Raw genomic sequence first — 72,089 nt, forward strand, 5'->3', positions numbered from 1 at the left:
AATTTCGTAACCATCAAGAGGAGGCGAGACCTTCTAGCCGATTCTATGGTTTTGCCAGACAGTAACAGAAGATAAATAGTGAGGGAACACCCAATGACAATATAGCATTCACAACTGAACAAAATGAATGTTAAATCGTGAATAAGGATCACAGTAATGTGACTTAGAGCTGCACAATATATCATTTATGATCAGTATTTTGTGATACTGAATCTTTCTGATGAATGGGGTCATTCATGTTTTCCAATGAAGTTGACCATTTTGGTCAAAATAAAGCAGGCCAATCTATGATCATGCCACATCGACTGCTATTGCAATGTGTAGCAATATAATCACAATATGGTATTTTGTCCATATCATGCAGCCCTAATGAAAGGTACTAGCTAAGTCCCATTAGCTAAAGTTGACAACAAATATATGTGAAGACACATTTATATTTCATGCCTGTGGAATTTTCCCATAATCATCTCTTTTATGCTTAATCTTCCTTTCACATAATAGCAAAGACAGTAGTGAGAACAGTAAGACTACATGATGACTATAATAAATAGAGTGTAAATGTAAAAAAAAGTAAATGTAACAAATACGCTGTTCAGACAAAAAACCCCAGTACATCACGGTTGCCAAGCAACAGTTCTGTTGTCGAATTGACCGACCAGCCCGAAGCATCCTGACAGGGTTGATAGCGACCTGTTTGTCTCAGAGGTGGAAACAGTCATGGAACCCTTACAAACCGATGAGGTTATCGAATTATGCCAGGATTTTCTTCTGATTAGTGAATGAGAGGTAATAATTGGAGTATGACGATAAAAGCAGGACCTGAATGAAAAGCAAGTCCTTTTTCAGTCGTGACAACGGAAATGAGACCTTTGAAGAGTCGGCTGGCTGCGCAATCCTGCTGATGTTTTCGGTTTTTCTGATGAAGTGCGTTTTCCTCTCGCTCGCCCTTCGCCTCGGAGGTCCTCAGGATCGACTGCGGTCTTCGTGAGTTCCCACCAAAATCCTGCTGTACAGTTTCTGTTGCTCTTCTTTGAAGGTTTCTTTCACTTTGCTCCGTTTTAAACCACCGTCCCTGAAAAAACAGAAGAAACACAAACCAAATACATTTCCTCTTTATAAATATTATAATTTGGCAAAAATCAGCCAAGATATATTTTGTAGTTTTGGAGCTATGAGGCTAATGTAGCTAACAAGTAATGGAGGCCAATCAGCATTACGCAAACAAGTTCACGCTGAGCAGAGACAATCTTTTCACATTTTTCTGTTCCAACCACACTCTCAGAAAAAAAAGGTAGTAAACTGTCACTGGGGGAGTACCCCTCTTGTCACTGGGGTGGTTCCCTCAACGGTACATCTCAGTACCTTAGGGACCATAACTGTACCATAATCCACTGAAATGATATTTCCTAAGCTGTACTGACTCCACACACCCCGTCTCTTCTCCAGGCTTTTATTTTACTGTTCTGTTTGGAAACATTCGGTTAAGAAAAGGTACAAATACAAACTTTTCACCTGGAAAAACATATTTAAGGTTCACAACTGGACCTTAAAACCTCTGTTGTACCTCTGAGGGTACATTACCATTGTTTGTACCTTGATCAATGAAAGATGTACCTGCACAGAACCTTTATTTCTAACAGTGTAGGGATGTACATGCTTAAGCGGTTAACTGTTAACAGGCAAACAGAACAACTGATAGAACAATTGTTTGACCAGTGCTGGTTAAAAAAAAAGGTTAATTTACTTGTATTTTATTTCTGATAAACAACAGTTACTATTTGATATGCTGGTCTATTTTTTAAGCTTTGCTTTTTCAAGTATTTTTCAAGAATTCTACACATGAGGGAGCAACATGCAACTTGTTCTTCTAAATAGGCCCACTAAGCACAGCTAAAAAGAGCGCTAAGCACTTTTTGAGAGAACGACAGGACCAGTACATCAATATACCACATCAAAAGCAAACATCTGCAAGCGACAAGACAGATGACTAGTCTGTCCTCGTTCTCTGAGAGAAACTGTCTTGTACAAAAATCCCACATGGGCGTGTACAGTTATAGACAAAGGTGTGGTGGACCCCAACACCAAGCCTAAGCTAGCCCCAGTCATGGCAGTTAATTTGGCCTAGTAATCTGTGGCCCATCATTACATATTCCAGTCAGATATGACCAAATACTTTTTAGTTTTTGGTCACACCATGATCATAGATGTCAGCCCCTCAGTGCAAACTAAATCAGGTTCTACTGTAGGTTATGTTTAATACAGTTTTGGGCTGTTTACTTCATATATACGCTGATTTCTGGCTCCACCTATCAGCACTACGTTCCACTGAACACTTTTTAATATCTCAGTGAATTAAAACAGAATCGTGTGTGTATGGAAAGTATTTTACAATGTCTCGTCTCGTTCAGATTCCAGAACCGGAACTAAACAATCTTTATCTGATATTTTGATGAGTCACGGTCTTGATTTTAGTCTTGCTGGTTAACGATTAACTGCTGACTAATGGCGGTTGGTTACTGTCGGTTTCCAGCCGAAAGAATTTGCCAAAATTTGCATCCCTATTTTCAACCCCAACACAGGTTAGGACAAAATGAGATCAAGTTAAATTCCATATTTTTCACATAGGCTGTATGTGGACCTAATATAATAAAATAGTTGGTCTGAAATAAAATCATATGAGATGTGATGGTGTTCCAAAAACATTTGGGGAGATCAGAGAAAAGACAAATAATAGAAGTAATAAAAGTAATGTTATTAACTAGTAATAAAGATTTAGAATTACAGTTCTGATCTGGAAAAGTGAGTCTTTGTTCAAAGCAAAATACAGTTTATTTATGGTTTCAACTGATTTTTTTTTATTTGACTTGATATTGATTTTTTCTGACACATTTTCATTTCATTTCATTTTTATTTTAATTAATTTTTTCACATAAATTTTTAAGATGACCACAATTTTAACCTAACCATAATTTTCCCCCCACAGTCGTTCACTATCACATATCACATTTACGTTGAAACAGAACGTTTTCATCTGTTTGGTTTGAGGCAAATTTATGTAAACAAAATAAAGCATATAACACACTTGTTGAGGCGTTTGTTGTTTTTTGCTATTTTTTAGGTTTTTATTTAAGTTCAAGCTGTTTCTGTTTGTCAGTTGGGAGCTAATGAGTATCGACAGCTAGGAAGCACAATAACTAATCAGCCAATTTGGCCACTTTAGACTTTAAAAAGCTAAAAGCTATATATAATGAACAAAAAGGACAATTAAACTGTTTATCAGTATAATTTATATTGTTTATACATTTCACATAATCATCTGATAACATTTCAGAAATGGCCTAGTCATGTGTGATCTTGCACTGTATTACATACAGTTACACAAATATTATACAATTACACTATTATTATTTCATACAGTTATCTATAAAAATGGACACAAGTACAAACAAAATTGAGGCATCCAGATGACTGGCTTACAACACTCTTTAGTTACGCTTTAGCTGCTCAGTTTTATTTACAAATATAACGTGATGTTACTTAAGTAGTTGAGAAGGTTTTATGTGTTATGGTTTAGGCCAGAAACACACTAGACGCAAGAACGCCAATGAGTTTGTCCTCCTGTACAAACTAAACGTGTTCTTACGTTACTGTGGCAGTTAAAACACTCAGCACTCGAGGGAGCGCTAACGGACTAATCTGTGTGCCTGTAAACAAGACCTGCTGTTATTCAAACAGCCACAACAGTGCTGCTTATTTGTTCTACTGGAACGAAGATGCAGTGATTTATCATATGTTTATATAAGAGAACCAGTTCTGTGAGAGACTCAACAAACTGCTGGTCTGTCCTGACAGCTGATCGGACAAAAGCACGCTGGCAGTATGAAATTTGCAATTTACTACAGTCTTTTGCAGTCTTATAAAGTCTGAACACCCCGCAGTCAAATGACATATTTTCTGAAAAGTGAAAACAAGTTAACACGTCCTCTATATGGAACAACGCAAATTGTACAATTTCTGTTTATTTTATTTATTTACTGAGTTTAACACATTGGAAGAAATAAAAATAGGTGCCATAACTTTTGCACAGACCATATTTTATGTTTTGTTTTTTTCCCCCAATGTGTTAAATTCAGCGAATAAACAGTAAATGTGCATTAAAATGTGCAGAAGCGTGCAGAGGATGTGTTTTTTCATTTTCATTTGGAGAATAAATAACACGTAGTTTGACCAGGGGTGGCCAAACTTTTGCACACGACTGTATACTTGGTCTAAGGGGAAAACTGCAGAAATTTGTTTCCATGTTCTATGGAGAGGTTTGTCATAACATCATAAATATCTTTGTGGACGCTTCAGGACTTCAGTGAAGTCTCTGCGGCTGCCTGCTCTGTTCTGAGCGTCTCAAAGCCACAGACCTCAGGAGCGGATAAGCGTTTACTCACCACAGCAGGTCCACCAGGCCGCCCTGTCTGGCGATGGCCGCCTTCACCCTGTTAGCAAACTGCACAGCGTCCTCCCCTTCCTGTTACGACAGAAGCAGACGATGAGTTTCAAACATTTAAGACATTTACTGTGTAGGGTTTCGAGTGTTTAGGCTTGAGCGTGTTATTGTTAGAGCAGAGAAAGGGAGAGAACTTCCATCTGCTTTTTCGCAGTAATGTGAGGTGCTGGATGGAGAGCATCTGTCATCATCAAGTCTCTTCCTGTTATTCCCGCCGTAGTCAGGGTGACGGGAGTTCATACTCACTCACACACGGCTGTAACACCGTCTTTATTTTCCACTGAGCTAATATCACTACAGCAAAACATTGATGTTCCTACATTTAAACATAACCCCAACATTAACCTCACTAAGCAAAGGCTGCACTGGATATAAGAAATGATAAATATCTTCATTTTTGCAAAGACGCCACAGAAATGTGTCCTGCAACTTTCAAATATTCTATTAAACATCATCTAGAACATAACAGAGTTCTAGAGTTTGCTACGGCTCTGAACAGGTCACTAATTCTCACGTTTTCTTTTATTCTTGGTAAGGACACTAACTAGATAGCAACCCAGAGAACGAGTCCATTTATTTGGACTTCACTGGGCAATTAAAGCCCATACTGTCACTTCAAGTTAGAGCTTTAAAACAGTTAGGATTCAAGGCTCTGTCTTTATCTTTCGCCAAAGTATTGTGGGTTTTTTCACTTCAATGTGAAAGGTCAATTATTTCACAGTAGCAGCTGCGTGCTACTGGTGACTATCTAGAACTAAGCTTGATAAACAAAAGCTTGTTTCCCATCAGACTGAAAAAAACAGCGCACAGAACTGAGTGGTTTCATGAAAGTGGTAAAAGTATTTGTTATTCGAATGGCATTATGGTTTTCGAATGTTTTAATTATCAGATTAATCTCATTTTATCCAACAGTCATTGCAGTCCTAGTGCACAGCGCCACAACTGTCACGTTTTCCTATCTTTTTGGGGACATTACGAGGACATTTGAACTTTATGAATAAAGTAAAAGCATGTAGATCCTAGGCCTGGACTACAAAATCATAACAAAAATAAAACCAAACAACATTTTGTGATGTTAATTTGAGGGTTTTTTTTTATTGCCAATAAAATAATTATGCTGTTCAGCTCTGCAATTCAATATTAGCAGCAAAGGCTTTAACGTTAAATAAGTGCCATTTCAGTACACCACTTCAGGTGGTGATGTGACGCAACCCCTTCACTCAGTTAGCTAGCTACTGTCATGTGTATTTATTAGTGGTTTCAAAGTAAATGTGATAATAATGCGTTTTAATGTTAGAAATTATTGAGTTTATTATTAGTTTGACCCATCTAGTTGCAGCCTGAAGTTCAGCTGTTTGCAAGCCGTCGCTATGACTTCGTTGCTGTAACCCTCGCATTCAAAGCAGCTTTGATTGACCGCTCTCTTGATAAAAAGTTCTTTCCAGCAACTGTAATGCTGTGAATCTGTTCATCCAAGAATGTTAAATCTGAAGTATAATTTACAAGCCAAACATACTGCTGATGCCGGCAATATCAGTAATCTCAGTAACTACTAAGACTACTCTGGACCGAGCTCACGGGAGAACTATGGAGAACACAACAAGCTGTAAACTAACAAAAGCAACAGCAAAGTGGAAAACTACAGTTCCCTCGAAACAAGACGTACCAGTTTGAGAGTGAGAGATTACAGACGCGGAGGACTGCAACATGCAGCCACTGCTGCTCTCACTGGACCAAAAATCTCTCTTTATGGTCAAATTAGAGTGAATATGAAAAATGTGATTAATCGTGATTAGCTACACAACCTAATGCCATTATAATTGTTAATGATTATTTTAAAAGTTTAACAGCCCTAACATTTATGCATTTCATATGAGTATATCACACCACCATAAACACAAGCATTTTTTGTTCAGGATTTAAAATACTATTCAGACTTTAATTTAGCATTAGCATGATTATTGATAATTATTGCTCTTGAATAATATGGAAAACATATTACACTAAGATTTATGACCATATCTCCCAGCCCTAAGAGACAAACACAAAGCAAAACTAGTGACCCTTGGTTGATTATTCCAACACTGGCAACACAAACACATTTATGTGAGTCGCTCAACAAAGAACTCATTTGTGCACTTCAATCATTTACACATCGTAGTTAAGACTGAAGGCCGGAGGTGTGTTTTCCATTAGATCTTTGTGGCATTCAAAACATGAAACCCTACCACGACACAGTGATTTGTCTGTCCAGCCACTTTGTTTGTTTTCCTTGAGCGCTGGACGCTGATCTGAAGATGCATGGCTAATAGGAGACACATTTGCATGTGTGCATGCAAAGCTGGACCTCCGTTTCCAATCTGTTCTAGCAGAGGAAGGGAGACCAACGCCAAGGCCCACTCGGACGAGATTTGTAAATGATTTGAGTGGCAAAAGCACTGATGGAAAGAATGGGTTGGTCATGCAAGTCATTTGAGAATGCGAGCCCTATACAGTCCCTTAAGGCTTAAGGACTTCAAAGGGAATTTCACCCATTTTTCTAAAGGTGTGCATGATTCAAATGTAAACAAGATGAAAGTTAACAAAAGTCATTCAGGGTGGAATTCCCCTGCTACTGTACTGTTAAAGTTAACGGACTTTTATTCTGAACACAGTTATTAAACATTACAGTTAAATAAAGACGCTTCTTTGGGAAGTGAGTACATTAAAAAGAAAAGAGAGGAAACCAAAGTCGAAACCGAATCATCACATTAAAATCGAAAGGCAAGTCAAATCGTATTCCTAGTGTGCGGTGCTCACCTGTCGGTTCATTGGGGGCAGGTACCACACACTGCACACGATGGCCCAACTGCTCATCATGTGGAGGAGGTAATTCACCATGCCGAACTTACTGCTGTTCCAGAAAGCATCTCCAAAGCGAGGGTCATACTACACACACAGACAGACACACAGCACATATCAACAACAGAATCTATGTAACACGATTCTAGTCTTACGCAAGCCGCAAGTTGCCCAACATTAACACATCATTGCACAAAACTGACACTGACAGAAAATGGCAGCGTGTTGTAGTTACTGTCCTATATACGCAGTTTAGAGCCAGTAATTTGTGATAGACTGCAAATATAATGAAAGGCAGTAATGTCAAACTCAAACTGGGGCAGTTTAGTGGGGGGTGGGGGGTAGTGGCACTAGCAAAGCAGTCTTGAAAAAATGCAGAAAAATATATGTTATGCATTTGAAGTGCATAACATATTCATGCAGTTAAGTACATCTTAACTGTACCTTTAGCATGTAAAAGCACTTAATCAATCCTTCTTTCACCACATTATTAGTAGTAGCAACAGCAGCAGTAGTGATAGTATAAATACACAGTGTTTAATAAATGTTTTAGTGTTACTGTGTTGTTTAGTGTTAGTTAAACTCAAGGAAGCGTACATTTGAACAGTAGAATAATAAGAGACTCTTACTGTAATAGCACTCACATCCTTCCGAATGTGAGTAAAATTGTGAGTAAAGTGTTGAATAAAGTGATAAATTCTGCCTTTTCAGTAATTAGTCTGATAATTGCATTCATTTCTGTACTGTGACATGCTGTATCTATGGCTACCGAATGAATTAAGTTAGTTACAGCTAATTTACACTCGGTGTGTCGTGTTCATGCTGCGTCAGGTTTCTGCTTGAATGGTTCCCTCATGCATACGGTGCTCTGTTTCTGCTTTTAACATCATTAGATCAGTCTAAACTGATTTTATATAGCTTTTTATGGGTAACCTGCCACAGTGGCTGGTGTCTGGCGTGTGAAGCAAATGTACCCATCGGATGTAAACATTTAACTTTACAGGAGAAGGAAAAACAGACCTTACTTTTAATGTAAGTCAGTGGAACCAGACATTTTTCCAAGTATTTTTGGGCTGTTTGTTTCAGTCCATTCATCTTGAAATTTACACAGAATATGAAGGACAGTAGGTATTTTCAAATTATGTCAGAAACAGAAAAATGACAAAAATGGAGATACAAGGTTTTGGTCCGACAGCAATGATTTATTTATATATATATATATATATATATATATATATATATATATATATATATATATATATATATATATAAAAACATGGTTCTTCAAGGGTTCTTTCATAAAGAAAATGAAGCCTTTGTATCATTAAAGTGTTCTTAAGATTGATGAAAAATGTGCTGACGTTTCTACTTAGAACCTTTTTTTAAAAAGGTGTCCAGCGGCTTATTTTTCAAAAAAGGAAAAAAAAATGAAAAGTATTTAGAAAGTAAAGCATTTTTAAAACAGCATTGTCTTCACTGACAACATGTAAGTGCTAATTTGAGTGACGACAGCTTTATATTCGTGATATCTGTGTAGAATGACTTGTTTTCTTTAATGAAATGAAATACTTAGGAACATTTTACCAAAAGCAGCGTTCATGAAGTTACAAAAGCCTTTCACAACAACTGACATAAACCTATACAGACATTTATGAATGCTTATTCCGACAAGCAACAGTTGTCATAACACAGGTAAAATTCTGAAATAACATTACAGCCTTTATTACAACTTGCTTTTAAATGTTTATGTAGCTTTGTGTCAAGTTGTCATTAAAGGCTTATGTAGGTGTTGTGTAGCCTCACAAATGCTGCCCATCAATGAAGCATTACCCAATATTTTTCACATAACTGACATCACAAAGAAAAAAAAGGACCTGTTTAAAATGACCAGAGGGGTCAACCCTTCGTCTCGTCAAAAGGCTGTTCCTAAATTGGTCAGAAACCCAGCCCTGTTTGGTCCAAGAGTTACTTATAAAGCTAAAATCCCAAACCCTAACCTGTCCTGGACCAGAGTAGGTGTGTGCAATATGTTGCAGTGGTGAAAAGTTGCCATGGTAGCCTGGCAAAAAAATGTATCCATCATCGAGAGACCGCAAATCCAGTGATAGACTGAAACTGAGCTCAAAGTTAGCTGGAAATCCTGCTTCAGAACAAATCCCAAGCATAACCTGCCCACATCTACAGGGACACTTTCATCTTTAAATGTTAAAGAATAGAACAGCAATTCAGAATTCACAGCGAAATCACTCTGCTAAACAGACACAAACCTTGATGGCCACAGGGTAGATGGTGGAGGCAATTTCAAAGCTTCCCTTCTTAAACATCATGACAGATGTGTTGTTGATGCAGGTACCTAGAAATAAATCCAACAAACAAACAAACATAAATGCCCTAATCTAATCTTAAAATGCATCTAAAACACTCAGGAATTTTGCAGTGACTCACTGTTTTGTAGTAACCAAGCCAGGTAACAGTACTAAAAATGGCAAAAGACCAAGAGCTCACCCTCAGGAAAGATGAGGATCGGCAGTTTGCTTTTGTCCTCTACATGATCGCTCAGTCTGAAACGATATTGTATTGATTATAAAAAGCATTAGTCATCTATAATCTGAAACTCGTAGAGGTCATGATTATTGCAGCTGTACAAAAGTACTGTAGTTTTATATTAACTGTTTCTCACTCACAGCTCACCGAATGCAGACAAATGCCTGGATTCTAAATTGACAACATCTACTGCATTTGCGTTTGTAAGTCAATAAGGAGATATTTTATTATGATTTTAATCTGACAAAAATGAATTCCTAGAGCTGGGCGATATGGCAAAAATAAAACATCACAATACTTGCAGACAAATACACAATATATATCAAATATTTAGTTTTTCTGAGGTTTGATAAGTTGAAAAGCACAAAAAAGGAAAAAACAGAAGTGCAACATTTTAAAAAATAGTCAAAAACTATGACCACATTGATTTTTATTCAAAGTTACATACTACACTAAAACCAGTAACACAGGTCTAATTATGCTCTCTTTGTAAAGCAATTGGTCAGTGTTTTTTAAGTAGTGACGAAATCCACAATTTGCTCAGAAAAGCACATTACATAAATTATCACAGTAATAATAAATATCATTACACTGCACAACTCTAGTGCAGAATTGTTGTGGAAAGAAAAACAACAATTAACAGTTTTGCCAATTTTTTGTCGTTATTTAACATGAACAAAAACAAGGAGTTCAAAACAGAATAGTTCAAAACAGAATTTGAATCTAACGCAATTAATTATATAACTAATAAAGCAATTAATGATTTTATTATTTCTCTGGTATAAAAAAATTATAAAAATTTAAAAGTTATATGGTGGCAGTTGTACTGCAGTGTTACCTTTTGGCCACCAGATGGCGATCTTTGACTTCAGAGCGTTCGAACCAGATATGTGGACATGCTTTTACCATTGACCTCTGGATAACCCCCATCAGACCTCCATGGATCTGTCCGACCTAACACACACACACACACCCACACTAGTATTGTATTACTACACATGTTGGTTTGCATTGACTCAAATGATGCCGTACCAAAACAAAACAGCCACTGCCCGAGCCTAAACTACTAAGGACAACTGTTTTTTATTTTTATTTTTTTTATTTATTTATTTTATTTATTTTAAAGAAAAACAGGAACATGCATAGTACTGGACGCACTTATACACATACACACCCACTTGATAGCTCAATCCTCACAACTGTTTAAACCACACACACACACACACGCATGCACACACACATACTCTTACCATTGCATAGCAGCCGTCACTGGCTAGTATGATGACATCGATGGGAGACGTGTGGTTGGCAACACAGATTCCTCCATTCTTAGGCTTGTTTTCACTGTGACACAAAACACAAGAAACAAATAAAGATTCTCTTTATTTGACACTTTTCAAAGCACCTTCCTTTAAAGCAAAAATCAGAAACCACGTTTTTATCTATTCCATTTCCAGTCAAAATGACAATTACATACAGCAGAGTCAGGAAAAAAGCAGAAAACATACATTTAACAGAAAATTACACAGACGTCTCAACTAAATATAATATTAATTTCGCAGCATTTTGTGTGTTCACACAGCTTCCATTCTTTTCAGGAAACTCACTTTCAGTTTTTAATGAAATCTGCAGGGTAATTTTTCCACACCTCCAAAGTTCAGTCTTAGAAGTTTGTTGCATTTTCTGCTTCTCACAATCCAAGAAATCCCAATTACAAAGTTAGACTCTAAGTGCCATTCCTGGGTGCTAGTGCACATTTTCTTCCTTTTGTATCTATTTCTTTTTCTCATTAGGGCTCTGTAACATCTACACATCCTTTCAGACTCTTGGTTTGTCTTCTCACAGTGGAAGGATGGACAGAAACACCTGGGGATGGTTTCAGATCTGAAGCAGGAGTGGAGCTTGACTTTCCTCTCTATCAAACATGAAAGCTTTAAGTGCTGTTTATCTGATGGGGACAGTTTTGGTGGTCTACCAGTCTTGCATGGTTGTTAGCAGTCTTTTAATATTAAAAAACTCCTTTCCCCCCCACTTGCTTTCCACCAATTGTCTACCTCCTTAAGCAAGTGCATTATCTTATATTTAATCTTCTCAGAAATATCTCCTTTAGCCATTTTACATGGGAAAACATCTAAAATGAGAAACAGATTTGTAAGGTTACTACTTAACAACTCAATGTGGCTTGAGGCGAGGGTGTGATTACTTCGGCATGTATTCTGCATGATGCTAATTGGTGGCATGTAAGCTTCCGTTACTTATTAACTACATTAGCCTCAAAGCACCAGAGCAAAACTAAAACAGCAAACGTCAGACACCAAACATGTGCTTTAAGATACGGAAAACTGTGTAAATTAGACTTTTCTGCTGAACTGCGGCTTTAAAATGAAAACAATTATGCGTGTCTAGACGTGGTCAGCGTTTCTCTGACGGTCTGTACTTCTGGGAAAACGGCGCCTACGAATCTGATGACGTTAAGTCCAAAAGGGTCCACAACGCACCAGACAGAGTTCAGCAGATAGAGAAAAGAGAAACAGAGAGGAGGAACAATAGAGAAAGAGAGTGAAACAGCAAAGCCAATGCCAGAACTGACAACAACGATAAGAAGGTGGTGCAAAAGAAGGGAAAATGATGTAGATGAAACATCAGAGAAGATAAAGAGAAAGAGAGAGAGACTGTCATAGTAGTGCTTAACCTTCAGGAAGGGAAACGGATACAGGGGCCTGAACACCAGAAGCATGAAGCATGTTATTCATCACAGCACAGCTAGTTCCTAGCAAGACCAGGCCTGCACCGAGCACAATGAGCACATACACAAACACTGTCCTGGAGGTAAAAATCCCTTGAGGCCCCTCCGCCTCCCATCTGACTTCATAAACACCCTATTCAAGCTCTGCCTCGTGGCCTAAAGCATCACGACTTAGCAGCAGTTCAGTGTTGTACGCTAAAGGAGCATAGCTGATCCCACATGTCATGGGATAACAAACCATGTTCGTAAGCACAAGTGCTTAATGCTGCCATACTTCATTGATCAGCACAGACTCCAACGATGTTCTAAGTCAGTGGTTCCTCATAATATTTTAACAATGGGCACAATCTCAATCTTAGTTTGACATTGTAACAGGAGAAAACCCCTTCTGGTGCTTTACAGAACCCTATTTCAAAAAGGGCCTATACAGAACCAAATACAACACATTCTCCACCAATCTGAAGAAACATTTCACCATACAAAGAACCTTTGACTGTTCACGGTTCTATACAGAACTACTGTCATTACTGAAGATCCCTCGAAGAACCATCTTTTTTAAGAGTGTACCAAAATGTAATTGATTTTCCATGAACACTTGTTTACATGACCAAACTGCTGTATCCTGAATAGGTGGGCTTATATAAATGTGCTCGTGTTGTGAGATCACAACCATGGTGAGTCGAGAATAAACTATTTATTGTAGCTCAGTTTCAAAATATGGATTCTATAGATTCAGAGTGATCAGTACATTCAAATACACTGCAAATTTTAGTTAAATAACAGATTGTTCTTTGTAATATTGACAGATTTTTGATATTTCTAAATTATATATACATCTCCTGGTGTGCCAAAGCACTATGACCATTTACAGATTGATTCTCTCATATACACGGCACATGTTCTTGTATTCGACATGATGGACATGAGAGAAACAGTGTGAAGACCTCAGAGACTTTGACAAGGGCCAAATCGTTATGGCCAGATTTTTGGGTCAGAGAATCTCAGGCATGGCAAGACGTGTGGGGTTCTCCTGGTCAGCAGTGGTGAGTACCTATTGACAGTGGTCCAAGAAAGGACAAACCATGAACCGCAAGAGATTGTTAGGTGCCCAAGGCTCATCGATGCTCGAGGCCAACGAGGGCTATCCGGTTTGGTCTGAACCGACAGAAGGGTTAGTGTGGCACAAGTGACAGAAATCTTTGGGAGGAACGTGTCACAATCAGTGCAGTGCACCCTTCTTCGTGTGGAGCTGTGTAGCTGAAGAACAGTCAAGCCCATGCTAACCCCTCTCCACTGTTGACTATACTGGGTACTCAAGCATCAGAAATGGACAGTGGAGCGATGGAAGGTCACCTGGTCCTGTTTATTTTTTTTAAATCACATGGATGGCTGGACATGTGCACAATTTACCTGGCGACAAGACAAGCCAGGGAAGGGAGCGTGATGCTCTGGGCAATGTTCTGCTAAGAATCCCTGGATGCCACTTACCTCAACATTGTTGCAGACCTTTATGGCAATGGTATTCCCCAATGCCAGTGGCCTCTTTCAGCAAGATAATGTGCCTTGCCCCACTGCACACATTGTTTGGGAATGGTTTGAGGAACATGACAAAGAGTTCAAGGTGTTGCCTTGTTCTTAAAATTCCCCAGATCTCCATCTGATCAAGCATCTGTGGGACGTGCTAGAACAAAAAGTCCAATCCATGGCAGCTCCATCTGACAAATTACAGGACTTAAAGGAGCTGTTTCTAATGTCTTGGTGCCAGATACCTTCAAGGCACCTTCAGAGGTCTTGTAGAGTATATGCCTCAGTGTGTCCGAACTGTTTTGGTGGCACAAGAAGGACCAAGAACATAGTAGATCATAATGTTTTGGCTCATCTGTGTACCTATGAATAAAAAAATAATATATATATATATATATATACACACACACACACACATACACCACAGCTCAGGGGCATTCCTTTCATTCCTTTCATGAGAGATAAGCCGCTGCTGATTTCATCCACCCTTCAGATCAGTTTAGCTGGACACAGGTTAAGTACTTTGTTTGGCTGAATTATTTGTGTCATTAGTAGTAGTGGTAGAACGGATTTATAAATCAATAAAAAGAGAAGTTATATTTCACTGCTTTTTCATTCTGTGGTGCGCTGATGTGTTTTCTGGCTGCTGAGCAGACAAGGTCAATACTTAAGGCACCACCTAACAATTACTTACTCATGAGAGACAGCATAAAGCAGCAAAAATCCATAATACATAAAAAGCCTGACATTTAATTCAAATCAATAAAAGTAGTAGTTTAAAAGGCATTATGGAATTAGTTTAACTTAAAGTCACTGTCAGTGATAAAAAAAAAATAAAAAAAAAACACAGTTAACAAATATTTACTGCTGATATATGTATCAAAATACACTAAACATCTAAATGTATCCAGATACCACTTCCAAAAAGAGAATACAGCTACTCTAAGGTGTACCCAACACTGACGCAGACACAGACGTTCAACTACAGCTTGTATGATCTCCATAGCACAGCATTGCTAACAAATTGGGATGTTCTGGGGCAGCCGTATGTGCCAGTAATGCCAAGCATCAGTTAGAGGGGTATAAAGCCCCCCAGCATTGGGCTGTGGAGCAGTGGAACTATGTTTTCTGAAGTGATGGAGGTTCATCCAATAGCTTTGCAATGAGCTTTAATGTCGTTTGCGATCCAGAACTAATAACCCAACATCATCACCCGACCCCACTAATGCTCTTGTTGGCGAATGCAATCAGATTCTCACTGCAATATTCTAGAGTAAAGCCTTCCTAGAGGAGCAGAGGCTGTTACTGCTGCAAACTGTTATCTATAACCTTTAGGGTATATAGCGTATGCGCAGACACAGGCTGATTCTAGCCTTCGAAAGCCTCTGTGCAAGTTAATCTAGAGTTGGGGACCCAAGTTGCACTCTAATCACATGCCACCACAGCTTACTATATCGTTTTATATTGGATCACATTTCCAAGGTTCGCAAGTTTGCAGGCTTAAAGTTCACCTAAATTAACTTGCTGTGAAGCTAAATTAACCACTACCGGGAAAGAATTGTGACCGTGGCTTAACAATACAGGTGATGTGACAAATCTGTTCTTGAGACGTTTGATCCAACTTTAAAATACTGGGGCAACACAGTGGGAAAAAAAGTAGTTCCGGTTACTTTTGCTTTCCCTAAAGCAGAGGTCAGCAACATGGGCTCGGAGCCTCATGTGTCTCTTTTACTGCCCTGTTGTGGCTCCATGGCAGATTTTGATTTGTAGGTAAAAATAAAATAATCCTCCTTCACAGTAAAATAAAGCTCTGCTGATCGTTCAACACAGTTTTAACAATAAAGGGTCTTAAATGCTGGAGTTAATGTGGCCTAATACACTAATACACCTTTTACCCTGAAGTGTGCAGACTGTTGATCACCATAGCAATCCAGACAACAGTCTCACCTAGCTAGTAGCTAACGAAACAGCAAAGAGAAAGATTTAAGACGAACATCCATAATTTGGAGACGAATGGACTTATTTGCATTTATAAGCACTTTACATTTACGTTTAATCTGCAACAAGAAAATGTCGAACACTAAAGTCACAAAGCTTAAGTCAGAATTCAGCTTCTCATTTGCCAGCTTCTTGTTCAAATTCTCCTATTTCACCTTAAATGGTGCCTGAGGCAGCTGCACCATTTAAAGTGGAACGAGAAAATTCGAACTAGAAGCTGACAAACGCCAAGCTGACTTCAGCCTTGTAAAAAGTTGAGCATTGAAAGAAATTTTACAAGAAAGTTTCCTGCCGGAGATGTGGGAAAAGCGGATATAGCTGAGCTAAAGCTTAAAGCAGAGCAAAGAAAGTCTGTGTTTTCGTTGATATTTTATTTTTTAGCCTATATAGAACAGTAGCACATACTGAAACATATTAACAGCCAAGATGGTACAATGGACATACAATGTTGTGGCTCCGAAGGTGGTTTGATTTTTGTTGAAAGGACGAAATGGCTCTTCTTACCATCTGGGTTGTCGACCTCTGTCCTAAGCCTAAAGTTTTCTGGCATTCATGCTTGATCAGGTAAGAGCCTGTAAAACCCCACCTAAGCTAGTGATGAATTGCCACGAACTGTGCCCTCTGAAAACCAAAGCTCTGAAAAACTGTACAGATTTACAGCTTCATTTACAAATAACTGTTCTACAAATGTTTACTGACAGAGGTTCAGCAACTCTCCAGTAGCTTCAAATACGTTTCAAGTCAGCAGCATTTTGGTGCAGAGAAATACGTCAGAATCATTGTCTGTTGTAATCCATTGATGCTGCAGATGTAACAGTTAAAGATTAGGTTGAAAAACGCTGGAATGTTCCTTTAAGCACTCCCATTACTGGTATTTGACCTTTGATAAAATGGTATTTTATCTTAAAAAATGCAACTGCTTCTCAAATGCTGTTGTGACTCATTTGCCCACTGCCACATCAGTAAGCAGTTAGTCAGAGCTGACGTGGTTAATCAGGGGCTTAAAGTTAGGCAATTAGTTCACAGATCACAGATCTGACTGTCTGCAAGCAGCAAAATGAAGCAGTAATGTGCCAATTACATTCTAGCATGTATGACACGTCTGAGCTGAATAAATCCGGCTGTGCACACGAGAGATTATTTAAGATCAGTGAACGCTATGGTTGTGACTAAGATGTTACCTGCTTCATCTGTTACTGGCTAACATTTCAAGCACTAAAAGGCAATCAAGGTTTCTGCATGAATCAGTTGCTAACAAAGGCATTCAGAGCATTTTGATGCGAAATGATGCACTGAAGAGAAACTTACTGATTTGAATTTCTTTTCAGTGGTGCTGATACGAACCAGTCATCACTATATCTACAAAACAAATATAGCCATTTTATTGCTATCTAAAACAACCAGTAAACCTACACATCTTCTGAGGTTTTATATGTAACGTTGATGACAGTAAAATAGTGATAAATCAGAAGAAAAAGATTTCTTTGGGAACGCCCTGCAACGCCCTTACATCTTTTAAAAACTGCAATTCCACTTTAAGTCAGGTCACTAGAAGAGATAAGAATCATGTATCCTGTGTGGGTCTATGTGATCAGGCAAATTCAGGCTGCCCTCAAGCAAATAAAGTACGTTAGAGACTGTGCATGCAAGTGTTTGTCATGTTGGTAAGTTGAAGAGTGAGAGAGATTTCAGGCGCGCCTCAAATGTGAAGTTCCAAATGCTGGTGTTAAAAAGATCACCACGTCACCGTGAATAAGGTTAAAAAATGTGTTTTAGGGCAAAACTTTATCTTAAAACTATTATAAAACAATGTCTTAGGCATCAGGCAACATATTTGTAACTCTGGCGTCCGTGGTCTCCAAAAAGAATTTCAAATTTTGATTCATCTGACCACAGAACAGTTTCCAATTTGCCTCAGTCCATTTTAAATGACCTTTGGCCCAGAGAAGACTGTAGCGTTTCTGGATCGTGTTGATATATGGCTTCTTCTTTGCACGATACAGCTTTAACTTGCATTTGTGGATTGTACAGCGAACTGTGTTCACAGACTACGATTTCTGGAAGTGTTACTGAGCCCATGCAGTGATTTCCAGTAAAGAATCATGCCTGTTTTCAATGCAGTGGGCCCAAAGATCACAAGCATCCAATATTGACCGGTGGCCTTGTCCCTTGTGTACAGGGATTTCTCCAGATTCTCTGAATCTTTTGATGATATTATGTACCGTAGATAGTGGAATATTCAAAGTCTTCGCAATTTTACGTTGAACATTTTTCTGAAACTGTTTCACAATTTGTAGACGCAGTTTTTTGCAGATTGGTGAACCTCTGCCCATCTTTGCTTTGCTTTGCCCCCCAGTCATGTGAGTTAGTTGCAAATTGCTCCTCAAGCTGATTTTTATTAGTAGCACTTTACTTTTTTGAGATGCACTGCCGCTATCAAGTTCTAAATGAGTTATGTTTTTCATGAACGGGTAAAATGTCTCACTTTCAACATCTGGTTAAGTTCTACGTTCTGTTGTAAATAAAATATAAGTCTATGAGATTTGCCATTCATTGCATTCTGTTTTTATTTACATTTTACACTGCGTCCCAACTTTTTTTGGAATAGGGGTTGTAAAATGGTTCACTGTAGAGAAACTTACCAGACTTCACATTTCTTTATAAATGTGGTGATAGTAACCAGGGATCCCCATGTTTACGATGCATATATAGAATTGAGTTTTTCCACACCAAACTGCTCTAAATGACTCTGTTTAAATGTTAAACATTTAATTTTCCAGATATTATTAAAAACTGGTTTAAACCTTTAAGTCGGGTCATCAGAAAAGACAGAGTTGTGTATCCTGTATGGGTCTATGTGATCAGGCAGGTTCAGGCTGTCCTCAGGCAAATAAAGTATGTTAGAGACTGTGCATGTATGTGTTTGTCATGTTGCTAAGTTGAAAAGCAAGAAAGATTTCAGGTGCACCTACAATGTGAAGTTCCAAATGCTGCTGTCATTTTATATTGACAGTCATAGGAGTTAAACGATCACCACTGTTTGTGAGTTCATGAGTGTTTATGTGTCCTTACCTGTGATGATAAGTGATGATGGCAGTAAGGGCTCTCACACAAATGCGGTAACACATCAAATGCACTTTCTCACTGAGAAAATTCTTCAACCTACACATACACACACATACAAACATTTGTTTAACCTTCTGTTACACAGAGTGTCCCATCCGAGACTAAAGAGCTATTGGAGCCAGATTAGTTTTACATGGGGAGGCGCTGTAACTTGAGTGATTACTGAAGAGATGTGTGATTTTAATCCACTGGGAAAGTTTGTAGTTGTTACAAGTCTGCTAAGTAATTATTCGGGAGCAAATTACCCTCGATGAGTGGTCAAACCCAGAGGTCCCTCACAAATAGTAGTCCTGTCTGAATAATGTTACAACAAATCCTGCACTGAAAAAAAGTTGTTGAATTTACATGATTTAAATGTGTCAACACAAATGAAACGGTACATCAAATTAAGTATTTTAAATTAAGTACTTACACATAGTAATTATGTTGATATAACCGAGTGAATTCATGCTGAGCCAATGTACACATCTGAATACACGTAAGTTCAAAACAACCCTTAAGCGACCTCTTTTTCAGTGTAGTAATAGACATCAGCACCTGGGAGAAAAAGTTAACCTCTTAAATGGCGCTCCTGGCACAGTTCCTTTGTCCTCAATGCCAACACAGGACTACTGAAATCTAAAACATGTTTGGTGATGAGCTAAGCAGAAAGAGAATGAAATTAAATGTTAAAAGAAGGGTCCTCCCCCAACACTGGGTGGAATACTTTCCATTTTGGAAAAGAGAAACAATCATTAAGAGTTTGACCACCTCATTCAGCAGCTGGAATGCTCTGAGAGCTTTTACACATGGCTCACATATATACACAGCTTGGTTATCACCATGCCAACACTAGAGACAATAGTGATCGGTCAGTGAATTCACATTATAATCTGTGAAAGTTCGCAAAAATCAAACAGAGGGCAAATCAAATAATGTTGCCTTTTTGCGCTCAAATGTTAAACACATGCGTGATTTAATTTACTGTGGTCTAAATAAATTGCACTCCATGTGTAAAGGCTTTATCACTGAAGTAAATGTCTGGGCTTTGATGTTTCAATCCAGGCTATTTGAGGTAATTTTGGGAAATTACACAGATACGATCTCATACGAAGCAGCCAGGTGAATCTCTTGCATATTACATTAGGGGGACCCCCTCTAGTAAAATGAATCCAGCTCAAATAGGCCTTAAGATATTTTAATAAATAAAACAGAAAAAAAAGACTTTCAACTCAAGTTCCATGTCATCAAAAATCATGATTCTTACCTCCCATTGGGCAGAAATCCAATTATGGTGGTGAAGACAACCAATAGTGTCACCCCAGTGATGGCTAGCGTCAACCTGAAAATAACAGAAGCAGATATGCCATTAGCCTTTAGTGATCAAGCATTACGAATTACAGCACAACATCTAACACCACATTTTATGTACATTCAGGTTTGTCTGATTTTGACCTTGGCCTTTGACAACGTTTGTCTTGAACTCGAGTAAAGTCCTTTTACCCGTACGCGTCTGAACTGTGTTACACATAGTCCTATGTGTACAAGAATTACTTTTCCATAAAATCTTCCTCAACATTAGTATCATATTATTATAAGTTATAACAGTGTTATTCAGCTGAAAAAGTAAACATGTAGCTTTGTTCAGAATGAATGGGCTCCTAAAGATCTGTTGTTTGTGAATTTGTGAATTTAAGTCAAAATAAACTGTTTCTGTTTTGTTTATAGTCATGGCCCAATTACTCTGGGGGCAGATTTTAACGAGTTAAAGGGGACAGACAAAGTAGCCAGCAAGATATAAGACAGGGCTAAAAATAAGCTTCTCTTTATAGAGATAATTATTTTTGATTTAAACGTTTCAAATAAGTACCTATCATCACCGTCAAGATAGCTGCTTACGTGAACTCCTGCAAGCTCTAAAAATGACTCAACATTGTACTTGAGCACTGAGTGAACTCCTTCCTGCAAAGAGCTACCTTAAGATTCAATTAAGCACACACAATACCCAAGTGAAGAACATCTGATTAAAAAGAGCTCAATTATAAAGCTCTTCCCCCAGTGCTTCTATCACTACACACACACAAATGACTGGAGTGTATATTATAGAATGTGGGTTAAGGCCAGTGACCTGCCAGCTTCTAATCCTATTGAAGCCCCATATGGCTCTGAGGAGAGGCAGAATTAGCCTGGAGTTAAATGTGCTAAACTCAGACTAGCCTGTCACAGCGGGGTTACTGGAGGTTCCAGTGCAGGTAGCAGTTTCTCTCTCATGCTGACACAGGAGCAGCTGCCCTCAGCCACATCACAGCCTGAACAATCACACTGGAAACGGTACAACTGATCTCAGGTCAGAGCAAAAGGACGTCAACATAAACCGGACATCACTCAGTCAAAACACTGGCGTTTGAAGCATAACTAACCGCATGTGGTCATTTCAGCAGCACATCAGAATTCTGGTCTGCTGGTTTTGTCAAGTAAAAATATGCTAAATGCTCCAAGCTTTCACCCCTAAAAGTCACCGTTATTGCCAGCAATTCTAAAAAAGTGCAGATTGTAAACTTTCCATCAATACATTTGTGTGTAATCAAAAGAGGTGATATTTTATTATGATTTGTTATGATATGTTGTGTTATTATGACTTGTATTTGTGTTTTCTAATAAGAAACAAAGGAAAAAGGCCAAAGAGTAGACTTAAATTTGTTGATACAGAATGCAAATTGAACTGAAATGTATTTCATTATATGACCAGCTATGTAATTACAGTTGTATGCAAAAATCTATGCACCCTGGCCATATTCTGCTAATTTATGAAGTCAAAAAAGCTAAAAATAACATAGTAACCGTGGCATGCGCAAAAGTTTGGACACCTTTCAACATCCATAGGCTCCTTTAAGAAGCTGGCTGAGGATTTTAAAAATGAGGCTAACAGATGCCTACAAAGCAGGCAAAGGCTATAAAAAGATATCAAATCGCTTCCAGCAATTTCCACTGTCCGAAATGTCATTTAGAAATGGCAGTAAAGGGGAACTGTGGAAGTCAAGGCAAGATCTGGAAGACTGAGAAAACTCTCAGACTGAACTGTGCATATACTGGTCAAAAAGGCAAAGCAAAACCCCCATATGACAGAAAAAAGACATGCAGAACAGTTTAATTAACACAGGAGAGGTGGTGCATTCTTCTACTGTGCAGCACTGCTTGCACAAACATGATCTGCATGGAAGAGTCATCAAAAGGAAAACTAACCTGCCACCTCACCAGAAACGTGAACATTGACAACACAAAGAGAAGCATTTGACAAAAACAACAAACAAAAACTGTTAAACATAGCAGTGGACCTACTATGTTTGGGGGTTGTGTGCCAGCCATCGGCCCAGGAAACACTACAGCGATATCCACTAAATATCAGCAAACTCCTGAAGCAAATATGATGCAGTCAGTCAGAAAACACTGAAAGCTGAAAAGAGGCTGGCTTCCACAACAGGACGATAATCCGAAATGTACCTTAAAATCCACAATGAACTATTTCGAGAAACGTAAGCTGAAGCTTTTGGAATGTCCCTCAAAGTCCCCTGACTTACACATCACTGAAAATTATTCTGTAGATCTTAAACATGCTGTGTGAGACGGTCCCATGACATCACCAAACTAGAAGCATTCTGCAAAGAAAAGTGGGTGAAAATTCCTAAAATAGGAACAGAAATATGGTTACAAAGGCTACAAAAAGCGCTTTCAAGCTATGATGTCTCCCAAAGAGGATGTTACTAGGTGCTGACTTAGTAGGGTGTCCAAAATTTTGCAATTTTTTTTCTATTTTGTTCAGTAAATCAAATATGTAATAACTATGCATTAGAATTTGTAGAAATATAAAACAGATATAATACAAACTGCTTAAGAAGTTGTCTTTACTTCTTTTCACTTCAAAAGTCAACAAAATATGTAGTTGGGCCAGAGGTGGTCAAACAGGGGTGCACTTATTTGTTTCCCCCTACGGTCCACTTACTTTTGCAAACAACTAATTTTTGTAATAATAGAATTACATTTAGCGATTAAGTGACACAAATGGAATGGGTAGTTCCAATAACAAGCAGACTTCAAAGGGTTCATTTGACACATCTACACTGACCTTTTAGCAGCAGCACACCTAAGTTAGACTGGCTTATCGAGAGAGATATGTAAATCAGAGAGCAGCACATTGCTGGCTTCTCTGTGCCTTTACTGTTGAGTCAATGGAGGAGCAGCTTCTTTCTTCACAATAGATGATGGCGTTCTAAAATAAGCTGCTCTGGGTGTGTGTACGGGAGTGAACAGAGGAATATTTACTCTTCCATCTTTGACTCTTAAACAACATCATTCCAGTTGCTCCACCCCCTCCCTGCCACTCTACACTGACCCCTCCCTTTCTTTTCAGAACATTCAGGGCACGATGTGCCAAGTCATTTGCACCAATTTCAGGCACTAATCAGACACTGACCTGATACAGACGTATGCAAATGTTTAGGCAGCCCTGGTCAAATGAGTGTATATGAGTCATAATTTTTATGTGACACTTTCACAACTTCTCTTTGTACCTTAGAATCAAACAGGCCGTATTTGTTGCTGTGCCTTTAAGACTGATATATGTACATAAGCTCTGTTCTGGTTGGCTGTCCTGTATTCTGCTTCATTCAAAAAGCAGCCTGGGCCGAAACACTCCTTATAACTTCAGCATGAGCAGAGTTAAACCGCTGTAAGCCGAATAGGTGGATATCTGTAAATGTGTTGGTCTTTTGTGACATATATGGACTAACTGGACTGGGGAGCGAGTTGTATGTCTTGAAACTTTAACAATGTTTACATATTATATCAAGCTATGTAAAAAAAATGGAGATTATTCAGATTTCCATTATATGGCTTCATCAAACTCAGCAAATAAAAAGAAACTGTGCATTGAAATTTATTCCCTGGAGAGGATGTTTCATTTAGAAAATCAGCAAAACATGTAATTTGACCAGGGGTATTCAAACCTTTGCACAAGACTGCACAAAACTGGCTAAGCCTGTAGCTTTGGGGCTATTTCTCTCTCTTGTGCTATGCATTTGATGGAGGAGCAATCCGAAAATACTAGAAGATACTATACATGCGGTGATTACTTATTCCACTTGATAAAGTTTAAACAACTCACGGTAGCCAGTTTCACATGGATTTAAAACAGTGGTTTAAACGCAAACTGCCTTATTATTGGGAGACTTACGAAAAGTGGCAGCAGATACAGTGTTTAGAAGGTCCTCAAACATGTACTGAAAGTAAATTTACCTTCAAAATAACACTATTTCACCCCTCAGGATCAGATATAAGCAGGCTAGTCACGACCAATTTGGCTGTTATCTTGCTTTCTAGCTATTTCCAGTATCTCCCAACTGACAACAGACACAGCTCAAGCCCAAATAATCTAACATTTCTCACCGCTACCTTCTGCAAGTGTTATAGCTCTAAGTCAGAAGAGCTTTAGCTCATTTTCTCATTACATATTATTTTAATGCACTTCCCATTACACTAATACAACTACTATTAATAATAATAATAACAACACAAAATCATGATATAATACTGCTATAATGCTTAGTGGAGTTTTTAAATATTTTAATATTTCATTGTTTTTTAAAAGCTCTTGCATCATTATTACCGTTATTATTTGTGGAGGTAGTAGCTGTAGTAGCTGTAGATTCATTTTCTTCACTCGTCCACCTCTCTTTATAACAGTTTCAACAAAAGTGGTCGCCAGCATGAAGAGTTCCACCACCTCTTACAAGAGCTAGTGATTCTGCAGGTATTTCTATAGGTCAGTGGGGGGGAATTCAAGGCTCTGCTTCTACTTATTGCTCCTCTCGTTAAAAAGGAGCAAATGAACTCCGTCACTCACAGCCTTTCAGCTCTTGTCCTCCATATATTGTCTTTAACCTCTGTCATATAAGCTTTTGTGCTCTGCTACAAGAGTTCTGCCCCCATCCTGACGCACAATTGATGGCATTAATAGACGCGTGTTCAATTTCAAAACTTGGTGTGTGTTTCTTCAATAGCAATAGCGCAAAATCGCAAACTTCAGCTAAAAAAATTCAAATTCAGTGCCTTAAATGACCAACCATCCTCTGTTGTTGAAGACGTTAGATTTAATGGCACGTGGCCTCCATACTGTAATGATTTTGCCTGTTTATTTAACGCAATGTTTGATTAATGTAAAATGTTTTCATATAATGTCAGCTCAGTTTTGTCCCACTGAACACAGATCATATTACTGTGTTTTCTTTATTACTGTGTACTTTTTAAGTTTTGTGAGTTCATGTCAGGTCTTGGTTTTCTAGCATGTGTGTCTTGAAATTCGGTTTTATCATTTACCTGAGAGGGAGGAGGAAACAGTAGCGGATGACCACCCCCAGCCCCCACAGCACAGTGAGCCGTGTGCTGATGTGCTGGACGTTGTAGTTGCTGCGCGTCAGCAGGTTCCATGATTCTAGCTCCTCGGCTGTGAAACGCTTGGTCACCTCATCATCCACGATGCTCTCCACACCGCGCCGGCAGAAGTAGAAGATGTCCGACATGGCGAATTCTGAGGACGAAGGAGCGGGGCCTGTGGATGTGGAGGAGGAGCCACTCAGGTCCCGGTTGCTGCCGCTGCGGCGGATCTCTTTCAGCTCCTCTTCCAGAGAGGTGGGCTCTTTGGCTATGATACCTAAACATAAATAAGAGATGCCCACTTAATAAATTCCACTTATTTCACGAAACGAGGGCTGGAGTGATGTACTGAGAAAATGATTACTGCAATCAGAATTCACTGAAAAAGAAAAGTCATCTTGTTCCTCTTTTCATGAAGCTGAAGTTGGCTTCATATTTGCCAGCTTCTTATTAGACTTTTCTCGTCCACCTTAAGAGATGCGGCAGCTACCTAAGATTTGCTGCTATAAGAAGCTGGCAAAAAGCAGCAAATCCTGGTTTCATCCTGTTTTCCACAAAGCTCTGTGAAAAATATTGTTTGCTTTTGGTTTTTGTTTTAAAGCCCAGTATTTAACAGAAAGAACATAAAGAAAAAACGGAAAACTGGAAAAAAAAGTTGACAAAGAAGAGTCAGCTCCAAGCATTTTGACTCTCAGAGTCATTGGCCAAGAGTTGACCTCAGCTCCCAGACATGTTGGAGATGAAAAATAGACTCCTTCGGGAGCAACTCCCCATCTCTACTGTCCACACCGACAGCGGGGCACACCCGGCCTGCTATCAGAGCATGTGAGTGGAGTTGCAGACATGTCCGCTTTCATGAATTATAGAATTCATGCCCGTTTTCATTATGTAGGTCTGCTGAACAGCTCCACAGCGCAGACGCTGTGTATGAATGGCCGCCGTGTGCGAATGACAAAAAAGTCACGATCACGATCCCCGCTCCACACCTCTCACATGCTCTGCCTGCTATAATTCCAGTTTCTCTGCTATAGTGTTGAAAAATATATTTATTACTTATTACTTACCCAATCTAAACTGAACAATATGTAAGGAGTGTCCAGTATTTACAGAACCTTTGTAAGACTAACACTACGGAAGTCAAAAGAACATACATGAAAAAACAGGAGTTTTCAAAACTAGCATTCAAAAAATGATTAAAGATACAGAGAAAATGGAACTTCGAACAGCTGTGAAAGACTTAACTGACCACCTAAACTGGCACCATCAAATAAACAGTAAAGTTTTTATTTTTGAAAGTCAAAGAAAAATAATCAAGCTACAATTTTGCTTTAGTTTAGAAAAAATCTACAGGTGCTTGAGTGCTATGGGTCTGAAAGGATGTGTAGCTGTCAAGCAACTGTTACTGAGAAAAGGAAAAGTAGAACCCAGAAGTGGGATATCTGAGATGTGGTGTAAGGTTGAGCCTAAATTTGTAAATCTGTGGTTGGTATAGTGTAGTTGGTAACATGTCTACGTTCTATGCTGTAGACCGGGGTTCGATCCCCTGTCTGGACAAGCATCCTGCACTATACCAATAAGAGTCCTTGGGCAAGACTCCTAACACTACCTTCACCTAGCTGTGTAAAAAATGATCAAACTGTAAGTCACTCTGGATAAGAGCGTCTGACAAATTCCGTAAATGTAACAGGGATTTCTTGGATTGTGAGAAGCAGAAAATGCTACCAACTTCTAAGACTGAACTTTGGAGGTGTGAAAAAACATCCCTGCAGATTTCTTTGAAAAAGCTGAAAGCAAGTCCTCTGAAAAGAAAGTAACAAAGGTAAAGAGTGGACACACTAAATACTGACAAGTGTTAAGTAATATTTAGCGTTTCATGCTTTTTTCCGACACTGAAAAATGAAAAACTTGTAGAAATTGAATAAATGAAGTTCGTTCTCAGACTTCAGCACAGCACTGCATGTACTGAATTGTCTGAAGGTGGACAGACAGCAAACACCGTCTGCAGAAAGACACATTTACACACTAAAAGGACAACACCAAATCAAACAGCCCCACGCAAACGTCACGAGCAGATGAGCACACATACTTATGAATAGACAGAGCTAAAGCAAATAATCCTAGTTAAAAACTTGTTCAAATATACACAGCAAACTCACCATTAGCATAGGGTTTATACAGGTGATGATTCTTCTCCTTGGCTCCTCTCTCAATCCGCAACGTGGCCCACTGAAAAATACATCGATCACTTTCAGAATAATGCTGCTACAAACGTGAAAATTATAAGCACAAATACGGTGAAACAAGATACAAACAGAAACAAATACGGATGATGCAAATCCCTCACTGAAAGAGATCACAATACTGAGAGTTCTAGGATTTGCACATACATGTATGATATGTACAGATAACAGGGATATGACAGTTTTTTACTGCTTTTATGCCATCAAACCTAAAGCCTCACCAGTGATCCATTCAGATACTTTAACTTTTTCCAAAGCCAAAGTATCGCCAGTGAGATGTACACTTTGGCAGCTTTCAGGCATTAATGATATACCATGGTATGAAACACAGAAGAATATAGTACAGTAGTGTCTAATCATGGTCCTGGTGATCTACCACCCTGCAGAGCTCCAGCTCTAATCTAACACACCTGAGGTCTCATTTACCAAAGCGTATGTAGACCTTGTTCTGAATTTGCGCGCAGTGCAGCGCACCAAAAGATTGGCATTTATCAAATGCGTGTACGCACAGCTGTACGCAACGAACGATGATCAATCGTACACTCCTCTACTTCTTCACACCTAAAAATGTCAACAGTTTCCTTTACAAGACCCCAGCAGCCTATAAGGCAAAGCTCAACTAAAGTGGTGTGCGTAAAAATGTAGTTTGCACAGGTAAAAATGCATTTTGGCTGCGTGCTTTACACCACTGCATTCGACGTTTGCATTGCGCTTGGTGATGTAAGGCTTGAATGCAGCTGCTCAGCCATGGAAACCCATTCCATGAAGCTCTCTACGCTGTTCTTGAGTTAATCTGAAGGCCACATGAAGTTTGGAGGTCTGTAGAGACTGACTCTGCAGAAAGTTGGCGACCTCTGCGCACTATGCGCCTCAGCCCCGCTCTGCCATTTTACGTGGTCTACCACTTTGTGGCCGAGTTGCTGTCGTTCCCAATCGCTTCCACTTTGTTATAATACCACCAGTTGACTGTGGAATATTTAGTAAGGAGGAAATTTCACAGCTGGACTTGTTGCACAGGTGGCATCCAATCACAGTACCACGCTGGAATTCACTGAGCTCCTGAGAGCGACCCATTCTTTCACAAATGTTTGTAGAAGCAGTCTGCATGCCTAGGTGCTTGGTTTTATACACCTGTGGCCGTGGAAGTGATTGGAACACCTGAATTCAATGATTTGGATGGGTGAGTGAACACTTTTGGCAATATAGTGTAGCACCAGAAAATGATTAGCCCCCCCCCACCCCATACTCATGAAGTAAAGAAAACGTGCACACGATTAATAGAAAACGAGAGAACAAATTGTTCATCATGGAAACTAATTAAGAAATCATGACCATGAAGAAAAGAAAACGTATGTAAAAACTGCAAAACATTCACTCTAATTTTTTTTTTACCTCTGTCTCCTCCGGGGCTCCGTACATGTGTCCACACCCCTCCTATTAAGTTCAGGTGTTTGAGCCACACCCATTGCTAACACGTGTATAAATTCAAGCTCATAGTCATTTTATTTCCTGACCTCATCCCCACTTCAACTGTGAGCCAGACCTTCTCGTCCAACATCAGCGCCTGACCTCACAAATGCTTATGATTAAAAGGGCCCGAAACCCCAGACACACTCCAAAATCTTGTGGAAAGCCTTCCTAGAAGAGTGGAGGCTGTTATAGCCACAAAAGAGGGGCCAATTCTGTATTAATGCCCATGGGTTTTGGAATGGGATCTCCAACAAGCTCACACAGATGTGGTGGTCAGGTGTCCACATCGTTTTGACCATACAGTGTATTTAAGACAATTATTATTTGATCACTTTTATTCATTTTCGATATTTTGAAATTTCACTGCATTCCTATTTTTTATTTTTTGATAACACCAAAACCTGTGATCACTGATATCAAGACATGAAATGTTCACGCTGTCCTGGCTCTACTGCATAAATACACATATGCACATGTTGCACACAATCTAAAAATGGAAAAGTGTTCCAGGGGCTCAAGTGACCTCCAGGTTGCTCAGAGCATTCAGGAGGAGGCCAGAAAGAGTGTCTGTGCACATGTGAGTGTGTGTGTGCACGTGTGCGCACCATAGCAAGTTCATTCTGCAACTCCAGACTGACATCATTGGCCGTTACATAACATGAAGATAGAGTTGAGACTCACAAGCACTCCCTGCTTTTAAAGCACCGATCTTCATCTATCCTCTTCATCCTCACACGTTAAGCCCCGTGTACCAGTAGTATAATTCTTTTTATAAGTAGTTTTTATTTAGTGGCAGTTCAGTGTTACTCTTTACTGGTCCTTACAGCTCCTGTTTTAGCCCTGCCCATGGATTCCCATTGGAGGCATTAGAACTTCCTAGAAGAGCCTTGAAATTTGATGCTTTTAGGCCTATGGATAAACATAGGCCGAGTTCACACTCTTTGGACAAGCAACGTCAGCTCTAAAAGGTGAGACTCACACCAGTAGACTTTACTGATTAACCTTGGGATCAACACAATTTTAGCCTTGACAAAGCAACAGTCATGAGTTTCTCAGTGACGTCTGGATCCAAAACTATTTCACTGTGGAACCGAGTGGAAAACATGCAGAGGGAAAAGAACAGCACTGCTTTCCGCTGTCATTGTTTAGAGTTACTCATGATTTGTTAGGAGAGAAATGTTTGTAATAATCCTCTCTAAGTGTTGCCTGCCAGTATTACAGTAGTAGATACTGCAATCAAGGAGAGATACTGGAAGCTTGAAAAAAGGGTGGGCAATATGACACATACATACTTTTCCGAGCATATTGTGAGTATCATCTGGACTTCTAGGACTTTTACCGATTGCTTATTTCACTAAAAGAGGGTTTAGAAGTAGCACAGTTGTCATTACATTTCAAACTTTTGGTGGGACGTCACAAGTTCAAAGACATCATAGCTGTCCCTGCTTAAGGAAGACCCAAAATAGGCTGTTTCTGCTCTTTAATCTACTCTCCGTTAATGGCACGGCATTACTGTTGCATTTATTTTTCGGAATAAACCGATATGGGAATTGGGGGTTGATGCCAATATCTGATATTTTTCCATGTACTTATCTGCCAATGCTAGTATGTAAACATAATAAAACATAGAAACTGGGACTAAATCTACCTGGATTTACATTACGGAGCATAGTAACCCAATGTCACCTAAACATCCTGTTCTACTGGTGTACAATAAATACACCATCAAATATCAGTTTAAAATATTGTCAAATCTAAACATCTGTCCAATGCCAATAATCATGTTTAAGCACATATCAAGCAAATAGCAATATGCTTTCAATATCACTGTGTATCCCTTTTTATTTAAGATGTAAAGAATGTGATCTAATAAAGCAGAGGTCACCAATAGGCGGACCGCAGTCCGAGTCTGGACCCAGACGCTGTCCTATGCAGACCTGGACCTATAACCGATAAACTATGGAGAATTATTTAATTTCGACGGGGTGGTCCTTTTTTTACACGGCATAACTTCTAGCCTTTATGGTACCACTTTGGCAGCCCGGCAACTCACAGTCCAATCGCATGCATTGTAAACCACTCAGCCAATCAGATCTGTGCATTACTTTGAGCACTGAGACTCGACCGAGTGGCGCACACACAGGGGAGGGCAACGAGATGAGACATAGCAGTTGGAGAAGAAAGTGAGCCAGATTATTTCACATGCCGTGCTCTAAAAAGAGAAAACTGTCAATAAATATTGTTGAAATATTACTGAATTGTACTTTATTTGATTCGACATTCAGTTGTTGACTACATAGGATGTTAATATAACTACTACTTCAGTAAACAGTATATGGCACTGAATCATAATGCAAGTTAGATGTTATGATGTTCCGGACCTTTGCTTGAGGAAATTTTCTTTGACTGGAATTTTAATTAAAGCCCCTGTAATAAAGCCACAAAAATCATTGATTTTCATTTACCGTAACAAGAAAATGCATCAACAGAAAAATCAGAATAGAAAGTTAGGTGCCTTTCATTACTCTGATCTAAAAAAATCAACAACAATCACTTACTGATCAGAACTGCATGCTTGCTTAGGAAAAAAAAACAAAAAAAAACAGTGCATCCAGCAATAAAGGAAGCTTCATGCTTCTTTTATACAGTGATTGAAAACATAGCAGCACACAGAAAGCTCAGATTCCACATACTAATACAGTTTACATAAATAAACAGACAAATGCTAACCATGTTACCTCAGCTAACGATAAAAGTCTAATCACATAGTAACTTATTTCACTTTGTGTCTTTTAGCTGGAAAACAGCAAGTTTGTGAAGAGTCAGTTAGCAGATAACAAGCGTCAGAAATTCACTACATGTTTATTCCATTAAATCTATACCAGCGTGGTGTATAATGAGTCCCAGCTTGATCTTTATCGGCGCTTTTCACGAGGATTAGCTGTGCTTTGTACTGATCAGATTGATGCTGCTTCTCGTCTAGTGTGCAGCAGTTTTTAGCCAGCTGCAGTAGTCTTCAGTTTCCTTCATCTGACTAAACAAATCAGAATCCCTTACTAAAACACAGGCTCTTCACTGCCTGCTGGCGCAGTATAGAGTTCAGACATGCCATGATTCTTAAGTATGATTATTATTTAATTTTTTCAAACGTTCTTGACTGTTCGGAAATGCAGACTCATTCCTAGTAAATTGTGAAAGCATGAAATCTGGCACTACTGGAGTACTGGGTCTGTTCCAACATATCAAACAAAAAAAATTCAATGATAAATATTGTATATTGTATATGAATGTGTGTTCAAGTACTGTGATATTTTTGCTGTATCGCCCAGCCCCACTTCACAGTTGGCGTGCAGGCCTAGCAGAATCTGGAGTAGATTTCCCTCCGTCCTTCCTTCTCTCTGAACTGCAGCTCTCTCACTTTCCATTTCACTCTGACATCACTTTCCTGAAGCTGTGTAACAATTTCCCCTCCTCCTAGTTCAGGAACTGACGGGACAGGGCAGATAGAGACCAGTTGCATGTGCGTTCGTAGGAAAAGTGAGAAGGCACGAGCTCTTGCATAACAGTCTGGAAAAGGGGGGCATTTAATATGTGTGTGTGTGTGTGTGTGTGTGTGTGTGTGTGTATATGTGTGGGTGTATATGTGTGGGTGTATATGTGTGGGTGTATATGTATGTGTGCCTTTTAAAATGACCAGCAGCTGTAGGGAAGAGGCCCCTCTACAGCATTCCTATTCCACCCAATATAATCTCTCATTCCTTCCTTCTGTCTTCACTCTCTCTACACAGATAAATACACAAACATAACTTCAGTATATACAAGCGCACACACACATTCATACATATATATATATATATATATATATATACACACACACATATATACACACACACTCACTATGTCTATCAATATAGGAAGATATATGTATATCTATCGCTTTCTAAGTTTTTCTTCTCAGCCTCTATGATATGAGACACCAGACACAGCCGATGCACTGGCTTGACAGCAATCCATAATTCATCAGATATAATATTTTCATGAAAGGAGCAGAGCAAAATGTAGGCTACCTACACCCATCAATGCCAACTAGTCTTATAAGTTGTGACTTGGCAGCTCTTAAAGCAGCAGGTAAAAAATTACATTTACACAATTAAAAATATAGTCAATCATCTTTGCTTTCTGAAATCTGCTTCTCTTTTGCGCTGATGCTACAAAGCTAATGTAGTAATGGACACATATTGAAATAGATTTTTCAGAATTTCTGCGCAATTAAATCATTATGATATAATTCGGAGTGGTTTGACATTAAATGCTCCATTCTAGAGAAACTTATCATGTCTGACTTGTTCACAGTGGTGGTCATAGGAACCAATTTTCCAAAGCAGTGGTATAGATGGATAGCCCACTCTGATAGATACAATTTCGAAACGGGCTAACGCCACGCAATTTCATTAGATTAGTCTGTAGCCTATCCCTGACAGCCATGCAGTCATCACCCTACATATATCAACGCCTCCACACTGTCATAATATAATCATATTCTGGCAATCAACCAGAATACTGGATTCACATAAACACAACAAACACCGCAGCACCCTTTACTATAATGACTAGCAATGACACATGCATCCGCTCACCACACCATCTGTACAACATAATTTAATAACAATTTATTATCAATTTATTTTAATAATAATTTTTTAAAGATTTCTTAAATTCAAACAGCTGAGATGTACAAAGGTGGGGGAAAACTACACAGCAAACCTAAAAAGCCAAACCTAATAATCCTAGGCTAAACCATTCTGCCATAGTGGGTGGACCCAAAGATGACAACATGACAATCAGACAGCTGACACATGCAAAGATAAGGAAAAATAACACAGCAAACTTAAAAACCTAAACCTAATCATTGCAGCCAAAAACATAAATTATTTATGGTCCATACAGGTCTTACCTTTGATTCACTGAAGTAACATTAGATGTCTGCTTTGACATTTTCACAAAGCCTATTTCAGCCTTTGTAGTAAATCTCACAACTGATGGCAGTAATGTTTTTTCAGCTTTGGATGGTTAGAAATTGACATTCATCTTTTAGCCACAACCAGAGCTTAATATTCAAACCATGGTTATTGGTTTCCAGACAGTTAGAATTACCATTTCAATTTCAATTTCATTACAATTATCATTAAAACAGTGGTCGATAACTGCGCTTTGAAGAAACTCGCGTTAAATACTGTCTAGCATCAACCAAAGTCTAGCAAAGTTAGCAACAGTCTCCCAGAGGCAGGCGCACAGGCGTAGCACACAACGTGGGTTTCTTTTGTGTTAATGTAAACATGGCAGAAGGCAGTGACAGTGGAGATTTTGTCTGTGGACTGAGTCTGGAGCGTGGTCATATTTTGTTTTTTATCAGAGTGAAGAGAAAAACCTCTTTTTGCAGAACATGCAGAAAGAAAATTGCTGTAAAAGAGTCTTTCTTGTGCCCTCCAGCCCGTTCATGTTCTGATGTATTTCACTTCCTTGTCGAAATGTCCTACTGTGTATCACATATTTATAGGTAGCTCCGTATATAAAACTCCTGGTAGGACTCTTAGATAGCTTAGATAACCTTAATCAAAAAAGACTACCAGCACTAAAACTACAAAGCTGAAGTCAGCTTCTTGTTCAAAATTTCCTGTTCCACCTTAAATGGCACAGCAAGTGTTATAATGCCTGAGGCACCAGATTGTAAATGCCGCAGGAAACCAAATTCAGCATTAAAACATAATTAGGATACCAGCATTAGAAAATAATTAGGATATTCTGATACATTGCTCCAGCTTGGCTTATCAGGTGGTGAGTACTAATATTCAGCTGAATCTGTACTGAGTTAACATTAAAAACACAATAAAATGTTTGAACGCTCTCATGTTTGAATTGTTTGAACCTCTCATGGCGACCCGGTGCCACCTTTAATGCTAATGCACATTTAATATTATTTACATAGGTTTACATGATGTAGGTCTATTGGCTATACTATATTATTTTAATGTTTATGCAAGCACAAGTGTATTGTTCTGCTAAAATCACTTGAAATTTTCAATATAAAATTGGTAAAATGATTTCAGTTTGTGTATCAGTATTTTTGAACATTTTCAGCACATTTTAATACAATGATAAATCTGATAACCATGATAATTTTTTTAACTATAATCATGATATTATGTTTCACACCGTTTCACCAGTTCTTTAGGTAGTGACAACATACACAACATGCTCATTAAAGCATTTCATTAACCCTGATAACAAAATTTACTACAATATCATCATGTTTCCCACCTCTACAAATTAGATTTGTCACAGAAGCATCGTATTACTGCCACCTTGAAAAAGAGGATTACTGCCTGTCCAAGCTTGCTCTGCCTGCCCTTCACTCTCCCTCCAGACTCTCCAGTGCTTTGACCTCTGATTCCAACTTGATGTGTGGAAACTGAAAAACTCATTCTTGACAGCAACAGATGCTAAATGATCATTTATAGTTTGGGTTAAAATTAAGCTACACTGTTCACAAGTGCACAAATATGTAAAATTAACCGATAATTCAGAGTCTGGGTAGCAACAAGACCAAAGCAAATGACAGTCCAAACCGACTCATTGTGCAGACTCGGTTTATAAAGAAGCTTTTCTCCAGACCCTACAGCAGCGCTGAATATGACGAGACAGCTATAATACATGCCTCCACAGATCGGCACATCAGCACATTATTTAGCAGTCGAGAGCTGAGTCATGACCCAGTGGAGCATCTTGTGAGTGAGCATACCCTCACCCAAAATGAGCAACGTCTCATACGTGTCAAAATCTGCAGTACAAATCTGTAGACTTGCCATTCATGCAAAACCTCAAGGTCAACATTTGAAAGGAACCAGAAAATCTGCTTAGCTGTGCTGAGTCTTGCAAAGCTTCACAACACAGAGTAATAATGCACTTCATCACGATGCATGGATATGACGATGGTAATTTTGGTATGTTACACACACACACACACACATTTCATAAGCCGCTTATCCTTCTGGGTCGCGGGGGGAGGTATGTTACGATGAATTACAATTAATTGCAATAATATTGAACAAAATACAGTACTATGCAAAAGCAAAGACCACCCATAAAAAACAGTCAAAATGGGGATTATATATGTTATAACCTATATAATCCGAAAGTCTATTCATTTTTTAGAACATATTTCTGTAAGACAATCCATTTGCACAAGGAGTTAAAAATCCATGCAAGACCTGGTAGAACAGCTATATTCTAACTACAGTACTAAGTACTACTGTACTACTCAAAGCTTTCATCTTTGGGAGAGAGGAGAAAATCAAGCTGCTCTGATGCTTGATATTTGAAAACATCCACAGGTGTTTCTGTCCATCCTTCCACTGTGAGAAGACAACTCAACACTGTGGGTCTGAAAGGACGTGTAGCTGTCAAGAAGCCACAAACAACATTCAAAAAAGATGAAGCTTTGCAGTAAAACACCAAAACTGGACATCTGAGATACAGAATAAGGTTTAATGGACCGGTGAGTCTAAATTTGTCATTGGGATTACTTGGATCAGAAGAAACAGAAAATGCAACCAACTTCTAAGACTAAACTTTGGAGGTGTGGAAAAATATCCCTGCAGATTTGAAAATAAGCCTTCTCAACAGAATGGAAGCGGTAATAAAGGCAAAACGTGGACACACTAAATACTGAAAAAAATTATATTTTAAGTGGTTAAACAGTGCTACTTGTGCTCATTCTTTGGCCAACATATAATTATTTAGCTATTTTCAAAGTGAAAATGCAAAAAAAGAAATTGTGTATATTTGGGACTAATTCTGAATAGTACCAATGTAATAAAAATGAACTGTTGATAAATTAGAGATTTCTCACCTCAAACACCTTGAGCAGGGACTTCATGTAAAGCCTGCGGATGCCGAAGGACACGCCGAACACGGCCGGCACGATGATGAAGACCAGCAGCAGAGTGAACCAAACAGTGAAGGAGATGCCCAGGAGCATGCACAGCAGGTTATCGAAGGGAGACATAAACGGACCCATCTCCAAACTAATACCACGAACGATGGGGATTCTTCTAAAACAAAAAGGTGGGGGGGGCGGGGGACACCCAAGGAGTGATTGTGTTCAGGCAGTTCTGGGCTTAAGTCTCCACAGCATGATTTGTAAGTCCATAATGACGCTCTTCATTAGCTTCTTAAACAACCATGGTCCATAACTGTGGTGAGAGCTTTCTTCAGCCAAAGTCCTCTTGGCTTCACCTGCCCATGCAAATGGCCTCCAAAGTCCCCAGGGACCTTTTCTTTAAGTATAACAGCTCAATGTTATTGTTATACACCATCAAAATCGATTCCCTCCATTAAATGCTGCTTAAATAGCATTACGATACACTTCAGGAACTTCTCGGAGGCTGGCTGAGAAGAGGCCAAGTTCAGTCTTTCATTCAGTCTTAATGGAAAGGTATGAAATGTTGAGACCTAAAATTAAACAGAATTAGTTTATATGAAGGCACTGTAATTAATATACATGTAAAATGAGTACAATTACTGCACCTCAAGCAAATAACAATAACCAAATACATGAAATGTGAAGTCTGTTAATACACACCACAAGTTGACAAGTTAGGACAGTGTGTGAAATGCTAATAAAATTATAAGAAAGCAGCGATTAGTAACTTCATTTTGACTTGTATTCAATTAAAATGGTACAAAAACACAATACTTAATGTTTTGATGGAACTTCATTGGGGGTTTTCGTACATATATGCTCTTTCCAACTTTAATGCTTCCAAAAAAGTTGGGACAGGGGACATGTTCACCAGTCCTACATTACCTGGAGACAAAAATTTAACCAGTTCTGAATGTGAACTTTGTTGCCATTCTTCTGTTATACAAGTCTTCAGGTACGCAATCACATGGGGGCTTTGTTGTTATATTTTGGGCTTTATGATGTGCCACCCATTTTCAGTGGGAGACAGATCTGCACTGCAGGCAGGTTAGTCTAGCACCTGCACTCTCTGACAACGCAGCCATGATGTTGCAACGCGTACAGAATGAGGACTGGCCTTATCATGCTGAAATAAGCATGGACATCCCTGAAAAAGACGTCATGTAGAAGGCAGCATATGCTGCTAAAAATGTGTATATATCGCTCAGCTTTAATGGTTCCTTCACCGATGAGCAAGTTATCCAATAATACCCCAGATACCATGGCAGCCAAGTTTATGCTGGTAACAATCTGGATGGTCCTTTTGTTCTTTAGCCGCATCTTAATGGTAACGTCATATTAGCTGGTAGAGAAAATGTTCGTTTATGAATAGTCATTGTGAAAAGATGCTTTTGGGATTTCCAGCCCTGAAAGGTTGACTCTTCACACCACACAACACGTTTCCACTGGGCATCAATTAATGTAAAACACTAAATATTTTAATTTAAAAAAATCAAATGTCTTGTTTGTATTTTTTTCCAACTTTTTAAACGTATTGCTGGCATCAAATTTAATATGCGCATATATTTTCCAAAACACAATAACATTTCTCAGTTTCAACATTTATTTATTGTACTATTTTCAAGTAAATATAGCATTTAAAGAAATATAGCACATCATTGTATTCTGTCTTTATTTCCATTTTACACAGCGTCCCAACTTGTTTGAAAAACGGGGTTGTAGAAGCGTCACAAAGACGTCCACATCAAGAAAGCTGCTGAACTTTCTTGACCGCTGAAAGACTCAGTGAAGCAGAACAAGGAGACATTTGAGTGTCCACTGTCCCAGTGTTGGTGGGGGATTCTTGCTGTGCTTACATAACTGCAGCATTAAGGAAAAGACGGGGACCATTCATGCCAAACAGCTGGAGGTTGAGTCCAGCGCCACAGAAAGCACATTGTTGGGTTAGCGTAGGCTGCTGTCCACAACAAACGAATTAAGGCGCGTATTTGTCGCCCACCCAGCAACACTTATTGCCTGCTCAGCATATTGACAAGAAAAATGTAGCGTTTTCTGATACTAGGGTACGAACTACATCCTCAGCTATGTGTTTGGAATCCACGAACAGCTCATTTCAGCTTCCAGCCTACTTTGTGGTCTCGTCTCAGTTAAGGGAATTCCACCGATTTTTAAGGGTTTCTGTGTAATTCAGTCACTGAGATGTAAACAGAGTCATTCAGAGTAGCCTGATGTGAAATGATTTATTGTAAAGAAACTTGCCAACTTAGATGTCTATACAGTGGTGGTGATAGGAACCAGGCGTCACATTGTCTACAATGCAAAATTGCCATTTTATTTACTATCCAAAACGACCAGTGAACCTACACGTGTCTTCTGATTTTTCATATGAGATGATGATCATGGCAAAATAGTGGTGTATCTGGAAAAACCATGTTTCTTTGGGGGCTATTTTGCCTCACAACGCTGTACATATACTCCTCCACCATGAACAGCTTTAAAAAATACATGTTTTAGGCCAAACCCTTACCTCAAAGGTTCAGTTAAACTACGTCTCAGACATCAGCCAGCATATTCATAACCATGTAATGTAGAAACCTTCTGTGAGGAGCTTTCAGAGGAATTAAACACTTCTGACGTCTGGTTCCTATCACCGCCATTCTGAACAGTTCTGACTTGGTAAGTTTCTCTACAACAGAGCGTTTCACACCAAACCACTCTGGCTGACTCGGTTTACATCCTAACCATTTAATTATGCAGATATTTTGGGGAAAAAAGTGGACTTCCCCTTTAAGAGACGAGCTTTCTTGAATGGATTCACTTCAGTTTTCTGGCTCATCACTCTGTAGCTGGCCGGCTAAGTAAGCCCCTATGTTCTGGTCAGGCTGAGTGAAGGAAGGCAGTAGAGAGTAACTGTCCCTGTCACTGCACCGTTACACCCAGCCTACACGGCCAAATAACCGGGTTCAGTCCTGGAGTGCTGGAACTGGACAAAGCTGACTGGTTCTGGCTAGAAGAGCCAGCCAGCATCGGTTCAGCTGAGTGAGAATAACGTTATGGTGAACCATACAGTGAAACTACAGCGCTGACCGGCTAACATAAGGATGTAACGTTACAACGAGGACTTGGTTTGAGATGCCCGACTCCGGCACAGCTCCTATGTCGCTGTATTTAGTGTTCGTTAAGTACTCACCCTGTTTGTATCGTAGCTGACTGAGCACTTCAAATGGCCGTGTCCGTCTTTGGCCGCTCGGCTCCAGCTCTTTCCACCGGCACACGAGCAGCTCTACAGCGGCGCTCCGCGAACGTCCTCTCGGCGTGGGCTGTGATTACGTACGCGGTGACGTAGAGCGCCAGCGCGGGTAGGGACCGGTTGTCGAGCGCCCTCTATAGCCCAGCCTGCGCAGTGACAGGATGAATAATTGTTTTAAACAGGATTTAAAGCTTTTATTTTGCTTTTAAATCTCCCTGATGTCTACTTATAGGTGATTTCACGACTGATGTTTCATTAGTGTCCCACTGATTTAACATTTACAAATATGTAAAGGTAAACGATAATTTAAAGAGCATATGTCCTGGATTTTTCTTGTATTTTATTGTTCTCTTTGACGTCCACTTATAACATTAGTGCGTTTATGTAGCAAAAATAGACATAATTAGTTTTTACATGATCATTTTCCAACTTCTCTTTATCCATTAGATTTAAATAGGCTGTTTTTGTTACTGTACCTTAAAGACTGGAATATGTAAATGAGTTCTGTCTAGAATGAAATACTCCTTATAACCTCAGTGTGAGTGGGCGGGGCTAAACCGCTGTAAGCCGAACAGGTAGATGTAAACGTGTTGATTTCCACAACATCACAGAAACAGTGAATTCAAAACGAATTCAAAAGGCTGATTTTGCAGCTTAGTTTCCATTTTTGGACTGTATGAGGTGGGGAGTGAATGGTATTTTGAAACTTTAGCAATGTTTTCCTACTACGTCAAACTTTTTCCAGCATATGGGCCCTTTAAACATGGCTAAAGTGTCCTTCACAGCAACCTATGTGCATGTTTCAGATAATTAACTTAAATCTTTAGTAATACCCATTTGCAACATTTATGGCTTTGTCTACTACACTTTACATTGAAACATCATCTTCTGTGTGGAATCTGTGTGAAACAACACTTCACACAGTTTTTGCAATATGTGTGAATCTGTTTAACATCCTCTTGTTGAAACATCATTTTCATGTCATCCATTATGGGTTATGAAAATACATAGCTTCAGGGTGAGTGGGTGGAGCTCACCTGCTGTAGCCTGAATAGCCAGCTACACTGTATGCAAATATGTTGGTTTTAGTGACTTCCCAAACACAGTGAATTCAAAACAGGCTGGTTATGCAGCTCAGTTTCCCTGTACGTACTGTATAGACTGAAGCTTTGAAGCTTTAGTTATGTTTGCATCAAACTCTCGTCCAAAAGTGTGGAAAATTAGTTTTTCCATGATTTGGGCCCTTTAAAGTCGAGCAGGAATGAGTTCAATGAACAGTTGAAAGTCCTAATCAGGCTTTTGTTCTTTTTACCCAGCCAAAATAGCCAAATGCCTTTTATTCTACCATTTCTTCTACATTTGATCACATTAAAACTGTAGTAACTGACCAAAACAGTGGTGTGGCTTTGGGCAGTCAAGTGGGGCAACTGCTCTGGGGTCTTGGTGTGGGTGGGGCCCATGATGGCCGAGCCTCCTAACGTCTTTGTTGGACCTGTTTTAACTCTACACAATTTACACCCATAATTTAAGAGTATTTCTGTTAATATAGTTTATCCACTGGCCTATTTTAGAGCACCAGTGTCATTGAGACCAAGCAATAGCAAGTAAACAAGCACATTAAGTTGTTTTTCACTGAAACTGACCTTAGCGTTTCATGCCTATTAGGGTTTTTGCACTGGGGTACATAAGATTCTAGTTATGCCACTGAAACTTTTGTTGTGTGTCTCTAATATTCAAAGCGATTAGATAAATAGAGTAAAATCTATGCTGTAGGATTCCTGTGTCTTTTGTAGTTTATACAGCAATACAACCTTCTTAAAGGAGAATCACCCTTTTTTCAAAATTTCTGCATAATTAAAGGGTTATGATGAAAACAAAGTCATTCAGAGTGGTTTGGTGTGAAATGTTCCATTGTAGAGAAACGTACAGTCAGAATTGTTCACAGTGGTGGTGATAGGAACCAGACATATAAGGAGCATAAGGAGTGCCTCCAAAAGCTCCCTCACAGAAAGTTATTACATTATATGATTATGAATACACTGTTGGATGCCTAAGGCATTGTTTTATGATAGTTTTGAGAAACTACTTTGTTTCAAAATCTGTTCATGGTGGTGGGATACATGCAGGGTGTTGTAAGGTAAAACAGTCCCTGAAGAATTTTTTTTTTTCAGATTTGCCACTATTTTACCATAAACAACACTACATATAAAACTCAGAAGACATGTAGTCTCACTGGTCATTTCGGATAGCAAATAAAATGGCTCTATTTGCACAGTAGACATTACATCCCCTGACTCCCAACACCAGCACTGTAAATAAAGTTTCTCTACAAAGAATCATTTCATTTCACACCACTCAGAATGACTCTGTTTACATCTCAACCACTGAATTATGCAGCAATTCTGAAAAAAGTGGAGCTACTCATAAAAGGCTTGTCTTCGTGCATTTTTCTTTTTTAAGCAGTAAGATAAAAATCTGTCCAGAAGATGGCGCTCTTGCATTATCATATCCTCCTGAGACCCAACCATTCATTTTTTCCTCTGCAGAAGACATTAGTTCTGTAGCTGTACATTCCAGATCATCCATATTATCATGAAAGTTGCTAATTTCTCTTTAACCTCTTATTGTCCAGGGTATATTTTGGTTTTTCCATCTGAATTTACATGACCAAATCGTAAGGCAAATTATTCAGTAACTGTGTGAAATAAATGTAAATTTTTATTTTATTTATTTATTTATTTTTTGTAAAAACTCCCCTCAAATTAACAGAACATGTGTTTTATGATACACATATTGCTTTATCCTTACAATTTACTACTGAAAGCCAAAAATCTTAGAGGCTCTTTGTATTATTATATAAAAAATATTTTTACAGAGCAGATCACTGAAGAGACGCCATCTGTTTATAGTTTATAGCCCAGATTTGTGGAAAAATGGGTCGACTTTCAGTAGAAAAAAAAACGGTGAGTTCAGCTTCTTTTATTATAAGGGTTTAAAATTACATTGCCCATCTATTTGACTGGAAAAAAGACAGTTACAGCTCTCATATGACACCCACCTTTTGAATGTAGCTTATGAAATATGAAAGTTATGAAGAATATGACAAAGTGCATTTTGGAGCCACCGGTGGTCTCAAGGAGTTGAAGAGACAATCATGAGCTTTAAAATTATACCTTTCGTTTAGGGTGGGACTTAGTGAACCTATATTGAAAACTTCTAAAGTTTCCTTTTAAAATTTCATACCATTAATATTTAAATCGTCTCTTCCGTGCAGGCACCTGAGAGACAGTGTTTTTTAATGGACCTATGAGTCTAGGCCTACAAGATGCAATGCCAAAAAGCTGAAAAGAACTGTTCAGTATTAGCAAAGGAAATGCATCTCCTGCTATGGCCACATCCAGACCCCACTGCCCAACTGAGATAATCTGGCATGACCTGAAGAAAGCTGTTCACCCAAGCATTCTCAGAAATATCAATGAACTGAAGAGGTTTCTGTGAGGATGTTCTAATTCTAAATCCTACCTAGTAGATACATCTAGATGCTAACACTTTCTTATGACTGTAGCTTTTGGCCAGCAGAGAATGTCGTCAGGTGGTGTCCAACTTTCCTCTGATGTTTTGACCTTGAACCACAACGTCCTCCAGTTGGCAGGTCGGCAGTTATGGCCAGTCACGGCCCATCTTCTCCTGGCTTGTAGCTCAACTCCTCCTGTCATTTCTAGAGCCAGCAAGCGGCTCTTTATGTTGCCTCCCTAACCTGCAAGTAGCTGTTTTTCACTCCCTTCCTGCTACTTCCAGAGCTGTGAGCGCCTTCCATACCAACAGTGCCAATCACTGCAGCCAATCTCAACTGGACATAGCCAAGATTTCCACCCTTTGTTCTTGCGTTCTTGGACCAGGTCCTGATACTTGGTGGCTTTCCTCTCGTCTTTCGCATTCCCACAGGATCGTCAGTTCAATCATGATGATCCTCTTCGCCTCCTCAGACCATATAACCATGTCAGGCCTCAAGGATGTTTGGATGAACTGAGGAAAGTGCAGTTTCCTTCCCAGGTCCACCTTCATCTCCCACGATTGCGACACTTGGAGGAGGCTCTTCTTGGAGGAGGGTGGCTTCTCCCCCTCCATGATGAGCTGGATGGATGGGGCTGGTCTCACGTTCGTTTCACTTTTTCCATCTCTCATGCTCTCCTGTGCAGGTTTGTTGGTGTTGAAAGAGTATCACACATCGATCAGAGCAAGAACGAGATGCAAAGTGCTCCAGTTTCCAAACTTCAGGCAATTTGATCTTCCACTTTGGTAGGTCCCTTTGTCCAGGCTCCTTGTGATCTAAATTCCAAGGACCTTAACCCTCGCCGTCCCTCCTCCAGTTGTCAGACCTCGGCTTGGATCATGGCTTTCCTCTGTCTGGGGTCTGCATTGCCCCATTTTTGGAAGTGGGTGGTCCCAAGTCTTTGTCTCCCTATGTGTGGGCTCCCGCTGATGTCCCTCAACAACAGCATACTATTATTATATTTAATGTTAAAAGAGCAAAATTGTCAATGCCAGTATGCATTACACAAATACATTTACAACAACTGGGAATCCCGTGTAATGTCAACCAATCCTAACAGCTAGTCTAGCCACTGCATTACCAAGCTACTGTAACTCGGTCGTCAAACAAAATTGTTAAGACAATAGTGATTCTCTTCCTTCAGCACAAAATAGATCCCTGAGAGGTTTGTTAACCCTTTCAGCCAGAGAAAATAAGCCAAACTGAGGTGTCAAGCTACCTTCCTGCCTTCAAGATATGTCATCAGATGGGGGTTTTCCTTGTCTTTAAACCATAAAATCTCACTCTGGAGAATTTACTTTTGGCCATAAAGCACCTTTAATCATTGACGGCTTTCAAAACAAGGACTCAAAGTGTCATTGATGCAAAACCTGAGCATATAGTACCATATTAGTAAGGTTTTTTGTTTGTTTGTTTGGTTTGTTTGTTTGTTTTTTTGCCATTGGACATTACCATAACCCAGCTGACTTACGGAGATTGGGGAACGGGAGAAAGTGAAACTCTTCCTGAGCTAGATTAATTCTTGCAATGTCAGATGATATTTATTGCATTTTTTGAAAGTGTTCAAAATGTTAAAATAAACATTGAACGCATCAACAATTCATCCTAGAGTACAAGTAGCCCCCCCTTGTGGACAGTCTTTTTAAACACAGGTGAGAATATGGGCATCACATCTCAAAATATTTACTTATCATGTACCAAGTAATAGGTATAAATATCAAAGCATGGCTTTGTTTGTCAGAAGCTTCACAGCACTGTTAATCAAAGCCAGTAATCCAACACTGCAGCTGTTTTGGCTTTGCTCAAATAAAAAATGTGACATAGAAAATTCACTCAGGTTGCTGGACGTTTCACTTTTGATGTGACTTGGAACCAGATTCTGCTCCCAAAACCTTCCTTCAACTATGACAATAAAAACTGGCCCCAGATCAGCATCAAACCCGCTTATAAAAGGCTCAGCAGGAGGTGCACACAGTCAGACATAACATGCCTTGAAAGGTCATCAGTGAAGTCATGGCTGGCCTTTGAAAAGGAGCCGTCAAAGAGCTGGATAGTCAAACAATTTTTGAAGTCCTCACCCATGTCTGTCTGATCTCAGACCAGATGTGTTTTTTTTCTTGTACAGATTCAGATTAGGATTATGGCTGAGCAAACTGGTCCATGGCCTGTTCTCAGGGCAGCTAGATCAAAAAGACTGTTTCAGAGGGTGGAATATCTTCCTGTGATTGGCTACAATGGATCTAACACAGTGTGATGAATAAGGTCACAAGATTATAAATGCCATCAGCTTAGGGCTGGTGGCATTTGTGAGTTTCCCAATGAGAAGCATCTTCACTTCATAAACATCTTTCAAGCAGGTAAGAACTAAAGCTGCATCTCATAAGCAAACACTGTAACTCTGGGTAATGAATACATGTTCTTTTATAGATCTGTAGATACTGTAAAAAATGGTGGTACTTTTGAAAACGTGACAGATTTAATTCAAATCATTCTAGACAACATAGAGATTTGTACGCTAGCAAGAGGAGTTTACACTGGATATGCAGTGGGACAAGCAGGTAGTGTCACTGAATGTTGGATTTTTTAGAATGAGGGAGAATTCTAGCAGTTGAATTTTGAACATATTGAAGAGAGTAGATGGTTTTGTCTGATATATCAAAGAAAAGGGAGCTGCAGTAGTCAAGGTAGGACAGTATAAAAATGGACCAACATGCTTCATGGTGACCATGGAGTAAAGGTGTGTAATATTATAGAGATGGAGAAAAGCAGTTTTGACCAGTGCCTTAATGTGGGTTTCATGGTCACTCCATCTAAATGGAGAGTAAAGTCAGAGAAATCTTGGATCTATGGATTTATGACCAATGATACTATGGGACTTTGAGTCATCAGCATAGCAGTGAAAATTAAGCCCATGATCTGACCAAGAGGTAATATGAAGAAGATGAACAGGAGAGGGCCGAGGATTGATCCATGGAGGACCCCTTGTGTAATGCCATCAATAGCAGACTTGTGTTTACCTATGGTAACAATGTGGAATCTATTACAAAGTTGCAACAGTGAAATTGTGAAATGCAAGTACAAACACAAGATATGTAATGTTTTGCCTTGCCAATTTCAGAATTTTTTTGTAAATTTATGCTCATTGTGAAATTGATGCCTGCAACACATTCCAAAAAAGCCTAATAATGTTGTAAAACGTTCAAAACATCTTAAAAAGAGGATGCAATCATGACTGGGTCCTTCATGAACAACGGTCGAGCCTTGCCACTTTGCTAAAAAATGCATCAGCAGATCATCCAACGCTTTAAGAACAAGCAAATGTCTTAAATTGGGAATATAGAGATACACCGTTCTCAGTAAAAATTGTTCATCTGTGCTTCCACAAATGCAAATTAACACTGTATTATGCAGTGAGAGCCATACGTCAACAATGTCCAGAAATGCTGCTGACTTCTCTGGGCTTGAGCTCATCTGAAACTGTCTGATGCATAGTGGAAATTAGTATCACGGTCTAACAAGCCCATCTTTTACATTTAGAATTACGTAAATAATGGACGTTGCGTTCTTTGGGCCCAAAGAATAGAAGGACTATCCAGATTGTTACCAGCATGAAGTTGAAAAGCCAGGGTCTGTCATGCTGTGAGGGTGTATTAGGGTGTATCTAACAAAATCTAGGACACATCTGAACATGCTCCTGTCTTAACTTTTTTGGAATGTACTGCAGGCATCAAATTTGGAATGAATGTATATTCACAGAACAAAGTTCATAAAGTATGAAATATTGTGTTGTTGTGCTGTTTTCAGTTACAGGTCATTTCACATAATGTCCCAACTTTTTTTGAAATTGAGGTTTACAGTAATATAGGAGGTAACTACATTCTTTAAAAAGATGGTTCTTCAAGGGTTCTTTGGTGAAGAAAATGGTTCTATATAGAACATTGAACACTCAAAGAACCCTTTGCATGATTAAAGGGTTCCTTGCATTGTGGAATGGTTCTTCAGACTGATGGAGAATGTGTTGTATATGGGTCTGTATAGAACTTTTTTAAAAAGGGTTCTATATAGCACCAAAAATTTAGCAGAGCCCTTTTTGGTGCTATATAGAACCCTTTTCAAAATAATTCTCTTTACTAAAGAACCCTTGAAGTGCCATCTTCATTTTTAAAAATATATACAACACATTCTCCATCAATCTGAAGAACTATTTCACCATGCAAAGAACTATTTAATCATGCAAATGGTTCTTTGAGTGTTTATAGTTCTATATAGAACCATTGTCTTTACTCAAAAACCCTTGAGGAATCTTTTTAGTGTAGAGTGTAGAGAAGAATAGAGTGAGAATGTGTCTGAGATTACATGATTTTTATCATCTCACAAATAATATTTTTTTTTCTTCACACACTGTTGGGTTACTAACAGTCACAATGTGGATCCTTCGAAGAGTCCAAGAGAGCGCTGAGAGCTTTCCGGCAGAGATCAGTCGGCTGGTCAGCAAAAATTCCGAGGAGATCTCAGCAAAGGCAAACCTTCTCAACAAACTCCACAACAATGTACTGACACCAGACAAAATCCCTGATTTCTTCTTGCCTCCCAGGCTGAGCAGGCGCTCTCTTGTGGCAGCGGAGGGTACTGTTTCCCAACGCCTTGGCGAAAAGCAGCCTGACTGTGGTCAGAACTCTCGGTCAAAACCTGATATGACCACAGTCAAGACAGATATGAACAAGGGCACTGTAGTGGGCCTAAGGGGTCCAACGCCAGTTCCGTTTTCACTGAAGAGCTACGAGTCTGGTCTGTTTGAAAGTCCTAACACACGGCGTAAGGAGTCCCTCTTTCACTCGGCGTTCACCCGCTACAAACTGGAACGAGTGACCCCAAGGGCGGCACCAGAACTGCCTTCTATTACACTGCTGAAGGCGAGCAGCATGGAGAGTGACTCTTCTTCTTCAGCAGACTCCTCCCCTCACAGTTCACCACCTCCCTCCTGGCCAGTCAGACGAAAATGGGACATAATGGCATCGTTGTCCCGCTCTGCATCCAAAGAATCGCTTCATAAGGACGTTCCGCTGAGCTTCAGAAACACAGAAAAGGCCCAAACTGAAAAGGCAACCCCAGCAAAAGCCAGTCACAATGGAACAGCCCAGCACCTTAATTGCTTGACCCTGACCCCACCCCTTCAGTGCCCACTGGACATGCTGCACTGTCAGGAACGCCTCCACAGCGAGCACATCCTGCTCCTCCCTAACAGAGGGTGTATCCGCCTATCCGCGTCCCACTCTGACACCACTGGGGATCTGTCCACGGTCCGCATCCGAGTGATCTCTGTGGAGGGCCTGCGCGAGCCCGGTGACCTACGACCCCTTCACTGTGGCCTGACCTTGAGCCTGACCCCCGGCAAGCTGCAGCGTCAGCACAGCGCCACCATCAGGAACTGCCGAAATCCCGTATTCAATGAGGATTTCTTCTTCACGGAGCCTGAGGGAGAGGAGGGGGGTCTGCGGGAGATGGCTCTCAGGGTGAAGGTGCTGGATAAAGCCTCTGGCCTGGGGAGGGCCGCAGTGCTGGGGGTCATCGTCAAACCTCTCTCTGAACTACTACCAGCACGAGAGAATCATTTACAGAGAGAAAGAGCTGGACTACCAGACCCAGATTAAGCCTAAATATACACTGTATAGGATTTTAATGGTAAAACAACAGTGCTGTTGCAGTTTACTTTAGTTAAGATTAAGCTTTTCGGAAAACAACTGGTTTACTGACTGTGTTCATTGTTGTATAACTTAGGTCATTTTCCTCATTCATTCCTGATGTGTAAGATTACATGAAGTAGACCTAATCTGGAAGAGATGCTTAGATTTCTACTGGGCTGAACGTGTCCTAAACGTAACTGTTTTATTATCATTATTAGTTGTAACAATTAAAACATAATATCTCTTTTCTTGGTGCAGTACAAAATGATGAGGACAAATATACCTAAAATATGAGGGAAGAAATCATCATAACTCAAGCATTTATCATTATTTTTCTGTTATTGAGAAGAGCACAAGACAATAAAAATAAGCAAAACTCAAAAATGGTTTGTCATGTCTGTTGTATAATTTTCAAAACATCAGATATTCACTATTCACTATATACTAGATATTGTAATATTTAAAAATATGTTTTACATCTGTTCATTTAATTGTTATTTAAGTATTTTTTCTTATTCATATGAAAAATATGCCAATTATACTAATACTACATGTGAAATGGATAATCACCTCAATTATGAATTGCTGTAAATGATTTGTATCTAAAATGGAGCAAAAACTAGGTTTTTTTTTTCGCAGCACTGTATAATTATGAAGAACAATCAATATGAAAACAGAATGATAAGGGACAGAAATTAATGTATAACTTCTATATAAATTAACATATATAGAATGAATAGTGATATAAATTGAAATAATGTTGATGCATATGGAATTAATATTGATATACAAGGATCAGACATTGAAATAAACAAAAATGGAGACAACAATTTCTATGATATTTGATATTTATTCATTGAACGTTTATATTTCATCAACCACCCTTAAGTCCATCTATGCAGGGGGTTACTGTGTATGCATACTGGCCACTTTATCAGAAACCCCTCCCTTTAAGCTCCTCCTGGTGTTTGTTGATGCACATTTACTGATACACAGTTGTTAGCCATCCTCTAACCCTTCAACAGTTTCTGACCTCAGAGATGCCCTTGGCTGCATATATTTGGGTGGCGCACCACTCTCAACCTAGTAACCTAGACAGTGACGTGTGACCTCAACAACATATCAGTGTTGTTTTTAGAAATGTCACTTTTCATTGTATATCAATATTGATTTCATATATATCAATGCTAACTCAATATATATCAATGCTCACTCCATATCAAAATTCATTCACTGTATATTGATGTTCATTTATAACATTTTTCCAGGTTGGTTTGCCTTAATACCCATGTGTCAAACACAAGGCGTGTGGGCCAGATGAGGACCGCCACACAATCCTGTCCGGCCCGCAAAAGTATTTTCCTGTTCTATTAATATTAGCCTGTTTCACAATGCGCTGCACTACAGTCCCCAGCATGCACTGCAACGTAATGTGCTCTGACTCTCCTACCCCAACAACAGTCTATGGGACAGTGGATACACCTTAATTCTACACATTTCTACACAATTCCACGCCATATGGTCATATCACCAAATGCATTTCAGCTGAAGTTCAACCAATATAAGCACTTAATGTTAGCAGCTCAGAATGTGAGCCTAAGTATTAATAAATGTACAGCAAAGAAAGGATGCCAGGTGTCTAGTTCAAGCAAATAGGTAGGTTTAAAAGCCTGAGCTCCTGGGGACATTTAAATTTTGAATATTTCAAATGTCCATGTAATATTTTGAGGTCTACTACAAGTACCTGTATTTTACTATTGAAGGTTTTGCATATTTTGAATTAATTTTGAATTGATTTTTTTTTTTCCTCTGGCCCTCAGATTAGTTGAGATTTTTTAGTATGATGCTTTTACTGGTTGAGTTTGACACCCCTGCCTATATATATATATATATATATATATATATATATATATATATATATATATATATATATATATATATACATAGTCAACAAACCTCGTTTCTCCAACATGATAACTTTACAAGAGAAGGAAAAAAAACTCCTTAACTTTGAACTTTGGGAGTTAATGGAACCAGATGTTTTTTTCAAGTGATTTTGGATTTATATGAGTCTGTTCATCACAAAATGTTAATACAAAGAGCAGCTAGTATTTTCTAATTATATCTATTCAAGCTTTTGTGCCAACAGCAAATGCATATCACTGCTGTCAGAACAAAACTCATTTTTCAGTTTTTGACATAATTTGAAAATGCCTGTTGTCCTTTACATTGTGTGTAAAGTTAATGAAGAATGGACCAAAAGAATATATATATATATGTGTGTATATATATATATATATATATATATACACATATATATAGGTAGATATATATATTAGATATTACTTGCATAGGGAAGGGGACAGACAGAAAAATACTTGCATTTTGTGAAGCAGAAAAGAGAAGCTGTTAAAGGTTCTGTGTAATTTTCTGTCAAGTAGACTGGGCTGTGAAAGGAACATAGGAAGGAATAGTCTATTATTGACTATGGTGGTGTTTTCACAATTTGAAAATGACAACAGAACTTTTACAAATCTGCACAAGTGAATTTATTATGACTAGAATTAACATCAGTGAACCCAACACAAGAGGGCAAGCATGAGCTTCCAATGTACTGCAGCACTGGGACAAGTGTACGGACAGGCAGGAGAATCACTAATCTGAAATCAAACTGTTTAATCAAAGTTAATTCTAATTAACATATGTAGCATATCAACAATGTCCCTCACTCCCACCCACCCATTTACAGTACACACACACATACACACACTGCAGGAGGTGGCCCACGGTGGGTCCAGCGAGGCACTGAGCAGGAATAAAAACAGTCTTAATTAGTCCAATAAAACCCCAAGTGCCTGCTCTAATGGAGAGATGAATGTGCAGAGGACGCAGCAGAGGACCTTTCTGTTAACCGCTGTCAAACAGTCAATTACCGCAAAATGAGCCATGCGTGCACCTCAGAACACTCATCACCGGTGCCAATGAAAGATGAGCACGCCGTAAACGTGTGCAGACACACAAACACGCAGGCAATAGCCCTAAACTAAAGCTTTTACAGAAATGCTATACATGCTAGATATGTTAATTATCACAGACAATCGTTTCTCTATGCTCAGAAAACAACAGAAAGCCCATTTACTCACTACTTATAATAGAAGCCAAAGGTAAGGTGCTTTTAAGCATCTGCCCATTATTTTCTACTATGCAAAAGTCAGAGACCACCCTTGATTTATAGAATTTCCAGTGATACAGCCATTAAGTACAACGTATTAACTTTTCAGCATCAGGTAAAAAATAATTTAGCAGAAAATTACACAGAAGCTGCAACAACTAAATGTAAAATGTACTTTTTCAGTATGTAGTGGATCCACTCTTTGCTTATATTACAGCTTCCATTCTTTTCAGGAGTCTTGCTTTCAGTTTTTCAAAGAAATCTGCACCACAACTCCAAAGTTCAGTCCCAGAAGTTGGTTGCATCTTTTTTTTGCCATTGTCCAATTTTCCCCACTATTTGGTCATGTCCAATTCCACCCACAATTACACTGCTTCTTTTTGAACTGCTGCTAATTCAAGGTCATTGGACTGCTGAACACGCTTGGAGGAGAACACTAACCACCAGCTCTGTTACATCAGCTAACAGATGTCTGCGATGGGATAGCATCGCACTGAGTGATGGGGGGGCAGGGAGGGCCACCCTAACCACCCAGAGAGAGCGAGGCCTATTCTGCTGTGTTGGACTCGTGGCCACGAATGGCAGAAGCATCACTGGGGATCAGACTTGCGATCTCCTGATGATAGGGCCAACATTCAGACAGTTGCGCCTCTCAGGGAGCCTTGGTTTTCTGTTTCTCACAATCCAAGTAACATCCACATCCCAAACACATTCAGTGATGTTGAGGTCTGGACTCTGGGGTGGTCAGTCCATTGTTCTGAGAACACCAGCAGCTTTGTTGTTTCATTGGCACATGGTTGTCTTCTCACAGTGAAAGGATGGAAACACGTGTGGATTTTTTCAGATCTGAATTAAGAGTGGAGCTTCATTTTCTCTCAAAGATGAGAGCCTTAACTGCTGTTTATCTGATAGTGGTCAGTTTTGGTGGTGTACAAGGTCTTGCACGGTTGTCAGGAGTCCCTTTTTCTCTGTATCTTTTAATTATTTTTGGACTCCGGTTTTGGAGACCCCTCTTGCCTCTTTTATTTTCCTTTGACTTTTCCCTTCCTTATACAAGTGGACTATTTATTATTATTATCAAATCTTCTCAGAAATATCTTCTGTTGTATCAATTGGTGTTTTGATTGGACATTGAAAAAACAAAGGGTGCTCTCTGACTTTGCCACAGTGTTGAGGGTGAGCAGGTTTTGTATGCTTGTACTACAACACAGAAAAAACATCAAATTGTTGTCCATGGAAATTGATCATATGAGACAGAAGCAGAAGTAGTACACCTTTAAATTTGCCTATTTGCCTAATTAGACACAAAACCTATTGTCGAAATGAAAAGCAAAAGATAACCAAACCAGAATGCTGATCAAAAGTCTAAAAGACAAGCCTAAAACACTTTTCTAAGACATAGTGTCACTGAACAGGAGTCAGAAGCTAAAAGGAGTCCCGTTGCTTTAATAATTCATAAGAAGCAATCATAAGAAGTAGCCTAATATCTGATAATCTTCTATATTGAATGTCATTAAAGTAGAAGTTGTGGAAGCGGAGGACCTTGTTAAAGGGGCAGAGCGATGGCTATTTCATTAGCCCAAAGTGCAGGCCAAGAAAGAGTTATTGTAATCTCCTCTATTGTCCAGGTGACCTCTACTCATCTTTAGCTAATGCTTATGCTGGATGAGATTTTTATTGGAGCCGGCACTGTTATAGTAAAAGGGGACGGGCAGGAGACACATGCTCAGTAATGGAGCTCAGGAGCTCAGAGGGAACGTGTCCACGTGCCTTCTACTGAGAGCTACCAGCTGGCAGCTGTAAAGCTAGCGACTGCCATGCATGAATCACACCAACCCACTCTTCATTCAGGAGTACTTAAGTGAGGCATCCTGCAAATCCTAAATTTCCCACACTATAGACGGCCAAACTGGGGACCTTCTGGGCCAAAGTGCTGCAGAGATTAGCGTTTACCCTCATCTACCGCTCTGAATTCAGTTAATGAAGGCCTTGCTAATTAGCCGATAAGCTGAATCAGGTGTGTTTAATGAGGCAGTATGCTAAAATCTGCAGTGTTTTGTCCCACAAGGACTGGAGCCTGACACATATATAGTGCTATAGACACTTAGTCAAAGATCACAGATGATGTCTGCTTTGATGGGCTGTCCTGTACCCTGTACTGCATATGAAAAGGAGTCTAGGCTGAAAAACTGTTGTAACTTGTGGTAGCATGAGTGGGTGTGGCTAAACTGCCACAGGCTGAGTAGGCAGATGTAAATGTGGTGGTTTCTGTGACATCACAAAATCAACAAATTCTAAACAGGCTGTTTTTGCAGCTTAGTTTCCTTATATGGACAGGACAGTGAATGTTTTAAAACTTAGATATTTACCACATCAAACTAATTTACATTAAAAAAGTGAGGAAAATTCAGCTTATGATATGGGCCCTTTACAATAAAGCTAATCTTAAACTGCTCTAACATACTCAGTCCTTAAAATAACTTAAAAGGTTCTTTAGGGAACCAAACGTGGTTCTTCCAAAGGACCATTTTTTGCAGCTTTATTTCTTTATTTCTTTCAGTTCTTGACTTAGCTCTTTAGTTGATAACAGGTACGATTTTAAAGGTGTATCTGGAGCAGAAATATCACCTCTCTACTGGACTCCAGTCCTGGAGGGTACCCCCACCCCCCACCCCGCGACCAAGGAGGATAAGCGGCTTAGAAAATGTGTGTGTGCTTTCCATTTACACCTTTGTCTAAGCAGAAATGTATGCACCCACCTATAATTATCAGTGGTGTAGTGCAGAGCTACACTGTTATTCTTCTTTCAAAATGGTCTATACTTCTTGACCACTGCAGGAATATTGCAAATATTGGTCTAAACTAGAGGTCATAAATGTTTAGCCAGCTAACTATCCCAGTTCACCAGAACCACTGCTGTAAAAACATAACTAGCAAGCTAAGTTAGCTAACAGCTAAATCCAGGGTTCACACAGCTAGCTCAGTTCACCAGAATGACTGCAAAAACAGAGACTTACAAACTATTAGCTAGGTTAGCTAGCACTAGCTTGAACAAAGGTTCTAGGCTATCTAACTATTAGATAAGTTAGCAACTACCTAATGCTAGCTCAAACCTATGTTTCATACTCCCACACACTTAAGATACCTCTGGACATGAAGCTCACAACTCTGAATTTTCCACCCTGGCTAGGAAAAATATATACTAATAAAAAAAATATATATGGCCCCTGAACTGGATGATGTCGAACCAATATGGCTGCTTACCCCAGCAATAGTGAAGTGCTTCTCTACTTTTAAATGGGATTTAGATCAGTCAACATATAGACATAGACTATAGACTATAGACTATATACTGTAGTTAGTTTAACTAGAACATTGAACATAAAGATCACTGTTTTGAGAAAGTAAATACATCATGAATGTTAAAGTTATTACTCATATCACCAGCGTTGGCTGGCTAGCTTGTTGCCAACAATACACGCTTCCCCTACTAGAAAATCTAGCATAACCTAACCAGTAAAACCAGCATATGCTTTGTTTTGCATGCTACTATGTTGCTCATCCAGTATGACCAGCTAAACCAGCATCAAAGCATCACTAGATCAGCATAAACTGGCATAGACCAGTTTATACCAACATGGAATGCATACTGGTCTATGCTGTTTTTTTCCAGTCAAGGCTGAAGCTCAAACATGGAGGTTGAAAATAACACAATTCCCAGCTCGGACTTCCCATTTCAGAGCCAAGATGAACGCAGCATTATGTATTACTGGCATAATATACGTATAAATAATAATTATTATGCCAACATCTAGTTAGCCAACCCCATTAAAGAGTAGACTATATGTAGTTAATTATTGCTTTACAACTTCATCAACTCAAATGTTTGCCTGTCCTTCTCATAAACTTTGCCGTTTACAGATCATTGATTTTTTACTATCAGACATTAATGTGTGGGAGTGTATTTGGTCACACTGTTTCATTTGCCAAATTTGCCAAATTTGCCAAACCTTTCATTTCCATTGGTGAAGCGATTCACTGGGATCTTACCCCAGACCCCAGGCAGTGTGTTAATTCAATGAAAGAGGCTTCATTATAATGCAAGAACTCAGCCCTCTGCAGCAGTGCTTTATGGCTATGGTGGTTACAGGGCATACGAGCCCCGAGTCTACAGGCACCTCTCTATCACCAGAGCTTTCAACCAGCGGTACGAGCCTAATTTACAAAGCCAGACGAATTAAAACCTTGAATCTATCAGTGCAATTATGTGTTTTAAGCAATTAAGATAATATCTCTGTTGTAATATTACCAATCTGCGCTAAATTTACTGCCTGGCTGGTGGAATATAATGTTGTACTAAGTTGCTGCGCTGTTGCCGGGGCCCGACGGTGGTGAGAGAGCTAATGAATTAAGCTGCTCATTACAAAGGCTGGGTCTTTCTGGTCATTAAAGATGAGCGTGTAGAATGTGTCACCTCCAGCCCTGTTGAAGTCAGAATAATTAAAAATAATATCTCATATCCGATTCACCCCCTCGACATGCATCAGAGCACCAACTTCTCCATGACCTCACTTCCATTCGTCATAATTTTCAGATAATTAATATTTAAGTGATTCCATATTGGAAAAAATAAAAAGAAACAGCTTTTTTGCACTGATTGTCCAAGTACTCTGCAGTAATGATAATTGCAAAAAGCCACATATTTGGTTCAAACAGAGATGAACAGTCTTGTTTTGCTTTGTGTGTCTAATTACAAGACTGTGCAAAAGTTAGACACTGTCCTTCATTTAGTTCTTTAGTAAAGGCAATGGTTCTATTTACAACTGTAAGCATGCCTACACACTGAAATGGTTCTTTGCATGGTGAGATGGTTCTTCAGACTGATGGAGAATGTGTTGTATATGGTTCTATGTTGAACCTTTTTGAAAACGGTTCTATGTAGCACCAAAAAGTGATCTTCTATTGTTACAAGCTTGACACTGTAACAATAGCAAAATCCTTACTGATTCTATATAGAACCGTTTTCAGAAAGGTTCAACGTCGAACCATATACAACACATTCTCCATCAGTCTGAAGAACCATTTCACCATGCAAAGAACCATTTAAGCATGAAATGGTTCTATATAGAACTCAGAGAACCATTACCTTTATTATAACCCTTGAAGAACCATCTTTTTTTAAGTGTGTACAAGTTTTTTAGTATAAAAAAGCAAAAAGCACATAGAAACCTCAACAACTTAAGATGATATCATATTTTGCCAGTATTTAGTGTGTCCCAAACACATTTATTGATGTTGAGGTTTGGACTCTGGAGTGTACAGTCCATTGTCCTGAGAACACCAGCAGCTTCTTCGTTTATCTTACTTATTTCTCAGTAAGGGCTTCTTGACAGCTACACATCCTTTTAGACTCGTAGTGTTGAGTTGCCTTCTCACAGTGGAAGGATGGCCAGAAACTCCTGTGTATTTTTTCAGATCTGAAGAAAGAGTGGAGCTTGATTTTCTCTTCTGTCTCAAAGATGAAAGCTTTAAGTACTGTGTATCTAGTGGCAACAGATGTAGTCATCTGCCAGCTCTTGTTGTCCAGTTATTTCACTGTATCATTTCTTCTTAACTCTAGTTATAGATACTTCTGTTTTTACAGTTACCACCACTGTAAAGAAGTATGAGTCAGTAAATTTCTCTACAATAAATTTCACATCAAATCACTCTGAAAGAATTTGTTTATGTCGTGACAATTGAGGGTAGAAATTTTGAAAAATTGGTGGAATTCCCCTTTAATGGAAATTTGACTGGAAATTAAATAAATAAAGGGTGGTCTCTGACTTTTGCACACCTCAGTCTGTTTATAATAAACCAGACACACTTGTAACAGTGTAATACAGTAAAAAAATCAATTAACTACACATAGATACATCATCTAAACCGCTTATCCTTCTGGGTCGCGGTGGGATGCTGGAGCCTATCCCAGCTGTCATTGGGCGGAAGGCAGGATACACCCTGGACAGGTCACCAGTCCATCGCAGGGCAGACAGACAGACATACACATTCACACACACACTCACACCTAGGGGCAATTTAGCGTGTCCAATTAGCTTAACTGCATGTTTTCGGACTGGGGGAGGAAACCGGAGTACCCGGAGGAAACCCACGCAGACACGGGGAGAACATGCAAACTCCACACAGAAACGACCCTGGTCACCCAGCTGGGAATCAAACCCAGGCCCTTCTCGCTGTGAGGCAACAGCGCTACCCACTGTGCCACCGTGCTGCCTCAATTAACTACACGTATAAAATAAAATAAATAGAGATTTACTGGCAAAAAATATCAGTTCATTTTCCACAAGGTTAACACTCAGTTCCATCACTCTATTCTCCTAAAATACATTATTTATTTCTGTGTGTATATATAAATATACACAATATATATATATATATATATAGCAAAATGGCAAACACAGAAAGTCTAGTATTCCGTTTAATTACATTCATGAATTAAATGAAAGAATTTATGTTTTTTTTTTTCCTAGTTTTTATTCTGTTTTCTGTTAAGTTTTCATTGATTTTCATAGCTTATTTCAGTGTCTGTTGCCGCGTTAAGTGCAGGTATATTCATCTTCTCATTTATTCTCTATATTGCGCCGCTTCTGTGCTGCATCTGTGATGCTCTGCCTCTTCACCTACACTCTTGCACTGCCTGTGTGAAATCGCTGACCTGTTCAAATGAGCACCAAAATGAAAATCAAGACATTGATTGACAAGTAGGATGTGTAAATCATGCCTAGTAGGCCTACTTTACTGTGGCGTGCTCAAGAAATGTTGTTGACATGTTCATTCTAGATTGTTCTATTCTGTAAGGACTCTTATTGTGAAGGTGGCCCTCTGGCTGTGTTTATGTGTAGATCAAGAAGAAATGAGAATCAGTCTAGTGCTGACGGCTGAGAAAGTAAAGCCCTATTTGAAGTAGTCAAAGTAGAAAGCTGAATTTTCCTGTTCCACCTTAAACAATGCAGCAGTTACATTCTGGTGCCACAATTTTCCCGTTCCGCCTTAAGTGGTGCAGCAGTTACTGGGGGACCAGAATGTAAATAAAAATTCGAACAACAAGATGGCGAATAAGAAGCTTCAGCCTCGCCCATTTCCTATTACCTGGTTTATTATTACATTACAGAGATGTCAATTCGAGCAGGACTACTGTTACTAAGGGGCTCTGAGTTTGGCGAATTATAGAAGATAATTCACTCCAAAATTATTACTTAGCAAACTACAGAAATGGCAGATTTGTACCGGATTAAAATCACAGAACTTGTCGATAATCACTCAAATTACAGCACGTCCTCATGTAATACTAATCCAGCTCAAATAGGCCTTAAGATGTAGCGAGACCTAGAGCGAGCTGTTAATTCTAGTAATGTTGGCTGTGGCCAACAACAGCTGGTTAATAAAGCACTATGCTTGCTCAAAAGCTGTGGTTCCTTTAATAGTGGAGAGCGCTACATTACCTAACATCATCATACAGTTACAACATTATTAACAACACGTTTGAATTCATCACCATGGTAAAAAGTAGCTGAGTACTCTCTCTCAGAAAGAACCCAGCAAAGACAGAAAAGTTACAGTGAAATGCAGAAACAGAAAAGTTCTGTCTAAATTATACGGTGGAATAACCCGTAAAAAAAACGGACATATTTTACAGTGCTAACTCAGCAACAGGAATACAAGTCAAAGGACATGAGTTGAACTAAGTTTGTGAAGTTTGAAAGAAAAAGCAAAAAGAGACAAAGAGAAAGAGAGAGAGAGAGAGCGAGAGGGCAGGTTTATCCTCATCAATATTGACTAAGACTGCCACCGTGGGTGTAGTTTTCACCTCACTCGGCCACTTGTGCATCTAAATTATTTGTTCAGGGGGCAGGTTGGGTACACTCTTGGTGTGAGCGTGTGTGTGTGAGGGTGTGCGTGTAGGTGTATGAGTGTGCCTTTGCCATGCTAAACAGTCACACTCTCAATGGCCTCCAGACTGGCAGCTTTTGTGTTCTGAAGAGGACCAGCTTGTGGACTTCAAAGGTGAAATTATGTCAAGACGAACGAGACAAAACGACTTTATCAAACGGCTGCTTTTGAAGTCATGAGGGTGCGCTAGCTCGGTGTCCTGTGTCCTCGCAGGCAGTTAGCGACTAGCTAACACTCACAAAGCAGCCTTGTGATCTTTCTGGGGGGTTCACTACTGAACTGAGGGTAACTGTGGCTAAATGTTGCTATGTCTGCACTGCAAACCTAACCTTAACCTCAAAGGGGAATAACTTTCTGTGTAATTAATCAGTTAATTAAGCAAAGTCATTCAGAGTGGCTAAATCCTGTGTTCTAGAGAAGTCAGAACTGTCCACAGTGGTGGTGAGAAGAACCAGACATCCTAAGTTTTTAATACCTCTAAAAGCTTCTCCACATAAAAGTTATTACATTAAATGGTTATGAATATGCTGACTGACGCTTGGGACATTGTTTTATGATAGTTTTGCAATGAGGTTTTGGCCTGAAATTTATTTTATTTTGTGCTGGTGAGACAGTTGTAAGGCAACATAGTACCCAAAGAGATTTTTATCACTGTTTTACCATCATCGACATCACATATAAAAACTCAGAAGACACGTGTAGGTCCCACTGATCCTTTTGGAAAGCAAAGAAAATGGCTATTTTTGTGTTGTACCCCTGGTTCCTATCACCACCACTGTAAGTCTGAGCCTTTAAGTTTCTCTACAGTAAACCATTTCACATCAAACCACTCAGAATGACTTTGTTTATTGTTCTCAATGACAATGAGTTATGTAGACATTTTGAAAAATTGCTGGAGTTCCCCTTTAAACCTCCCAACCTCCTACAAATAACGTCTATTTTGTAAAGGGGAAAAGGCTTCTTTTTATTACCTCTTGAAAGGCACAAAACATCTGAATTTTCCTAGTTTCCTATAAAGTGCCATGAAGAAAGGACACACGTATGTACATGATATGAACACAATTTTTACCTCAGCTTTTTCCACCACACGGTGAGTACAAGCTGAAATAACACAGTGAAAAGTTAAACATGCGAGTTAAATGTTTACCACACCATAAATGCTAGTTTAGCACAAGTACAAGTGAAATGAAATGGTAAAACATTGGGCTAAACAACAAAACCAAGGTCTACAGTAAAAGTCCTGAGGTAAACAGTTGGATTAAAGCTGGGCTGTGGTGAGAAACATAGTAGTGCTAGCTGGTTAGCTGACTAGTCAGCCGTTGAATGAGAAGTGAGCTAATCTGATGGCTAACTAGCCGTTAACAGCTAACATGTTTGTGTAGCCTAATAAAACTTAGTATTGTGATTAGCTTACAGGCTAACAGTTACAAATCCTTGATTGTATCAGTGTGGCTAGCATACAAATGATGAACCCTGTGTTTTCATTTAGCTTTTTCCAAGTTTTTAGCAAAAGTATGTGGTAAATTAGTAAAGCTTTATTGATTTTAAATTACTTGGCCTACTCACTACATTCTGGGACTAGAGCACAGCCCTTCTGGAAGATTCTCTGGGGAAATATAGTAACTTTTTTAGACCACACAAGTGTTTCTCTATCGACATAATGAGTATCCGCTTATCAAAATCTCAGTGATAGAAAAGCAAATAGAATAAGTCTACGCTTTATTTATCATTTGTACCACAATGAGCTTATAGGGTTGATATATCTGTAGCTGTCATGATGGGCATTTAAGCATGATCCCCTTATGAATAAAAAAACAGAATTACTGCCTCGAAGCAACAGGTATTTTAACGTTATAAACAGAGATAATAGCAAGGCAGTTGTTTGTGCTCCTTTGGGCTGTTCTAACACTAATGTTCATACAGCTCGAGATGAATAAGGTGTTTTCAAGTTGTATTTGAATCTGTAACATTTAGGGTAAATTACGACAAACCAAAATGTTTGCTATCTGAATATTAAAATAAACCATAGCTCTAAAAGCCTTATCTGTTTTTTTCATGTGAAAGAATGAATGCGTCTAAAATATTTTCTGTACATGTTCACTATTATGCAGGCGTATTTCATTCCTATATATAAAATATAACTAATATGATATATTACTGTGCATACTGTACATTGTCTTAAGCACCTAAGCACCGTTTATCTTAGTAGCGAGTGTGTTTTTACTTGGAAAAACACCATATGTCGTTAAAATAGGTGCAAATAAAGATAAATACAGTAAAAAATCACAAAATGTCTTATTCTGAATAAGTAGTTGGTATGTTATGAACTAGTCGGAAGTGTGGTTCCAGTTTTCTCCTCGACGTCTCTAACCATCGTAGGGATTTGTTCAATTTCAGCACACCTGACTTAAAATAATGAAGCACTGACAACACTACTTATAAAATCACTGCATATTACATAAATGTTATTTGTATTAATTTGAATATCACTGTATCATGTGTGTGTGTGTGTGTGTGTGTGCGCTTGTTTGTGTGTGCGCATGTATAATTATATACATATATATATATATATATATATATATATAGAGAGAGAGAGAGAGAGAGAGAGAGAGAGAGAGAGAGAGAGATGTATACGTGAGTTTTTGCACACAATGTTATTGATGGTGAAATAAATGTAAATCTGCGGAAAAAACCTTTAGGGAATATTTTGCCTTACAGGGCCCTAAAAAGTTTAAGGCCAAAATCTTCACACACAACTATCCTAAAATACAATGTCTGAGACCTCAGGCACACACACACACACATATATACATATATATATATATATATATACATACACACACATATATATATATATATATATATATATATATATATATATATATATATATATATATATATATATATAGGTCTGAAACATTGTATGTAAATTTCACAAAAATAAACTACCCAGATTGACTACATTGCAAAAAGAGAGAAAAACTATTTGCCTTTAAATTCAAAATCATAATTCAAAGAATCCATTCATTCAAATAATTCCTTAAATCAAATTATATTTATTTTACAAAATGTCTCATTATAAATATTTTAAGAGCATCATAGAACATGAATTATCACAGAAAAAAATCTTGATTGTATTCCAGTTCAGCATGATAAATCAGTAAATATGTTATAGTAGACTATTAGATGATGTGGAATTAAGGCTGTTTGTTGGGTGAAAATCATATTCAAGGTTAGTAAATATCATGTTAAAATAGTATTCACATTTTTGTAGCAGATCATAACAGTTAGCATTTCTAAAGATATAATATTTTACCATTTACATTTGTTTTAATAAAAATGATTCACATTTGACTTTGGGCTCATTTCATGACATTATTTCTTCCTAACATAGTGCATTCCAGGACAGTGTCTTTACAAAGGCAAGCATGCATGCGAGGCATGCCGTAATATGTACACATATTTTCCCCAATACTGACTTTATACATCTCTCCAATTTACAGCAAACAAAAACCTTTCATACAGTGAAAGCACAGTTCAGTATTAGTCATAGAGTTAAGCAATGGCCCGTCTCAAGCATCAAAAATTATGAAAGATTCAAAAGAAAATATAGCAATAAATATGTTAAGCGTGATTGTTGGGATATATGTTTTACCTGCTTGAGATCTGACAGAAAAGTGCCATAATAAATAAGTGGCAGAAGATCTATACACTGTGGGTCAGTTCTCTGGACAGTCTTGGACTACACACCATTCTGAAAGGAGTGTCCGTATTGAAAAGTAAATGTAGTCCAAGACTAGGCTTAAGCCCTGTCTGGGAAACCAACCCTATAAGAAATAAATACAAAATAGTTTGAAAGACCATAACCGGCAACTCCACCATCTCTACATATTTCAGTGGTTGAGATGTAAATAAAGCCATTCAGGGCATTTTGATGTGAAATGGTTCATTGTACAGAAACTTGCAGATTTCTTTACAGTGATGCTGATAGGGACCAGGGGTCACGATGCCTGAAACACAGCTAAAGCCATTTTATTTACTGTCCAAAACCGCCAGTGAACCTACACGTGAGTTTTTGTATGTAATGTTGATGATGGTAAAATAAATGTAAATCTGAAAAAATAAACTTTAGAGAATATTTTGCCTTACAATGTCCTAATAATATGTTTTAGGCCAAAATCTCATCTCAGAAATATTATAAAATAAAACATCTTGGACTTAAGGCAGAATATTTGTATCCATTTTATGTAATAGCTTTCTTTGGAGGTGATAAATGCTTCGGACGTCTGGTTCCTATCACCACCGCTGTAAACGATTCTGACTCTGTAGGTTTCTCTAGAATGGAGCGCATCACATCAAACCATTCTGAATGACTTTTTTTTTACATATCTGAATGATTTTAATATGCAGAAACATAAAAGCCCTGTAAGAGGTGTTCACGTTGTCATTCTTTACTGACCCGAATAAATGTTACACCCTCCAGGATACTTTACAGAGTTCTCAAGTGACGGTAGATCCATACACTATAAGAGATATATACAGTACAATAAGTGGTACCTAGGATTAATCCCTGTATGGGAAACCCAATAAGAAATAAATACAACACAGTTTTGCAGTACCTTAAGAGGTGTCCAAGTGTCCACTCACACTGCCAAGAGAGTAAATATTAGACTCTGCAGGATCTTTATCAGAGCTCTGAAGCGGCAGTCGCTGTCCGAAGCAGTGTGTACTAGGGGCGTAAATCTCCAATCACCACAGTTTGACTGAATTCTTTCGGTTTGCTTCATTTTTGAAAATACACCAAACACGCGAATGACTGTAGGAACTATTTTACATGATAAAAAAATCACTAAGCTTTTTATCTTGGATATTTACATTGAAAAATAGCCAGAGACTTTTATTTTGCCCAAAGATTCCAAAACTGACACAGTTAAATCATCACCTTCAAATCAAACCACTGCGATGCATTTTAACACCCCTAGTACCTCCGCACATCTATGCCACTTCAAATCTACAGCAGAGCAGCATGCAGAGCTCCACTCTTGTCTTCCGTCAGATCCGTCGCTTCCCTGTCCATCCGGGACAGACCAGTCAGAGCGGGCATAGAGGCCAGTGTTGGGGTGGGTTTGATGGGCACAGGCACAGCGGGCATGTTGGGGCCACCAGGATGGTGGTAGAGCCCCTTGACGGCCACCCCGAAGGAAGGGTACTCGGGCGGGACGGGCGGCGGCTCAGCCAGAACTCCTACGTGGGGCCACACGGGGTTGACCACACCCCCCAGCGTAGGGGCAGGTACCGGGTAGCCCAAATGGTGCATGACGGAGGCGATGGGCATCACACCCTTGTAGTCTCGGCCAATCAAGCTCTCGATGGCGAAGGGGTGCTTGAAGCCCCCAGCCTGGGCGTAGCTTTGGAAGTGCGAGGAGAGCCGTCCCATGGCTCCTAAGTAATCCGGATGACCTGCGGCCAGCTTGCTGGGGTGATGTGAGTGGTGGTGATGCGGGGGGTGCTGCTGGGCATGGTGATGCGGGTGATACGGGTGCAGGGCGGGCTTGTGCTCGGGCCGCAGAACCTTGAAGCGCTTTCGGCGCCGCAGAAAGCTTCCGTTTTCGAACATGTCGCCACAGTCCGGGTGCAGCGCCCAGAAGCTGCCCTTACCGGGCTGGTCGGGTCGCCGAGGTATCTTGATGAAGCAGTCGTTGAAGGACAAGTTGTGGCGGAGGGAGTTCTGCCAGCGCTGTGTGTTCTCACGGTAGTACGGGAAGCGCTCCATGATGAACTTGTAGATGTCGCTCAGAGGCAGCATCTTCTCCGAGGAGTTCTGGATGGCCATGGCTGTCAGGGAGATGTAGGAGTAGGGTGGCTTCTGGTCACTGTACGAGTTCTTACCCGGCCGAGGCATGGCACCGAGAGATCCCGTTCTTGCTGCTTCTCAGGAGAGGAGTCGGGCAGTGTCAGTCAGTCAGCGCTGGTCTCTTGAAGGGAATCTTCCAGCTGGAGACAAATCCATCCATCACTTTGCAGATCCACAGCAGACAAGTCTGGCCTACCCGCTCTTTTTGCTTCTGAGTCTCGGAAACTCAGTACTAACCGGCAAAACTAATCGAGTGTCAATCTCTTCCGTCGTGTTTGAAGCGGACACGCACAACTAAGAGACTTTGTTTTGTTTAAAGAAAAAAAAGTTAGCGTGCGTGCTTGCCATGCGCGCGCCCTTGCCTGCGTCCCGCCGGAGCGCACCAGCATCACGGAGCTGCGCGCGTAAAAAGGAGCCGCTTTATGGAGACGGTGCGAGACAGAAGAGGAGGAGAGGGGTGATAGCGGGGGGAGGAGGGTGATAATGGGAATGGGGGGGGTTCACGTGCTCCGAGCTTCATCCGTACCAATGAGAGCGATCACGATTTTGCGCGCTGTGAATAATAATCATATGAAGATGATGCTGATAAATAGAGTTTAAATAATAAAGATCCACGTATTCGTTACATCTAGAAGCCAATAATCCAGACTGAACTGTCACAACTCAACAAGTACTTCCCTCTTATTTCAATATGAAAATTAATGTTTCTTTGATATGTAGGCTGCTTTTACGAATAAGGTCATTCCATCTCGTGATTATCTCTTGAAAACTCCTCTGAAAATGATAGGAAAATAATCGGAATCAGCAAAAAACAAAGGAATTACGTGTAATTCACACATTTTCATGACACTTTAGAAGCATCGTGTTTCAGAACAATTACTGAAATCAGTTCAGTGAATTAAACAGAGCGTTTCCAACAAACTTTAATGAAGAAATAAAGTGGAATGAAGGTCATTTGTGCGTAAAAATGCATTTCATTCACTTACATAGATCATCTATAGTTAGAGACACACTTCTGTAGTTCCATATAGAGTCTCTGTAGAGAAAATAGTGATTCACTCTGAGTTTATTTCTCTCGAAATTTCAGAGACAATATTACAGGAAAAAATAAAATAAAGTAAAACTAAAATGTGTGTCAGACCTCTCTCTCTCTCTCTCTCTCTCTCTCTCGCTGTCTCGGCCTCTGAGCCACTCTAGGTCCTGTGGGTCGAGCTGCAGTGTGTTCATTTATTTATTTGCTTATTTATTACTTGCTTACTGACTTGTTTATTTGTATGCGGAGTTCAGTTAACAACTAACCCAAAATTATAAGGCAGCCCAGATACCTATTTCTTTAAGTTAAAACAATAAATGCAACTTTTTTTTTCCTAATGGGTTGAATTCAATAAAAAATAAACTGTGATTGTGCTTTACAATGTGCAGAAGTGAGTATCTGTAGAGGACGTTTACTATATTTCTTATTTCACTTAGAAAACCTACAAAACATGTCATTTGACATTTGTGTGTGTGTGTGTGTGTGTGTGTGTGTGTGTGTGTGTGTTAAGATCATCTTACCTGGAAGAGAGAGAGAGTTAGTTTACTGTGATGCTTGCTCCACCATTTAAGGATTATCATCGTACTAAGATGCTTTTGGGAATCCTTCCCTGTTCAGGAAGTGTTCAATAACTCCACAAAACACTCAATACAGTAAATACAAATAAACCGTTAAACGGTTAACATCCAAATACCTAGTTTATCTAATAAATCTATATATCTACATATATCCAATCAATCAATACCTAGTTTATCTAATAAATCTATATATCTACATTTATCCAATCAATCAATATCTAGTTTTTCTAACAAATTAATATTTCATTTATCTAATAAGTACAAACTTAGTTTGTGCATGCGTCAATTTCCAGTTTATTTAATAAATCAATAACTTTCTAATCAATCAATGCCTAGTCTCTCTAATAAATCAATATTTAATTCATCTAATCAGTCAATACATAGCTTATCTAATCAATGTTTAATTGATCTAATCAATCAATACATAGCTTATCTAATAAATCAATATTTAATTTATCTAATCAACCAATACCTACCTTATCTAATCAATACCTAGTTTATCTAATAAATCAATATTTAATTCATCTAATCAATCAATCCCCAGTTTACGTGATCAGTCCTTCGGTAAGTTAAAGCAGGTGTGCTGCTGATGGAACTGACCAAATCCACACAGCGGAGTCAAACCTGGTGCTCTTCCAACTGAATAAACGCTTCAGTGAGTTTTAACACACTAAACTCTTCTCTACGTCTTTAATGAAAAGCTCTCTGAGATACGGGCTTTTCTTGCCTGTGCTGTGCGGGGCTCGCAGGCCTGACCGCACAGTAACAAATCACTCACAGGTTCACGCTCCACGTTGGTAGCGCGCGAGGCCCAGGGAGGCGCGAAGGCACGCACACCCTTTAGATCAATATTAAACCTGCTCCCACTAAAAACCCAGAGCGCGAGCTTAAACAGACAGCACGCTGACGCGCAGCACTGATTCATTAGGCGGCTTTTCGCCAGCGTTCAACTCCTGCACCAATAACTAGTTGTAAAGTGCACCTTCCGGGCATATGGAGCATATGCTGGAATTATCCTTAATTGACTAATTACATAAATTACTCGTTAATTTTACAGCACATCAATTATAAAAGATATATCAATTAATTTTGCATAAATTAAAGGCGGAACATGGCAAAACAAAAAGGAAGACTGGGAGATGGGGAGGGTGGGGGGCGGCTGTTCTGGGGCCGCGAGGCGAAGCGTGTGTGTGTGTGTGTGTGTGTTTGGTGGGGGGTGTTGTCTGTTTGTTCCAAGATGCTAATAATTATTTTTACAGCTCTGGGCTAAAGACTGTAACTCTCATTGTGGAAGAGGACGTGAAGGAAACCCGCAGTCACAGAAGCAGCGCTAATGCCGGAGAGTAATGTCAGAGAGCCCTGAGTGCGCGAGCAGAGCAGCGGCGCCTCAAGGACGCGGCGTTTAAATCAATTAAAGAGCCCCTGGTGGGAAACCAAATGGGAGTTTGGCGCTGCATGTTTTTTTAACCCCCCAATATTCGACAAGCCCCGCCCCCTGCGCGGTTACTGCCTAGTAGTTTGGTGGACAACTTGTGAGTATGAACTGCTGACCAATCGCAGAACAACAAGGTCATTGGAACCCAATTCTAGCGCAAGAAGGTCAGTCCTAGCCAATCCTGGCACAGGTGGCTGGACTGCATTAGCCAATAGTAAGGCAGTACTAACCAATCCCAGAACAGGAGAAACAGTCCTATGCAATAGTGCAGGAGGAACAGTAGGGAAGACACTACTAGCCAAATCCAGCACAGGAAAGACAAAACTATCCAGTAGTGCAGGAGGAACAGTACTAGCCAGGTTGGGCTCTAGAACCAAGCACAGCATAAGAAGGACATTATAAGTCAATCCTAATGCAGTGCTAGCCAATGGTGCAGGAAGAACAGTGCCAGTCAATCTCAATGCAGGAAAAATACAACTAGCCAATTGCTGCACGTGATGGGTGCTACTAGCCATTGCCAATGCAGAAAGGACATTACCCAACTACAATGCAGGAATAAAACTACCATCCAGTCACAGCACATGTTGGGCTCTACGAGGCAAACCCAAAGCAAGAAATAAGCTACAAGTCAGTCCCAATGAAGGAAAGACACACTAGCCCATCACTGCTCAGGATAGCCACTACTAGCCAATCTCAATGCAGGAAGTATACAACTAGCCAATCAAAGCACTGGATGGGTGCTACTAGCCATTGCCAGTGCAGAAAGGACATTAGCCAACTACAATGCAAGAATGAAACTACCAGCCAATCACAGCACAAGTTGGGCTCTACCAGCCAATGCAGGAGAAAAAACTACAAGCCAGTCTGAATGGTGGAAAGACGCTGCTAGCCAAACACAGCACAGGAGAGCCACTACTAGCCAATCTTAAAGCAGGAAAGACAACTTCTAGCCAATCACAGCACAGGATGTGTATAAGCTGCCAATTCCAGAGAGAAGGCATTGTACCAGCTAGTCCCAGTGCAGGATAGACACTATTAGCCAATGCTAGTGCAGAAGAAACACTTCTAGCCAATTACAGCACATTATAGACACTTCCAGCCAATCCCAGCACAGAAAGGGCATTACCCACCAATCTCAGCCCAGGAGGCGAGACTTATTGAAATGTAGCTGGAAAAAACAGCACAAGGCCTTCAGTGCTTCCTACCTTCAAAGATTTACTGAGTAATAAAACATTGGTAATAATGATGAACTATAAGAGCGCAAAAGTGATACATTTAATGATTCATTCAATGCTTCAGTTGAAAGACATCAGTGGCACTCCATGCTAACCGTTTATGAGTCCTTTATCTCTTTTGAGGGAACATTTTTGGGGCATATGCTTATTAGTGCTTAGTGAGTTTGAAGGAGAATAACAACAGCAATAGTAATATTTACAGAATTAACCCCGAGCTGTATTTAGAGAATAGGTTGCAAGTACATAAGTGGCTATAAAAATTCTCATTTCACTGTCATCTAATGACAAATTTACAGCAGTGAACATGAAGCCATTGAATATGTGGTGGGCAGCTTCAGCTTGTGCTTTTATGTCCTCAGTGGAGTCCATTCCAGCGATGCCCCCTGGTCTATGTGTTTAAACCAGACAAACTCATTCATCTCCGTACCTGTCACCACTGAGTCAGTCATACAGACGAACCAAACGCAACACGAGCAGACACACATATAGAAAGTGAGAGCCAAAATAAAATCACAGACAGACACAAATACACACCAAGCCACACAAACATTTATTTCAGAAACGTAATTTATGCATTTTCTGGAGACTTTTTTACATACTTACATCCACTCGGATATTTCGATCGCCCACTCAGGCTCATTCTCTCTCCTTTACCCTCATCCCTCAGTCACACACACACACAGTCTTTTTTCTCTCCCCTGGTGGGAGCTTAGTGAATCGTGCAGTTGGCTGAGTTCCAGTCTGTCTCTCCCCATTATCACCCACCCCCCCCCATTCGCCCCTAAGGGGCACCAGTAGCCCTTATCTACTACAACCCATTCTCTCCAGTTACATTTTATGTACAAGAACCCTTTCCCTTCAGTCACCCCATACCTATCATCGTTATATTACCAAAGCCCCTACCGTTCTTCCAGCCACCCCAGCAGTCAAGCGACTGCAGTATGAGCACTTAGCAGCTGTATATTTTAA

General features: G+C 39.4%; 3 protein-coding genes across 3 annotated transcripts; 1 reads left to right on the top strand and 2 right to left on the bottom strand.

Annotated features, from left to right (window-relative positions):
* Positions 1 to 338: 338 nt before the first annotated feature.
* LOC118813314 (glycerol-3-phosphate acyltransferase 4-like) lies at positions 339 to 40,678 on the bottom strand. The gene is made up of 13 exons (XM_036578571.1): positions 40,567 to 40,678; positions 37,305 to 37,906; positions 27,842 to 27,911; positions 25,629 to 25,962; positions 20,524 to 20,598; positions 19,224 to 19,313; positions 11,134 to 11,227; positions 10,722 to 10,837; positions 9,845 to 9,900; positions 9,607 to 9,692; positions 7,298 to 7,426; positions 4,440 to 4,519; positions 339 to 1,072 (listed from the first exon to the last, which is right to left on the bottom strand). Exons 2-13 carry the CDS (start codon positions 37,470 to 37,472, stop codon positions 964 to 966), a joined length of 1,407 nt encoding a protein of 468 aa, XP_036434464.1. The 5' UTR covers positions 37,473 to 37,906; positions 40,567 to 40,678; the 3' UTR covers positions 339 to 963.
* On the top strand, positions 29,561 to 49,830 carry LOC118814047 (C2 calcium-dependent domain-containing protein 4C). The gene is made up of 3 exons (XM_036579716.1): positions 29,561 to 30,363; positions 46,305 to 46,536; positions 48,599 to 49,830. The coding sequence occupies exon 3, from the start codon at positions 48,604 to 48,606 to the stop codon at positions 49,828 to 49,830; it is 1,227 nt and encodes a 408-aa protein (XP_036435609.1). The 5' UTR covers positions 29,561 to 30,363; positions 46,305 to 46,536; positions 48,599 to 48,603.
* Positions 49,831 to 65,996: 16,166 nt separating this feature from the next.
* On the bottom strand, positions 65,997 to 66,945 carry foxb2 (forkhead box B2). The gene has a single exon (XM_036578009.1). The coding sequence runs from the start codon at positions 66,885 to 66,887 to the stop codon at positions 65,997 to 65,999; it is 891 nt and encodes a 296-aa protein (XP_036433902.1). The 5' UTR covers positions 66,888 to 66,945.
* Between the last annotated feature and the right edge of the window lie 5,144 nt (positions 66,946 to 72,089).

Source organism: Colossoma macropomum, unplaced genomic scaffold, assembly GCF_904425465.1.
Source record: "Colossoma macropomum unplaced genomic scaffold, Colossoma_macropomum, whole genome shotgun sequence".
In the NCBI taxonomy this organism is placed as follows: Eukaryota; Metazoa; Chordata; class Actinopteri; order Characiformes; family Serrasalmidae; genus Colossoma; species Colossoma macropomum.

Excerpts from the sequence above, each read along its gene's own strand:
- LOC118813314 (XM_036578571.1), bottom strand. The coding sequence starts at position 37,472 with ATGGGTCCGTTTATGTCTCCCTTCGATAACCTGCTGTGCATGCTCCTG. Across the intron at positions 20,599-25,628 it reads TGTTTCCTCCTCCCTCTCAG|GTTGACGCTAGCCATCACTG; the intron begins GTAAATGATAAA and ends TGTTATTTTCAG. Across the intron at positions 9,901-10,721 it reads CGCCATCTGGTGGCCAAAAG|ACTGAGCGATCATGTAGAGG; the intron begins GTAACACTGCAG and ends ATATCGTTTCAG.
- LOC118814047 (XM_036579716.1), top strand. The coding sequence starts at position 48,604 with ATGTGGATCCTTCGAAGAGTCCAAGAGAGCGCTGAGAGCTTTCCGGCA.
- foxb2 (XM_036578009.1), bottom strand. The coding sequence starts at position 66,887 with ATGCCTCGGCCGGGTAAGAACTCGTACAGTGACCAGAAGCCACCCTAC.